Source organism: Triturus cristatus, chromosome 7, assembly GCF_964204655.1.
Source record: "Triturus cristatus chromosome 7, aTriCri1.1, whole genome shotgun sequence".
Lineage (NCBI taxonomy): Eukaryota > Metazoa > Chordata > Amphibia > Caudata > Salamandridae > Triturus > Triturus cristatus.
Window position 1 is genome coordinate 1,413,603,261 of NC_140590.1, and position 72,089 is coordinate 1,413,675,349.

Here is a 72,089-nt window from a genome sequence, read left to right on the forward strand (position 1 = left end):
AAGGTAAAATTTATGACCAAAGTTGCCTTTTTGGACTTTGCTCCGAGGTCCTTCTGATCTGTTCTATTATTTATCCTCTCTGCCCATTGCACCAAGAAGACCCAGTAAATGATAGTGATATCCTCCTTTTGTATGAGCAATGGAATGTTGCATTGTTTCATTTTGTGAGTGAAGAATAATTGTACAGTGACAAATCTATAGAGTTGCTTGATCACAAAATAGCAGTCTAGCAAGGCCTGATCTAGAGTTTGACAAATGCTGCAAAAAACCTTGGGGCAGGGGGCGTGGCCAACTTTCATGGCTGTGTAGATGTAATCCACAGAAGCCTCACACTGCAAAAATGCTCACTCTAAGGCCTTTTTCTGACCTTCAACTCGTCATGGCCGAGTGGATCAGGTGATTGGAGGGCAGGGGGAGACCCAGACGGCCCAGCCTGGTGAGATCTGCTGCAAGGGTGAACTGTCACTGTGGCCCTACAGACGATGTGACAGCATGACAGCCATGGGGCCGGTTCGGAGCCGGCAGGCAAGAAAAAGGAGGTGAGCGTCAGTGAAAGAAAACCTACACCCGCGGCCCGTTGGGGTTTTTGTGCGAGATTGGTAGCAGCTGAGGAGGGAGGCTGAGGCTGGGACAGGCCCAGGCACGGATGCCTGACCTCAACATGGCATCAACCACGAGGCACTCATAGATACTAACTGAGGCAGCAGTGTACAGCCGGGACCACCACGCCAACCAGGAGTGAGGTGAGGCCCAGCCTGAGTGCCCCTCTCTTTGGAGAATTCTCCCAGTTCTGTGGTCCATTGACTGGTGAATATAGGCCCTGTTGAGCCTTTAGTTTGAGGTGCATCTGGCCCCTTGCCTCTAAGAGCTGCTCCTACTGGGACTGGCAGCCCGAGAAGATGAGCGCCGCTTGTTCCGCTGACCTGAGTGTTTCTGGCCCTGTGGCCTTCCCCCTCTAGACCCTAGGGAACACAATAAGATGATGGGCGAAGTGCTAAAACTTTTCACTCCTTCCAGATTTGTGACTGGGGTGAGTGGTTGAAAAGTTTCAGCACTTCGTCCATCATCTTGTTGTGTTTGCTATGTTCACCCTAAGTGGCCAAGGGTATGCCCAGATGTGGGTCCCATGTTCGCTGTGCCACTGGATTCAAGCTAGACTGGCTGATATGTGGTAATACCCCAAAACAGGTCCCAGGATGCTTGTTACAGGTCCAGGAAGGACCTGACCTGGCATTTCAGGCTGGACTGTTCCCATGAGGAACAGGGTCAAGACTGATTTGCATGTTGCTGAGTCCAAACTGGGGTGGCATAGTGAGCAAAAGAACTATGGTTTAAACCCAGATCTGTGACTGGGGCAGAGTGGTTGAAAAGTTTCAGAACTCCGTCCATCAGTCCATGTTTTCCAGATCGTGCCAGCCAGCCAGCCTGCCACCCATTTTGAGCAAGGAGTAGGGAGGAGGAGGATGCCGCTCCTTTACCACTCCTTTACCTCAAGCCCCCGTAGCCCCCATAGCAAGCAGACAGCCGGGAGCGGAGGAGGAGGAGATCTGCGGTTGGGGAGAGAGCCGGGAGTGAGCAGCTGCGGGTGCCATGAGTGAAGAGCGGTCCCGCAAGCATTTCTCTCCCCATTTTTGTGCACAGCAGGAGCCGTGAGGAGTACTTCTCCCCCTTCAGTGCGTGGTGCTGTGCGTACCACCATTCTGCCAGTCCTGCCATTTCTGTTAATCTGCTAATCCTGCAGTTATCGGGAGCTGCGGGAGCCATGAGCAGAGTGCGGAGGAGTGCCGCGGCCGGCAGAGAGCAGCTGCGGGGGCCGTGAGAGGAGGTGAGTCATGCAGCTGCGGGTGCCGCGAGTGAAGATCCCCGTGAGCTTTCTCCCCCCTTTTGGTGAGTGGCGGGTGCCGAGAGAAGCACTTCTCACCCCCTTGGCGCACGGCGCGGCAAGCACCACCATCTCCTGCCATACCTGCAGACCCAACCACTAGAGAGCAAACTCAACCACTAGAGAGCAGCAGAGAGTGGCAAACAGGAAGCAGCGAGCCACAGAGAGCCACGAAGAGAGGAAGAGTGAAGGCAGTGGCGGCTCTGGCAGCTCCGGTACCCCGACTGAGCACTACGAGCACTGCATTATGTGCTTGAGCTGCTCAAGCTGCTTGAGCTGCGGGAAACATGGTGGTGAATGGTGCCTAGAGCATGGTGGTGCATGGTGGTGTACGGTGTTATTTAACTCACACCAACGCACTTCCCACAGCCCACTCTCCCTGTCTCTTTGCCTCCCTGATTGGCACCGAGCGAGCGCAGTTCCGAATAAAGGCCAAGGAGGACAACTAGCAATTCAGCCGTTCCGCGTAAAAAGGAAATGAGATCTGGCAGGGTCAGGGGGTGCCCGCCTAGAACAAATAAAGAGACAAAAAGGAGTAAGAACAAAAGAGAATCTTTGTCACTCAAGGGCTACATGCCGAGCCCCTCTCCAAAACCAAATTTAGAGCAGGCGTTTCCTCCCCTGACAAGGGTCCCTCTACAAGTGACATAAACTTGGAGGCAGGACCAACTCAGAATTGCTACAAATGGACACAACCTAAGATTTATAAAAAATGTCAGTTCCTAAAAAATCCGGGGACGCTCTTTTATCAAGTTCAATTGCAGCACAAGGTCTCAAAATTGCGATTTCACCACTCAAACTATCGGATAACGGGGAGAACAGGACTCAAACCAACGACCAAAGTACAACAATTAGCATAAAAAGCTTCCCCGAGTCAAATGACTCACCACACCAATCACACAGCACATTGGCCTCAACACTAGCTGCGCAAAGTAATACCAAACTACTGCCACAAGGGCCACAGGGCCATCTAGAAGCTGAAATACTAAAAGCGATCACACCAAACAATCTAGAAACAACAAATAAGCTGGCAGTGCCTCCTGGACAAGCTGGAAGAAAATATAAGGACAAGCAGGAAGAGAGAGGCTGCAGTGGGGGAAAAGGGAATAACTGCACTACAAACAAGGAATTGTCTATAATAGAGATAGGCACACCACCTATCGCTATTTAAAAAACAAGGATCAGTTGGACCCCGACAAATCCCCGTTTATTATAATCATCAACGCCCCACAGCACTGAACCAGTACTCGGATAAGAGTTGGAAAATGTAAAGGAATTATATAAAATGGACGAGGGGGACTGGGATAACTTACTGACAAACCCCACACAACAAACTCCGGTGCAACCCAGGTTGGATCCCCAAAACTCCCCCTCACAAGAGAACATAGAGTTGAAAGGGACTCAGGGCAGGGAGGCCCTATCACTGACATCCGACTTAGGAAACTCAACCAATATTCATCAAAAGCTGAACTCTGAAAATGCCTGGGCTAGCTTACTCAAGGCAGTTCAACTTCTAGAGGAAGCCTTCCAGTATCAGTCAGACAAAATGGATACCCAGCTAACTTTATTAAATACATTGGCAGTGTTTATGGTGGCAATTGATGAAAAACTTGGCACCCTGAACCTGCTTTTTCAGAGCTTACACGGGAAATTACAAGAACGGGAGCTAAATTGTAGCTGTGGCCCAATAGTCGATAAACTCACCTCTTTCCCCTTAATTTTGAAGGACTTGTGCGCTCAAATTAAAGACTCAGTACGGAACCCCATCGACTCTAAGCAAAAGGCTACCCATTCTGTTGAGGCCAATCACGGAACAAGCATACATACCACGGGAAATCCAGGTCTGACACCGTCTATCTCAAAACCAACAAGTACAGGAAATGCCAAAAAAGACAAGCGCACTAATAAACGGAAATCAGTATCAGGACTCTCTCGGGGCTCAGAGACAGAACCGGCTGACCCAGGAGTAACTTCTAATGCCAAACAAAGGCGAGCTCAAAGGAGAAAAGGCAGGAATCACAAATCGATCACAAAAAAGGAGGACTTTGCCCATCTCTTCAGGCAATCACTACCTGAAAAATCTGACCTTTCAAATCAGACATCTCCAGCGGAAACAGGCAAAACACAATCAAGTACATTGTTTCCTGGGCAAGGATTGGTCTTAAACTCTAATCAAAAGCCTGCCTTCACGGGTTCCTTGCGACAAACATTTCCAGGGGAAGAAGGAGGAACCCTAACTCTTAAGGATCGCAAATTGGCCAGGCAGGAAGCTGAATATCAATTACTGCCATGCTGAATGAAACCAGAAGAAACTACCACACAGCGTCATGCTCCCAACCAAACATCTGCTGGACCCATAGTCAAAGATAACAATTTCTCTACAACCAACATCTCTACTAACCTGCCAGATCCCCATATAGAAAGGGCGTTAAATTATCCGCCCATCCCTGCATCCAGTATTGGAGGAGATGAACATATAGAACTGAAACACGGTAGTATAAGAATTAAGTCAGTTCACGTGGAATCTATGGAGCAGCTCTGCGCTGGGCCAGTTACAAACTTAATTCCAGACGATCAGAGCAGGGCAGAAGCAATCATAAAACCACCCCAAGCAAGCACAAACACCCATGAGCTCACCAACAGGCTACAATCAGACAGCCGAGGAAAGGACCTCAATAGGAATGTGAAAACACTAGAGTTTGCACCAGTATACAGATCAAGAGGGGTCACAACATATTAAATTGTGGGAACATTCTTTGCTTATTATCACATATACCCTCACTATCTGAGGTAAACTCAACGGACCTGGACTCAGTACAGTTTGTCAGCCAAAGGGACCTTTGGGGGGGTGAGGCCACACGGACAACATGGAGGTCCGAAAACATTGCACAAAAAATATTACTGGAAAGTACGACATTTGAAAATTGGGGCACAAAAATAAAACCCATCAACTCACCCGGTTATCCAGCACCACTAATACAGTGGCAAAGGGACAGACGGATAACAGAACGGTCCAACACCTCTAAGTCAATACTGAAAGGGGCAAGGGGTCCCTCACCGGTCACCATGAGGAAGCCACAGGATTCAGGGAGACATCCCCCGAACCATTTACATCAAGGTCTCTGCCACAAAGACTCAGGATGGCCCATGAGGGTAGTTACCAACCAAGTAATAAGCAAATGACAGAATAGCAGATATAATCTGTGAGAAGGTGAAATAAACTTATTACGGATATGCTCATGGAACATCTACGGGCTAAACAGCAAGCTATCAGACCACGCCTTCATGAATTATCAAAAGTCATTCCATATCATTGCTTTCCAGGAGACATGGATGACGGATCCACCACATCTACAAGAATATTTACGCTTCTATGCACCAGCCCTCAAAAGAGCAAGATTTGGTCATCTGCAGGCAGGCCTGGTGATCTACGTAAATACCATCTGCGCAAACTCAGTCCATTCAGTGGCCTTAACAACACCAGAATCCATCGCTATAAAAATCTCCACCATAAAGGGGCCATCAGGAAATAGGCACAAGGATATAGTAAGGATAAACACGTACATACATCCTAACAGGAAATCTAACGATGCAAAACAACTGGCCAACTTCGTAGAGTCTTGCATGAGCGAGGTCAATACACCAGACACGATACTGACAGGAGACTTTAATTTACATCTACTTGGCTCATCAAAAGCGGAGAAGTTTCTATACATAACCAGTTATGGAACATCCCACAACAGGGTACCAATTCATCAGTAACGCCCTCAAAATTCGGTCAGCGTCTTATAGAGGATCTCATGCTTAGAGCAGCGAATGGCAGAACTACAGGTGATACACCCCCTGCATTCACCTATCAATCATCACCAAAAAAGTCAACGCTGGACTATACCTTTGTGTCCCTAATTCTCTTTAATGAAATGTTCTCATTTAGTATGGGCGACAAAGCTGATAGCGATCACCGGCCCCAAGAACTTATATTGCGCACAAATATCCCTAGATTTATGAAATGGAAGGGCCTACCAGGCACAACCACTACAATCAACGTTAGGAAAATAAAATTCATGCAAGCAATGCAAGATAACTTCCAGGAAGTTGCCAAATTTCTATTTGAATCACAGGAAGGGGACAACGAAAAAGAGAGATGGACAAATTATACACATGCCTTGGCAACATCTTTCTCCGCCCCAATTAAATCTAATTCACAGCAGGGTTATAGAGGACACACTAACTTCACCATGCCGCAAAAGAGCAAGATAAAATCCATCAAAAATAGCATCAACTGCTCTTTCCGGCAGGTGTGCCGGTCTCCAACCAACATCACAAAACTAGCTGAATTGCGACAGCAGAAAACACGACTGAAGCAAGCAATTTGGGAAGCCAGGCATGATAACGAGGATATCCTATGGGCAAAACTGCATGCGGACTCTAAGTTGAAAGACAGTGCGAGATTCTGGGAAACAATAAAAAGATTTACCCATCCGATGCACGAGGGTCTGTCCTCACATATATCCGAGGAAGACTGGGCCACTTATCTTCGAAACCACTTTAATCAAGGAAAAACCTCATTGCACACAAAAACTAGCATGGATTCCACACAGTGGCCTATCATCTTGAAGCATCAATCCAACGAGGGAAATGCAACACCAGAGGAACGGTATGAAGGAAAATCACCGGGATTCATACCCTTAAATGATTACATGAAATCAATCAACAATTAAGAAGGGAAGGCAAGAAGGGGCACCGGGGCCTAATGCAATTCCACCCGTGGTTTATTAACAAGACACAGAATATTGGGCGAAAGCACTCAGTCCTCTTATTAGGAAAATAAGAACGACAGGCCTACTCCCTCCATCCTGGCGGACTTCGATAATTTCACCAATTTTTAAATCAGGTGACAAGACTCAGCCTAAGAGTTACCGGTTAGTTGCCCTCTTGGACAATGAGGCAAAATACTTTGCCGGCACCTTGCTGGACGAACTGCAACTCTGGGTGGAAGACAATTCGATCATCCCCCTAAATCAAACTGGCTTCTCCAAATCTGTTGGGACCACAACAAACATAACAACTATGGCTCTGTTAATCGATAAGGCCGAGAACACAAGAACGCCACTACATTTGTGCTTCATCGATTACCGGGCAGCTTTCGATCATGTAAATCGTCATAAACTTTGGTTGAAACTGGCAGGCTGGGGCATTCCCCAGGCTTTACTGAACCTGTTAATTAATCTGCATACTAAGACCTGGGTTCAACTAAAGCTGGGTGACGGGTCAACCCTATCGAGGAAAATTCCAACAACAAAAGGCCTCAAGCAAGGCTGCGTACTGGCCCCAACGCTATATAATCTGTATCTTGCAGATCTGATCCCGCTATTAAATGCCAGTAATTCACACTCTCCAAAGATTGGGAACCTAGTACTACCATGCCTACTCTACGCTGATGACTTAGTATTCACAAAGATGGGTCTACAGCGTCTTCTTGATATCACGTTTGAGTACTCTGAGGCTAACAACTTAAATATTAACCTGGAAAAAACCAAAAACATGACAATCAAAAAGAACCTTAAGAAAATACCTGTCTGGTTTTGGAATAAGACTCGAATAGACGCAGTTACAGAGTACAAGTGTAGGAGAGTAGCATCGACTGCATAGTTTCCCCCAACTTTTTGCTGATGTTTTGACTGTTTTCTGACTCTAGCCAGGCTATGGCCCTGCTATCCAGGACCTCAGCCTATCTGCTTCCTCTCTAAACTGATGTGAGTACCCTAGGTACATCCCAATTGGATACTGAGGACACCCTATCACCCCCTTGTAGATGGTACCCTAGGTACCCAGGGCATGGGTCCCTCAGAGGCCTACCAGGGGCTGCAGCACTTATTGTGCCACCCCTGGGACAGCCATACAAACTGACACCACCAGACCACTACTGTAGTCTGGGTAGGGTGGTGCTTGCACCCCTTACAGGGATATAGGTATCCTGTATCCCACTCCATACAACACATATATCCTCAGAGGTCACCCCTAAGGCAGGCCTTGCTAATCCTACAAGACAGGGTGCTGAGATATGTGTGAGGGGAACCCGTACCTGAGTAGGGCCCCTCTGCAACATTCGTAAAACTATTGCTGGGTTGTTTGTAGTGCAGCCATACCAAAATACTCTTAACCGCATTATAAGTAATCGCGATCGCGTGATAACTTGAGAGTGGCTGCACAGAACCATATTGTGTTTGGTGTCAAACATGTAGGAATCATACCCCCAATCCAACCATGGGAGTGAGGGCATGATTTCCCCCTGCTAGAGGGGCGATATGGTAAAAACGGCAGATTTTAGACACCAATTTAAAAGTGCACACGTAGTACAAAATGGATGCTACCCGCCACCCACACGACTCTGGCTGCCTGTTGCTGGGCAGAACTCCAGCCACGGCAGCTGGACAATAGGGATCTTGTTGCAGGGAGGTGCTCCCACCTCCCCAGACAGACTATGTGGATTGGAACTGGGTGGGTGCACCATAGGATGTCTTTCAGACTTGCACGTAGGCTTCTCCAGTGCCTACCTCTGCATACACCACCTCAAACCGGTTCAGGGGCATCCAGTCCCCTGCCCAGACTGGAAAACACACAAAGGGGAGCGGGTGTAGCCACCCTTTCCCGCCTCAACTCTCATTGGTGGGCTCTGATCTGGACACTCCCCTAATCCTTGGATAAAGGTGAATACAGGGTCCCCAGAGCCTCAGATTATTCTTGGACTTTACAGACTTGAACTTCAACTTGCTGATGCACAGCTGAATGAAGAAATCTCCCTTGGGTAAAGGAGTTACCCCCCTGCTTGGCAGGCACCTGAAACACTGCAAGTGACCCGGTTGGAACTTCGCTGCTCCTACGGACCTCGACGTCTCCTACCTACCTTGAGGTAGGTTTCCAAGCATCCCAGAGGCCAGTGAGTGTGCACAGCAAATCTCAGCACCGTGGACCCCGTGGGTGCCGATATCCCCAATACCCCAGTACAACGGCCACCTCTTGCACTGCACACGAACCCGACGAGTGGGGAAGTTGTGCTTTGGCCCATTATTGAGCCAACCTCTCAGCATCATCTGTGCCAAAGATCGACTCCCTACCCCACTCCGGTGACCCGTGGGCGCATCTTTACGCACGCCAAATTGCTGCCTCCCGCAGTCCCTTGTCTCTCAACTGGTGGGCCCTGGCGGAGGTCAATATTCACTTCCAAGAGTTCCCGTGGTTGCTCTAGGCCTGCTCTTCAGTCTCCTTGCTGGAGACCTTGCTCAGACCTTGTGGGTCTGCACCAGTAGCCAAGGCTTAGTGAATCCAATCCAGACACTAACACCGCAGCGACCCTCATCCTTCGTGGGACAGTCGCCCTCCAGAAGCTGGCCTTCCTTGAAGCCTCCTGGACCCCCGTGGCTGACGATCCAAGCTACCCATCTTCCACCTGGAAGCACTCGACATTGAAGGGCTCTTTCTCCTGAGCCCCCTGGTCACTGTGCCATGACCCAGACTCTGTCCCCTCTGCTTTCAGGTCCTTCCGTTCAAGATCTACATCTTCAATCTTCACGACATCGACGACACTTCTTGCTAGCAGCAGTTCTTCACGTTTTGCCATTGAAAATCAGCCCGCGACCCGACATCGAAAACGGCGTATGCACCCGGCTTCCAACAGTGGTACCTCGGTACTCTCGTGGGTGTGGGCCCTTCAAAAGCTTAACTCTAAACTCTTGAACTTGAACTCCTGCTAGAAGTGTTTTTAATCTTGTAAAATTCAACTGTGACATTCTCCATAGGCTTTAATAGAGATCCCGACAGTAGCTTATACCACTGCACGCATCTCCCGTGGGTCCCCTTCCTCACTACGTTGGGTGGTTTCAGAAGGGGCCAGCGACCCTAAATGCCCTAGGTATTGTCTGTAGAATTGTCATGGTTCTTATACCACTTTTTTGATATATGGTTTGGTCCCCCCCTGGGGCCCTATGATTCCAGTGCTATTTATTGTAACTATCAATGCTTGTTTGAATTGTATCTTTACCTCCAGCCTCATAAAGAGACTAGTGGGATTATTCTTAGAATAAATACATATATTTTATATATATACCTGTGTGGACTACTCTTTCATTTGGTTATTCAAGAGGTTATCTATGGTAAAACAATAAGCTTAACACTCCCTCAAGACATAGCCTGAAGGCTGCTCTCCACAGCTACCACTAGGATAGCTTTCTTTAAAGGTTGTCTTTTAATCTATTACCATAAGAGTCGAATTGGACTGGTGCAAGGTGTCCCCTATAACTAGTGGACAGCATATGCCAGGCCAACTTCTCACAACAACTATTTGGGGGTGATCATTGACAAAGGCGGGCACCTTGTAACCCAAAGATATACAATTAAAAGGAAGGGCATAGCCTTAGCCGCCTCAATGAGAAACCTCAATTCCAAACTGACAGGTACCTCACTTGCCCCACTGGTTGAAGTTATACGAGCACAACTCCTACCTACAATAACTTATGGGAGTGAGGCACAGAGGGCAAGGGACTCGAAGCTCTTGGATGCTGTGGTCGCAAAAGTGTACAGAATAATTTTTGGTTTACCGACACGAGTCTCTCCTGCACAAATTAGGCTCGAGTTTGGTGTTCAAAAACAGACCATTGCAAGAAAAGGTGCGATAGTTATTTTCTGGGACAAAGTAAGGAAATCTAAATCAGGTACCCTAAATTGGCACTTGTGGTCTGAGCTACAACAGAAAGAAGCATCACCAGCGGCAAAATAGTTGGCAACTAGCTTGTCCACTTTGGGTCTTACCGAACTTTGGGCAATTCCTATAAGTCATTGCCTCCTTAAAAAATCAACAAAGAAAATTGTAAATAATCAATCTTGGATTGAAGATAAGGCAGCCCTAACAAGGAGGTCACATGGCTGGATGATCTTCAGTTCTTATTCCTCCCTGGCTAAACAAATGTATCAAATTTCGGGTTTTGCCTCAATATATACAAAAATTTAAATTTTAAAATACAGATTAGGCTTGCTGCCATGCACAAAGCACTTTCCATATTGGCTGAAAAATCAATGTGATCCCAATTATCGCTTATGTGGTACATCGCAAGAAGATATGCTGCACCTTCTCTGCACATGCAAGGAACTAACAAAGGAAAGGAGACAGTTTTAAAACCACTTTTTAATCAGAGAGGTATTCGCACATGGACACAGGCTGTGCTGGCCTGTTTCACACCCGAGGACATGCAGCCTTACTGCCGCTTTGTAAAATTCTTGAAACAAGTAGAGAAGAAAATGCCTAGTCAAAACAGCAATACAGCTGACAAGGAAAAGTCGGACGCTGATAAATAACTGCTTACTTCTTTAATGTAGTGTAAATAGCAATTGGTTATAGTGTCTTTTAATTGGTTTTAATATTTTTAATAACTGATGACATGCAATGAGATATTTTGTAGCAATGGCTTTAAGTAACTCTGCTAAATTAAATAAACTTGAAACCGTCCATCATCTTGTCGTGTTTGTTATGCTCGCACTAAGTGTCCAAGGTTATGCCCAGACCTGAGTCTCTTGTTCGCTGTGCTACTGGATTCAAGCGATCCTGGCTGATGAGGGGTAATACCTCAAAACTGGTCACAGGATGCTTTTTTCTGGTCCAGGAAGGAACTGGCCTGGCAGTTCGGGCTAGACTGTTCCCATGAGAAACAGGAGCAAGACTGATTTGCATATGGCTAGGTCGAAACTGGGGTGACATAGTGAGCAAAATAACTATGGATTAAACCAGGATCTGTGACTGGGGGTGAGTGGTGGAAAAGTTGCAGCACTACATCCATCATCTTGTGTTTCCTATGTTCACCCTAAGTGTCCATGGGTATGACCAGACTTTGGTCCCTTACTCGCTGAGCCACTGGATTCAAGCTAGCCTGGCTGATGATGTGTAATACCCCAAAACCAGTCCCAGGATGCTTGTTTCCAGTTCAGGGAGGACCTGGCCTGGCAGTTCGGGCTAGACTGTTCCCATGAGGAACAGGGCCAAAATTGGTTTGCATTTGGCTGGGCCCTAACTGGGGTAGCAAAGTGAGCAAAAGAGCAATGGACTAAACCCAGATCTGCGACTAGGGGTCAGTGGTTGAAAGGTTTAAGCACTCTGTCCATCATCGTGTTGTGTTTTCCCCTCTAGACCCTTCGAAGGCTCCCTCAATTGCTAAGTAGCACCTCACATAGGAACTGTGCTACTGTCCTACACTTTCACTGGCAGCTCTGGGAATTTTCCTGTATACCAGCCTGTAGTGACCTCTACTATTGCAACTCTCTGCACACTGGGGCCTTTTGAGTCCATAAGTGCTACAGTGGAGAGGAGAGGGTGCATCCAATTGGGCTGATCTCTCTGAATGGAAGTTCCTGTGAAGACCAGGGGCCTACACCCGCTCAACTAGTGACCCTCACACATCGAGTATCCCGCTAGCCCAGAAGCCCCTATTCCCCTAACAAGAAGCTGTGGGAGGCCTTCTCCACCATTGGTTCTTAGGGACCCAGGCTGGGCATTTGGTAACCACTCACTGTCAATAGCTTCTACACCACCAAAGAGGGCCCAGTGCTATAGAGTCACCACCTACTCAGGCAGAGGGGCCCATCCAGGAAAACGCGGGAGGAGAGATGGCATTGACAAAGGAAGGCCTCCTGGCCTCGCTTAGAGACTTTAAGAAGGAGGTCAGGGAGGAATTAAGAACAGACTTGACCTCATCATTGGATGCCCTGAGGAAGGACATCAACGCCTGGCTATCTTTCATTCAAGCCGATGTAGAATCTGTGGGGCGAGGGCCCAGGCTCTTGAGACAAAATGCCTTGACCTCGATCAGCGAGTGGCCCCACTGGAGGCGTACACAGAAAGCATACATTCCCAACTACAAATGCCACTCGTCAAGTGGGAAGACTTGGAAATTGATCCGGGTGCAATAGCATTTGCATCCGAGGGCTGGAGGAGGGAGTGGAGGGCTCTAATTTAGAAGCATTTGTGGTGGTCATGTTCTTGAATCTCCTGAGGACCACCCTAAGGTGCAACTGGCGAGGGTCCGCATATTGTGATCACAGATGACGGGAGACGGTAAACACACTAGAGACATTCTAGCTAAGCTACACTCATTCAAGACTAAAGAGAAGATTCTCATGGAGGCCTGCAAACAAGATGCAGTATTGTTTCATGGAACTTCCAGATCCAAGATGTGGCTCACACTACCCTGGTGAGAAGAATGTAACCTAAACTGGTCACTGATCATCTTTGAAAGGAACATGTGAAACACAGATGGACATATCCTTTTGGCATAGCCTTTGAGTTTAAGAACAAGTCACATGACTTCGCTGATTTGGAGGGAGAGGCATCACTGGTGCGTTTGGAGAGCTCTGCTCCACAGGAGGAGAATGAGGTGTGGAGAGAACCGTACTTGGACCGGCCCCACGCCAAGGCAGGTGGACATTGGCAACAGCAGAGCAGAGGATGGCACTCGGGCAAATGAGGCGCAAATGACAAATCCCCTTTGGAACTAGACTGCCGCCTCTCTGTGTGGGAGTCTGGGGTAGCGACACTCACTGGCATTCATCCGGTCCGGGATACCCTGCTCTGTCCAGACACATGTTCTAGGTTGAATTGCCACTCTGGCCCAGAGGATTGACCGAATCATTAGCACCCGTGGGAGAAGCTGGGTGCTCATTGTTATTTTAGCCAGAGCCTGCGTTCTCCAGCTCCCATAACAGATCCTTCGTAGTGCACCAGCGGAAATGGACCAAAGTCCCCAGTTATATTTATCAACAGATACGTTTTTATTCTAATAAGGATCTCTTGCTCCTAAGTTCTGCAGTAATAATGATTTCTGTTTTGTTTTTGACTGCATGTCCACAGTTGTTGGAAGAGGTGAGAGGGGAAGACAGGATGGATTGGGAGAGGCAGGGGCTGTTGGGGGGACAAGTAGATATATGTATCAGCTTCTACTCACATAACAGACATGCCTGAACGTATAGAGTGGTGTCATGGCATTTAAAACTCATGGCAGTCCACCTAGGTACCTGGAAATTTAAAGACCTTGATTCCCCACATAAACTATGCAAACTGTGAAAATATATATTAGACCGATGGTTTGGGCTAGTGGCCCTGCAGGAAACCCACCTAAAACACACTGAGGAACATAGATCAAAACACAAATCCTATCCGCTGATTTACAGTTCACCGGAAAGTTTCAAAATATAATTGGGTAGCCCTGCTGTTTCACTCTTCTCTTAAATTTCAAACAACCAACATTTCAACCGACAAGGAAGGGAGAATGCTGATGGTGATGGGTCACCTAGATGGTGCCAAATGCACGATAGCCACGACTTATGCCACAAATTCGAACCAGACAGAGTTCCCCCTCTCATTTTGAGCCAATTAGGGGTTTGCCGGGGGGAAGATAATGATACTGGTAGATTTTAATCTCATCTGGGATCCCAGTTCGGATAGTACTCACCCCCAGAGGTCACACACAGGCACCTCTCCCAACCCACGAAGAAGGAATTAATACAACTTGGGGATATATTCACAAAGGGATAGCGCCACCAGAACGTCACTTTTAGTGACGTTCTGGTGGCGCTATGCCCTTCTCCATATTTACAAAGTAGTGTTAAGCACATTTTTGTGGCTTAAACCCGCCTTATAAATACGGCCCCATTAAACGCATCACTCAGAATGAAAGCGGCGTGTAATGGGTGTTGCTGTGGGCCTTCCAACGCAATACCCATTGCTTTTTTTTGCTGCCACAGATTTACAAGGATGTGTAAATCTGAGGCAACTGAAAAACAGAATGCCATGCAATAGCAGGCATTTGAATGGCACAACAAGGAGAAATACTTTTATTTCTTCTTGTTTTTGCTTTTTCTATGTGTGCTGCATTCCCATTGCATGCCCCTTTGACGCTGAAAACTGCATGAAAGGGACCATATTTACAAATCGGCGTTAAGCGTTAAGCCACAAAAAGTGGCTTAACGCCACTTTTTAAATATGGAGCAGTGACGTTCTTTTGACGCAATCCCCTTGTAAATATGCCCCACTCGGACAGTTTGGTTCTGGGGGTAAATTCATTACACAGATTGAAGCCAACTATACCAAGCCTCGTTCGAGAGTTCTAATTAATAGGATAGTTCAGACTACCTTTCGCTGGAGCGAGGTACACAACAGGAGTGCACTGTCCGCCCCCCTGTTATATGCCCTATGCACAAAACCTTGGCAGCCAGAATACGGGATTCACACCTTTTCCAGGAAACTCCCTTTGGATCAGTCAATCACAAAACTTAATTATTTGCGTATGAACGAACGAACCTGAACCTCCCCTCAAACATCGCTGATGACCTTGTGAACAGAGATCCTGAAGTTCGAATCGTTGGCATGATTCAAGGTCAATCTTACGAAATCTTTCCTTCTTAATCTGATGGTCCCAATTGGAGAGATGGAGGGATTGGCCTCCACTATGTCCTTCCGGCTGGTGAGAAAGGAGATCACATATCTGGGCATCAAAATCACACCTCTGCAAGGCAAACTATCCCCCACTTCTACGCTAGCTACAACAAGACCTCAAGAAATGGGCCCGCGCTAATTAACCTGGCTAGATCATAAAAATTCCATAAGGATGACGGTTCTGCCAAGAATTTATATCTCTTTCGGGGGCTTCCTATTGAAGTCGACAGACATTTCTTCATTACCTTGCACTCCAAGCTCACCACCTTCATAAAGGCAGAATGGTTGAGCCCGACTCCCAAATAAAATCTTGACCCTCCCGAAAATGGAAGAAGGATTGGCTCTTTCAAACTTTCCCCACTATTATAAAGCGGCACAACTCCGAGTAATCACGGAGTGGTCCATGAGAGAATTGGACAAACAATGGTTCCACAAGGATAGGGTGATCATGGGGAGAACGATTTGGGATTCCCTATGAAAATCTAAAGCCAATCAACCACCCTATGCCTATTTAAGCATGCCAACTAGAACTACGCTGAAAACGGGGGACGAGGCAACCGGCAGGCGCAGCTTGATGACCTTTCCTTCCCCAAGCACCCCTATTCACTTTAAAGATTTCACCCCTGCACTGGTCCCAGGCCCCTTTGATTTGTGGCCGGGGGAGGGTCGTCTCACTATCTCTGATTTATTTCACGGCTGGGACATACTCACATTCAACAATTGCTGCTGTGACTTCCATCTACCAACTACAGACATGTACCATTACACCCAACTAAAACACTGGATAACACAACCTGAGATTCAAAAGGGAGCCACAAGAGACTTGCTCCCCATAGAGAAATTTGTGCATTAACAGGGGGGTTCCCGGGGTGTATCTCATTCCTATATTTTTTCCTGGCCTCATTGGCCAACGCTCCTACTCCGTGGCACATGGGCCTCTGGGACCAGATCTTAGGGGTGCTTCTTATGATAGAGCAAAAGCAGAAATTATGGAGAGACATCATGAGGGTTAACTGATCATTAGGTTTAAGAGAAGCCCACTATAAAATACATTATCACTGGTATCTGCACCCCACTAAGCTCCACAAAATCTATCCCGAAACATCTGACAGATGCTGGAGGGATTGTGGACTCCTGGTCCATTTCTGCCACATACGGTGGGATTGCCCCATGATTAGACATTGTTGGAATGAGATTTTAGCTCAGATGAAGGACATCCTGGGATATCCCCTACTTAAAATGCCTGGCATCACCCTGCTGGGACTGCCTGACCCCTTTCTTAAACAACAAACAGTTGGTGAAAGATCCATTATATGGCTTTGTTTAGGGGCAGCCAAGATGGCTCTGGCTGCCAATTGGAAGAAGCCGACAGCCCCTCCGTGTCGAATGGCACGCTCGCCTTTGGCAGCGTCTTACCATGGAACGCCTGACAGACAAACTCATGGACTCCCAAAAGGGCTTTGACTACATATGGGGGCCTCTGGTGAGGTATCTGTCCGTAAGTTATCACCTATTCTCCCGACTCACAGGCCCAAGGGCACTCCATCTGTTCCAGACTTGCGTTCTCTCCCTCCTTGTTGCCCCTCCAGTCCAGCTTTTTCAGCCACTCAGAGCAGAAAGATCAAAACCACTGCTCCTATCTACCACATATTAGTTGATACCTTTATCCCTCTGTACATGCAAGTTTTTAAGGTCTATGTTTTTCCCTATTCCAGGGAAGTTGAGGGGAGGGGTTTTATTGGGCTTCATCATAGTCCTTTTGTAATAAGCCTCAAGACAACATTGTTTGAAGGGATCTTACTATGATTATCGATGTATGTAACCACTATGTATGACACTGAACTGTATCATGGTACTGCTCTTTCACTGTGATTTTCTGAGATGTCATGCTATAAGGCTTACTTTCTATGCCCAAGAAACGATTAAAGACAGTTTGAGAAAAAAAAACCTTGGGGCATAATGATTATAGGTTTTGAGTCACCGTACGCTAAGCAAGGCAATGCAGGTCAGCACAAAACTGACAATGAGATTTATTAAGCCACGAAAGGCCTTAATAAATCTAGTGCAAAGCAAGGCTGTGCAAGTCACACCATTGCGTTAGACTGTGTGGTGAGGGTGTTACATGGGTGGAGCCTGGGAGTTACCACTCATCTACCCATGTATTTTGATGAATTCCCAGATTTACCAAGAGTGGTTGACCTGGGAATGCATCAGAATAATACACCTCCCCACCATAGGCTCAATGAGAAGAAATATATTTATTTCTCCTCATTGTTTCCAATTTCTACATGTGCTGCATTATGCCTCTTAGGATTGTTTTGTGCCGGAAGGTGTCCCTTCCTGAACAAAAACAATCCTGCTTACAACACAGGAACCCTTACACCATGGTGCAAGGGTGCCGGTGTTGCTGCTAGGCAGCACATTGTGCACCAGCGTAGGAAAAAGACAGGAATGCACCTTACAATGTTAAGTACGGTGCATTCCTGCCCTTTCTTTATCACGCAGCGCAGCAAGGAGACTTGCTGCACTGCGTTGCATGATTTGTTAATCAATCAATCAATCAGAGGGCTCTTGTTAAGCGGGACTTGTCACCCCAGGGGTTCTCCACGCGCTAGGTCCTAACATCCTTGATCGAAGAGCCATGTCTTGAGCTTTTTCCTGAATTCCAGAACTGAAGGGCAGGTGCACAGTTGAAGGGGTAGGTCGTTCTCCGATCTGCTGCCTTGGAGGTCCATCCATCCAATTTAGAGTATGAAGGTGTTGATGGACGCAAGTCTGTCAACAGTCTATCGACACTGCTGCACTTTTCTTCCTCTATTAATACAGTTATATATACCAAACATGATGGGTGGAGCAACAGAAAGCCAATATGCCATCTACCGATTTTAGAGAATATATATTGTTTTTATACACAAAAACATTGGGTTCATCATCCACACCTCTGTTGGAGGAGTTAGAACATAAATAACCAAACACTGCCCTCAGCAAACTAAAAACAACATGTCCCTGCACTATAAGGCCTGGGCATCTGTCTCAAAGTGCAGGATGAACCGCAATATAACCCCCCACAAAACAGAAGGTAAGTCAAACTTTTTAAAACATTTTAAATGCACAATATTAAGTAGCAATGTAAGTAAATGCAACCGTATGAACTTCAAAACCTTTCTAAGTTATCCAGTCTGCTTGTCTGGCCACATGGTCCATACTACACACCTGAATACAGTATTCATCTAATACAGTTTTACTACCCGCCTACCCCTCAAATCAGTATGTGAAAGCACATTTTTTTAAACGTTCATGTTCACAATTACATATAATTTTAACACCCTATAACAAAGCTTTTTTTTAAATACAAATGGTAATACTGTTTCAAACGTAAAGTGTTAATTAGAGCACACAACATATCCAGAATGTAGCCTTCATCACACGTAATCTACTTAATGAACACTCCACAATCATATCAAGCAACCATGTACTTTAAGTACAGATTTTGACTACCCAGTCACTGATATGTAAGGTAGCATATTGTGCCACATGATATCAAGGCTGAACACACTCTCACATGCCAGACTTGCACTCATATGCTTAACCTAATTGTAGGCGTACATAATCTATGGAATGGACTGTATATACAGCACAATATGACTTCCTATTCCTAAAGTCATTTAATACACTATTGCTCTTTAATGTTGTCACACACTACCACTTAGAATGTCACTTACTCTACAACTTCACAACAACACTGCTACTTTCTTTAACACATATCCAACATATAGGCATACACAATCACCTATTGCAAGAAAGTGGAATAATATCTGGGGTGGGAGGTGCCTACCTCAAGGATGACAGACACTGACTCATCATGGTGAATCCCAAAGCTGCAAAATACCTTGAGCTCCATTCCCTGGTAGCTATTGAACAAATCACACCAGTTTAACTTAGGGAAATCTGTAAAGCACTTACGGAGTGCATAAACAGTAATAAAGTCAAAACATCAAACAAGAAAAATGTTAAACGTTATTAAAAGATAAAGTAAAAATAATAAACAAATGGACACCAAAACAAATAAAAATCCAAAAGGATAAACCGGGGGTATGACTTTTGAAAGTTTTAACTTAAAATAGCACCAACAGGTACTATGCGCCAATGATGGTCTACGGATGCAATTTCTGGCCCACTGCATTGGAGCGAGGGTTGGATACAACTAGTGATTTTGCACCGGTCACACATTTTACTTTCTTACTTAGTCTTTTCTATGGGGCTCAAAAACCTTATGCCAGGACAGCCTGAGGCTGTATCCGGCAGACTTGCATCAAAACTGCACTATTTTGGCTTGAGGTTCTCCTGATGGCCCTGGAGGTCTTAGAAGTCAAAAAGTGTTCAGGGTTTCTGGATCAGCTCCTCTGGATCACTTCCAAGGTTCCGAGGGCCTAGGTTCTATGACTCACTTCAGCAGAGGCTACCAGCAAGGTTCAGTCCAGGAACATTTGGTACTGGTCAGCTAGTTAATTCAGGAAAAAGGTGTCTTGAAGCATGTTGTTTCTATCTAGCCACACTGGAGGTCATCCCACTAGCCCTTGACGTGCATTCATTTATCCTGGGTACAACAGGGAGTGGGTCCAGTCCTTCAAGGCTCCTCCCAGGGCTAAGACAACAGGTCCAATACTCTTATGATATTCCACTGGTCCAGAGGTGTTCTGAAGAGGGTTCCTTGGGCTCCTACATTTATGGCTTGCACTAGCCAGTCGGTAGGCTAGATTCCTGAATACTCCTTCACCATGTTGCAAATGTTTGCCAGGGCCGACCCTCCCCAATTTTGAAGCACCTGTTTTCTTACTGTAATAAATACCACAGTTCACCTCACTCATAAAATCCAAGAGGGTAGGAAACCTTCCTCCCTTGTGCTGATCTTTTGTGTCCCCCCAGCGGTGTGCCTGGGGAAATGAGCAGCCCTCTCCCTTGTTTCCACTCCAAAACAGTTCTGAGGACAGGGGCTAGCTTCCTTCCCACTGAGTTTGGAGCCAGCCTGACTAACGCTTACCTTGGGGACAAAGGCTTTCATTCCACTTACAATGAATAGTATTTGACAGGCTACACCTTTCTTCCTTGCAAATTAACAAAGTCTGTGGGGCCACCCCAATTGTGCTTCCTTGGCTGAAAGGGATTGAATGCCCAACACTCATCGCACACTGTCTCCAGGCCTAAGCCATTATTTTGCTGTGGGAGAATTTTTAACATCTCATAAATTTCAACCACTTTCTGGACGAGCACTGGCAGATTAAAGGAAAATTATCTTACAGGAGCTTCAGGGAGGGGAAAGTTAACTTTATAAAGTTATTTTTATGAAATATGTATTTAAAAATCTAACATCAACAAGGAATTTGACTTTTAACAAATATGAAAAATAGTCTTTGACTATGTTAGCTGTTCCCATTTACGTTACAGATTACATTTTATAATCTGTATTTATACATTTTGTAGGACCCTGCCAGTGAAAATTGCTTTAGAGTGCTAGTTAGTGGAAGACGATGCCAACTTTAATTTTGCACATGTTCCACTTTAAATATTAGGCACCCCACCTTGTGGATGTCAAGGCACACTTACATACGTATGTATATGTATATGTGTATGTTTGGCCCTAACTTTTAAGTTGTTTATCATTGAATTGGTCCAAAAGGTGACCAGTGTATACAATGCTGCATTGGACATCAAGAACTTACAATAAGGAGGATGTTATTTCTGTCAGTGTATTGATGAAATAACATGAAAAAACAAAATGTGATCTCACAACATTCTTCGTTCCTAACAATTATACATATCTAGACCAATGAATATTTTTTGAAAATTGTGATTTGAGGAAACATTATAGTTAAGGTATATTTTTTTGTTTTTTCTTGTATTACTCTCTGGGGCATATTATCAAGAACGTGTGATAATCATCGCAAAAGTAACTTAACGCAACCTACAACATCGCAGTCCATCGTGGGAAATTTATGCCGTGTTAACCAGGCATTCACAACACGGTGGTACCATGCAATAGTCACCAGATAACGCGTCAAGTGGCAGCGTTAAAATCAATGCCACTCGGCAAAAATGTGAAACGCAAACGCAAAAAAAGCTGCGATGAGGCCAATCACGATACAAAAATCAGCGAAAACCAGCTACAGGCCTGCAATTCACACGCGTCAGGCGGGAAAAATCACCATAAAAGTAGAAAAAAAACTGACAAAAAAATGCCGAACACCAGCCAAGCACATTGGATGTTGCCGTAGCATATATGCAGGATAACCAGAAACCCACAAGCACCCCGGAGGACCTGCCTTGGACCTCGGGGTCAGGGAAGGGAAAGGAGAGGAGGAGTAGGAAGAAGCGCTTCAGTCCGCAGGAGAACAGGATCCTGATAACAGAGGTGGTCGAACACCATCAACAAATGTTCGTCACCTCCACTGTGTCATTGGCGACAAAAAATAGACTATGGCAGGCCATCGTGGACAAGGTGAATGCAGTAGGAGTGCTGAAGAAGACAATGGACGAGGTCAAGAGGTGCTGCAATGATGTCAACCGCAAAACCAAGCTGAAAATCGCCAACAACCGGAAGGCAGCAATGCAGACTGGAGGTGGGAGTCCAGCACCACAGGAGGAGCTGGACGACATGGAGGAAATGGTGTCCACAGTCATCAGTGGGGAGACAGTGGCAGGAGTTGGGGGACTGGACACTGCTCAACAGGACTGGACACAACAGCAAGAGGGTGATTAACGAGCAGGGACTGGGGGGACAGGGGGAGATGGGCACAATGGCACACATGCACAAGTAAGTAGAGCACAGCTGCAGACAAATCATGCCCCGGAGCCCAACTCCCACCAAGAGAACTATGTACCCAAGTATGCAACATTTCAGCACTGTATGAGCACAGAAGTCAGAGGCACACCTCATGTAAGGGATAAGGGGCAGGCAAATCAGAGCTGCAGGGCGACTCCCCCATAATGCGGCACACACATATCACGTGCACAGCACATCAACATTGACAACGAAGTGGCACAAACCGCAATACGCTCACCACAGAACAGAGGACAGAACAGAGGACACAACTGGTGCCGACTGGGTGTAGAGACTGGCCAATCACAAGTGGCATTGCAGGGAAAGGTGAGTTGATAATGTACAAGTACAAACACACAGCCGTGATGTTGACGAAATGTCCACTGCCCAGCAGCAAATGGGCAGCCCCTCTGAATCAGCCACGATGTACACAGTCATGCAGTCTGAATGTAAACATGTACAATGCAACAACACACATGTGAACACATTGTTAAACTGCATCTCCCCTTCACATTGTAGAGGGACAATCACCACCTCCTGCAGAGCAGTCCCAACCTCTCTTCTCTGATGATGACGAGGACCACGACACCTTTGACTCCGATGCCCTCTGAGAGTTAATTGACAGTCTCCGTAGCACACCCCCAAGAGCAGGGCAGCCCAGCTGCAACGAGGAGAATCCACCGCCTGCACAAACCACACTGCAGTCAGCCCCCACCACCACGGCTGCCTCCCTGGACCCCCACGAAGAACACATGGCCTTCCAACGCCATGTGTTGGGATGCCAGGAGCAGCTGGCTGAAAAGGTGCGGGTGGGCATCGACTGCATGGCAGACAAACTAGATGCCATACATGGGTGTCTAAGTTCCATCAGGGACCACTCACAGTCCCTTACGGACACCCACAGTCCGCTTCATGCTCTCCAACGAACCGTGTCTGACATCGCTAGAGTCCTGACTGTGAGACAAGAACGACTGTCTAGTCAGAGTGGCTCCAGCGAGCTCGCCCGGTAGTTGGGACTCATGCGGAGGTTCATGGAAAACATGGAGGGGGCCAATGCGGAAAGAGCGGCTGCCACGGCTGCACACTGGCGAGAGGTAGCTGGGTTCCACAATGACCTCAAAACCTTCCTCATGGCATTGCTGCCACAAGGCCTGGCGCCGATGCATGCTGCTGCTACCACTACATCCACATCTCCGCCCCCTGAAGTGTCAGTGCCACACAGTGTGGCAGACATTCCACCCCCAGCCCCTGAAGTGTCACTGCCATACAGTGCTGGAGAGAGGCCAGCACCACCCACACGTGAGACACATGAGACAGCAGAGAATGAAGATGAAGAGGAATCTGTCCTCGTGGTCAGAAGGAAGCGGTAGCATTAATTTCCACCTCATGGCCAGTTTCAGCTTGGTTCTGCCCTCTGCATCATCACCTTTCACTGTGCCCCGATGCACTCTGCGACACTCACCTTGGACCTCGCAATGGACTGCCATATTCTGTTTGATCGCCAATGACACAGCAATCAGACTGTGGACTGAACTCCTCCACTTCCTTTGTACTTGTCATTCCCTGAATGACTCTGGCTGGCCCTCCACGGGCCAACATTTGAAAGTGGGCTTTGCATGGCCCTGTATTGCTCCAGATGCAACACTCCACTGAATGTGCATTAAACATTCTGAATCACACAGATGTGTCGTCTCTATGGTCTTTCAAGTGTGGTAGCATGGATGAATGTGGGGTCAGTGAATTCCTCTTACGTCCATGTGGCTCATATTGTTGGACTTGGGTCACAGGGAGACACATTGTCGATTGTCGTCCAGGTGGCGCCGATGCAACAACAGCAACACACACATTTGTTACTTCCTTGTCCAGCCCCGTACGGAACAACGCGCAGACCCCGGGAGTCATTGTTCAAACCCTTACGCTGGAGTGGAATACGCCAGGCCAGCCCACTACGCGTACGCTCCAGGGGGGGACAACAACGCCACATGTGCCAGGACTCCCCTGTAATGATCTGCTGCTCACAGGTTATTTATCAGCATGGTACAGCCACTCCCTCATGGCTGGGTTACACTCACACCACACCCGTCCAGGACACATGTGACTCTGCCAATAAAAATGTCTGGGCACATGTGCACGACACCATTTCCAACCTCTCTCGGGGTGTATCGTGTGGCGTGCATGTAGGCACGAGGGCCCAGGGGCCTGCGACATCACATTCCGCACCCCGGAGGGGAAATGATGGCGTCTGCACCACGATACCCAATCATAGAGGATCCATGACTGTGGGGGCACAGACTTGGTGGTACCGGATGCACTGCAACCGGCACAGGAATACCGCCACTGGATGGTGACTTTCGGTGCACTGAGGTAGGGGCACCTTAAGATGCTGAGCGGGTGTACAGCCTGCGATGATGCCCCGTCCTGGAGGTATGGACAGCTCAGGTTTTGTGTGCCCTGCTGGACCGCAGTGTAAAGCGGTACAAAAGGGGGTGGTGATGGACGGAGCATCAGAACCAATCAGACACCCACACCCGGTCAACAGATCTGGGTTTCATCCATCACCGTTCTTTAGCCCACTCTGCCACCCCAGTTCAGACATGGCCATATGCAAATCAGTCTGACCCTGTGCCTCATGGGAACAGTCCAGCCCGAACTGCCAAGCCATGCCTTCCCTGGACCGGAAACAAGCTTCCTAGGACCGGTTTCTGGCATTTCAGCCGTCTTCAGCCAGGCTTGCTTGAATCCAGTGGCAAAGTGGACCGCAGTGTAGGCCAGAGCCAGTGGGCAGTGCGGGTCTACCACCACGTGGCGTCGCCTCCTGGATCACAGAGTTAGTGGCACCTATGAGGCTGAGCGGGTGTGCAGCCTACGATGAGGCCGGGTGCACTGGCATGTCCTCTGCCATGGAGTAATCAAGACCCAGCACCAAATGTGAGACCTGGTGGCCTGCGGAGCATGGCTGCATGATGTGGAGGGTGCCATGTCTGTGAGCCCCGGGCTTGTGGCTTGCAGCGGCATGTGGTGGACCCTTTTTTCTACACGCCGGTGGCAGACGGTGAGCAGTGAAGCCTGGGTGCGCAGGGGCTTCATGCTCTGCTGAGCGGCGGGAGGGGCTGGGGTGCATCTGCCTTGGTGCGCAGGGGCGGGCATGGACCGCTGGGCGGCAGTAGGGGCTGGGGTGCAGATGACTGGGTGCACAGGGGCGGTCTGGCGATGATGTCTTGTGCAATTCTATGTACTTTGCCATTCATGTATCTGGACTCTGTTTCAGATGGCGGGTCTGTCTCAGATGTGGACCCTGGTGAACTGCACTACATACGGGCACGTGGTTGGAGACACACTGGTGGCAGCAGGTGGCCAATGTGGCCTGGGTGCGCAGTGCCGCGCACTCTCTCCCTGTCCCTCTCTTCTTTTCTCTAGCTCTCGCTCCCCCTCTCTGTCCGTCTTTCTCTCGCTCCCCCTTTCTGTCCGTCTTTCTCTCGCTCCCCCTCTTTGTCTGTCTTTCTCTTGCTCCCTCTCCTTTGCTCTCTCTCTCCTTTGCTCTCTCTCTCCTTTACTCTCTCTCCTTCGCTCTCTCTCTCCTTTGCTCTCACTCTCTCCTTCGCTCTCTCTCTTTCCTTTGATGTGCGCAGGACACACCTTCTCATCATGGTTTTTGTCTTGCAGGCTGTGACCTACGGATTGTCGCGAGGGGAGCCGCCATGTGTCTTCATTTCTGTTCTGGGTTTATTTTAATAAATGTGTATTTGTTGCTTCGAAGGTGAATGTGTGATGCTCATTTTTGTGACGACACATGCATGTCACCAGATGTGATTGTGAGATATCATGCAGGTTATTTGGTATATGTTCCCGTGTGGTTGATGTGACATATCTTTCTCCGGGGTGCCCGGAGTGGGGTCCCGGGGGGGAGGTGGGGTCCTGGGGGTGATGGAGGTGGGTGTTGTTGCCCTCTTGGGGCTCAGGGATGCATGTTCTGTGGCTCCATGGCATCTGTTGCAGGTTGTAGTCCGACTTTGCATCAAGTCGGAGCAGGTGTTAGTTTCCTGGTGCTAACGCACCTTATCGCATGTTTTGTGATCTTATCGCAGATCAGGCTGGTCGTTGAGAATGTTGTGGTGTGGTGTTGTCGCGGCTTTTTGCTCGGGAACGCCTACTCTTCATCTCAGCGATAGTTGCCAGGGTCATCCTTGGCGATGTGTTTTGCGGCTGCTATCACTGTAAAACTGGTGATATGGGCTGTTTGCACCAGCTTGTGAATGGGGTGGTAAGTTTATCGCAAATTTGACTGTGTTAAGGTGCTGATAACTCGGCGATAGCTCCTTGAGAATATAGCCCACTCTGTAGGTTAGCCTCCATTTCAGGAAGAAGATTTGGTTAGCCACTGCCGGGGAAGTGCTTCCTTTTCAAGTTTGTTTTTAGAAAAATACAAGTTTATTCGTATTAAAAGATATACATGACTTAAATATTAAAATATTACTTAGTGACTGTGAAGTCTTTAGCAATCATTTAAAAATAAATAAAACATAATAATGTAAGGACTTTTCATGTGTGGAGCTTCCCTGACTCTCTGCTGGACCATGTAGCTGACCATGACCCACTTTAAAAGGATGTCCAGTTCTTCCTGAATTAGGCTGATTCTCCAGTCATGATGGGTCCCCACAGCAGAAATTTAACAGCAACAGGTGAGGAGGTCTGCTATCCTTTAAAAGGCAAGTGACTAAATGGCCCTTAAAAATGTGTACGCTAAACTGACAGAAATTAAAACATGTAAATAAATGCTTACACAATGTATGATGGATTCCATCAACCACAGACCGTTTTAACCAATGCGGGATAGTGGATGCCTGAAAAGGTAGATACAGACTACTTTTATTATTCCATTGTCCATGACAGATATGTGAGGCATCCGCCATCGTATTTCAACCACTATAAAGCTACATTGTCAGCACTGGTTATGCCTGAAACTATGGCTGACTGATAGTGCATTTTCCATGCAACCATCTATTATTCAGGAGATTACTTCAATCAAAAACAACTAGAGCATCTAAAATAGATATAGTGGTATATCGTCTGTGGTGTAATGTATGTCAGGCTTGATGGACATTCCACCAAATCATTTTTTTCTTCTCTAGAAACAATTAATTTTTGAAGGAAAGTAGTAAAAATATGTTTTGAGCTAAAGAAATGTAAAATTAAATGCAGGAATGTTTTTGCCTTGAGAAAATATTAATTTTGAAAATAAGTTGTAATTTTTTTATGAAAACTATAAACAATATTATATAAAAAAAGTTTTACTTTATTATATGTATTAGTTTTTAAATGTGATAAATTCTGAAAAATGTGTAAATATTTCCAACACCTGTGTGCGAACATACAATGCTGACAAATTGCAAACATATGTTGCAGATATGTCCATCCACTAGCACAGGGGAAAAAGAAGACGCCACCTTTAACGGAGTGAAAGCATCTACAAACCACGTCCTTATCTGGAAACCATCTGATAAGGCACAGCATTAAGAAGCACAGGCTGAACTGTTAAACCATTCAAACATTTGCTGTACAATTCCAATCAAACCTGTTGCTGATTATAAACATTCTGGCTGCCATCCCACATTTCATGAAGACAATTGTGGTGTTACCTTTCTTTGCCATTGGCTCCTTCCAGTAAACCAATGGGATGCCACAACCAACTGTTTCTGCTCTTCTGTTCAACAGGTATTGATACACTGAACAATATCAAGGGTGAGTTCCATGGCCATATATGTAATGCATGCCTCATTGGTGACACAGCATGACCAAGAGCAATTGTATGGAATCTGAAACAAGTCCATTCCATCAATATGCAGGTGACCTGCATACCCAATCTGTGCATCATTAGTGTGTGTGCAAGATTTCCTGTCACAACCCGTATTCGCTAGGGCTACACAACAGCTACAAACAGATGGCAGACCTTGCACCAACGAGGACCTGTCTTGTTGGTAAGTTTTAACTTATATATGACTGGAAAATTGTGAACCTTCAGGAAATAGTGAAATGTTTTCTTTTTTTATTTTATTTTCAGAGGACCCAGCTTATCCTAGCAGGACATGGCTTTTAATAGCACAAAGAAACACAACATCAACTGGGAAATCCCCTTAAGTGAGGCCCATATCTGAACAAGAAGGCATGTGCAGCAAGCTTTTGGACTCCTGAAGGCCCAGTTCCGGTGCCTGGACAAGTATGAAAGTGCCCTCCTCTATGCTCCTCGGAAGATCTGCAGGATAGGTGTGTTCTGTTGTATGCTGTACACCCCTGCCCTGCTGATGGACATGATGACTTCTAGTGGGAACCCAAGAGTGTTGATGCTGAGATGTGTCAACATGATGTCTGTGATGAGGATGAAGGCAGTAACCTCAGGTGTGACCTTATTGAAAGTATCTTTGCCTGATGGTTAGTGAACTCAAGTACAAGGTAAATGTATGCTAAAAGTGGGTATATCCTCTTTTACAATGTATACTATTAATGCAATAATTACCTTTCAGTTTATTTATGGAAATTCTAGAACAAACACATTTTTGTAGGTCAATAATAATGAAAGTACATTAGTATATATTTGAAATGTTGTTACAGGGATTCTGCTCATGCACAGAACTATGCGCAGGAAACCAGGACCTCCGTGAATTGTGGTGTACCAAAAAACTCACCTCAGTACCCAGAACCCCTATCCGACCAGCATCAGTGTCCCATTCGTTATCCGTATTATCTCGGAGGTCCCAATGTATAGTCAACCCAGAACAAGTGACTTAGAGTACTCTCAGGAATGGTGGGAATCAGAAATACCTGTTCGTAATTATTCTCATTTCAGTCCACAACAAGAGTAATCAGAGACACGGTAAAGTTTAAAAGATTTATTTTATAAACTACGTATCCTAAGATGCAGTACTTTGGCTAACATAAGCAGACAAATGATTATAATTAAAACCATCAGCATTGTTACAATACCATAGAAAACGAAAGGAGAAATCATAGTATAAATGACAGTGGAATGCAGCCACCTTCCTTTCGCTAGTAAACTAATATTATTAGGCTAATAGAAGGTCTCTAGGCTTGAATGGGTAACCCCATACCATAAAGATCAGCTTAGGTGAATCACATCACAGGATCAGCTTTGCTCTGCCCCTGGAAATGTTCTGCTTCAGAATGTGTTTCAAATGCATGCAAACTGTAATATTAAAGGCTCTCGACATTCCGGTAGTGGCAGCTGTGTGCATATTATGACTAGAGTGGGCCGATCAACCTGAACTCAAAACATACATTGTCTGGCGGCTCAGAATGTTTTGCACATAATGTTCAGACCAAGGTCGCAGTGCACGTATAGGGATGTAAACAACAGACAGTTCTCAAGTGAAGAAAAGGCGAGCAAGCAGTTCTCAAATAAGCAGTGTTGTGTGCAAAAGCAGCAAAAGTGGCAAGATGGCTTTCTAAAAGCTAACGCGCTTATGCTAACATAGCAATGTATGCATCTAAATCGCTACCTTCACTACACCCCCCCTTGATCGGACCATGAACAAACAGGGATACAAAAAGGAACGCAGAGTTCAAGTTCGACAGAGCAGAACCCAGTGCATTTATTGGAAATCCAAATAAAGAGCGGTGAAAGTCCGAAAAAAAAAAATGTAAAAAAACCAAAATGGAGGGAAAGAAAAAAAAAATGGGAAGTCAATACCTCATTGAAAAGCTCCACGAGCCCAGATGTAGGTTTGTGCTAGGGAAACTGGACGATAATGAAGTTAATCCATAAACGTGTAAGCACAGTACGTAGCAACAGCTTACAAAAGGAAGTCATTGGAACGAGTTGCAAAAGTGTCTGCCATCCAGTCTAACAAGGTAAACGAACATACATGTTCTTCGACAACTGGAGCCTCTAGCACGTTCAGAGGACAACTGGCGTGTTCTTCTAAATAACTTCATGCCAAGAAGTCATACGCTGCCGTTCCGATGTCCCAGTTCCCAAGGACTCCATGTGCCGCTCCACAGGCCATAATCCAAACACCAGAACAGTCCAACTCATGAGCCACTAATGGACTCATTAGTCGATCATAATCCGGGGCAGGAGACACCGAGTTTGACAAGCACAAATCCAGAGCCCATTCGAAAGGACAATCTAGGCAATGAAAAACAGGTTGTACGCATGTAAAGTAGCCAAACCGGAAGGATAATCCATAGGCTATGCTCAGGGTTGTCAGTGGTAAAGTTCCATAGTATTCAAGCATCCGGTTACGAAGATGGAGCAGCCGGGACAGGCTGTTGCGTGACACACAGTGCGCAGCCATTGCGCAGTACGCAGACCAACAGCAGCACGCCAGCCGCGAGGGCGAGAATCAATGGGAGCCCTCCAAAGACGCTGGAAAAATTAGAATGAAAAAAGGCCGGTTTCACACCAAAAATAGTTTGGAAGGAGGTCACGAGGACGGAGCCCACAATTTTGAAAAAATGCACCAAGCCAGTTGTTGACGAGGCGTTAAATATAGTTTGAATCAGGGCACCAAAATGTATTGGGAGATCAGTATTTAAAAGTGCCTGCACCTCGGTACGGGTGTTAGCTACGTGAAGGACAAATGTTTCACGGGACGAAGTCAGAGCGACCTCTTTTTAATACAATAGAGCCCTTATTCTGCTCATCTTGTTGAACTCTGCCTTCAAGGTTGAAATGGAAGGCCAGATGGATACATCCAGCCGCCCATGCGGGGGTGGGAAAAGGACATTCTTACAGCAGACTACTCTCTGTGATACAGTCACTATGTAGGGAATTCCCACTAGCATTCCGCAGCAAGCCTCATTATTCAAAAGCAAATAACTACCGTTAGCCAGCAACGTAAAAGAAGGTGTAATAGCTGGCACTGGAATCCCTTTCAGGACGCATGCTAAATTAGGCGCTTGCACATTGCACGCGCCATGCAATTGGATGTGCCTACAGACTACAGAATGATCAGGTGTGGAAGAACATTCCTCACCTTTCAAATAAACTTCTTTACCTTCTCTCATGCACCTTTGATGTAAATGGGAGTGACCATACTTCATGCAGGAAAGCAGTACCCAATGGTTCATATCTGCCTAGGGCATAATGTTTCATGCACGAACTGAATTTAAACAATGGAAATGGCAATGTGATTAACCCGTGGATAAGCCACACTGCTGAGTTCAATTCGGCCACTGAGAAAGGCAAAGGTTCTAACTTTTCAATATGCAGTAATGAGTATGTTGCATCTTTCATGGACATGAATTGTTGTTTCACAGTTAGATTAAAAGGAAGGAATAATGATGAAGTATTCATATAGTCCCAGGGGACTTTCCCAGCCTTTAACGTTTGCAATGTCCACGCAAACTGCATTATAGAACGCAATTGATTCTGACCATGATATAAAACAGACACATCATCCTGCACGATATCAACAACAGATGAAACAATATTATCTAATGTGTAAATTCTGGAAGAAAGGGTGTTAATGCTAGTATCTATAACAGCTAGCACTTTTTCCATATTGGCTTGATCAATAGCTCTCAATCTGGAAGCAGCTTCAATTTGTGATAACTTCCAAACCTCGTTATAAATTGCATACACCCCTCTTTTGGACCTGCCACCTACAGGACCTTTAACAAAATCATTCAAATCTATTTTGTCATGTAATTTAGATAAATGAACTTTAACAGATGCCAAGGTGGAGTGTTGCAGCCAAGACTGGAATAACTTCCCAATGGAGTAGGTAGTAACAGAATGAGAAGATTCAAAGCGAGGGTCCACACGATCCTGTGTATACCCAGGCTTCAGACCCAAAAACGATGTTGACAGGAATCTGAACTTGTCTGCCAAGTCAACCATCCCTCAGAGTGGAACTTATAAATATTGAAGGATGTATTAGTAATGTACGACTGCAACGCATCAAGGGACAGATGTGTATGATTATCCCAATTTGGATAAGCACCCAGATCTGGAATAGAGGGGGAATTCAGTTTTTTAGAAGTAGCCAATCCAAAACAGGTGGTCTGAAAAATAGTCAAATTCAAAAATAACATGTGGTTCGGGATGAGGCAGGCACGAAGCAAAGCTTCTGTTCCTTGTACCTGCCATGGTTTAGAACCCCAGACAGATTTAAGATCGATAGTATCTTTCCACAGATCATAACCCCTGACCGCTAATTCATCCATAAAGGATTTGGAATATAATAAGTTAGTGTGTGTCAGCCTAACCTTCGAGGCAGACTCCGCTGCCATTTTAAAATAAAAGGCGGCTGGTTTTGAAACACTGAAATCAGTAAAATAGGCAAATTTGTTTACCAATGTGCTGGAGCTGCCTAACATTGGCGTTGGACAATGTTCCCATTGTGTATAATTTACAAAATTACGAAACGTATTGGCTTTATGTAGGAAATGATTGCCATAATGTTGATAGCAAAACAACTCTCCGTAATTAGCAGTGTCTAAATACAAATCTTCAGCATCAAAAGCGGGATAATATTTCAAATCAGAAAACAGTGCTTCTATGGCCTGAACGTCCCAATCATCAGAGCGGATGTTTTGTTTGATCACATCTCCCATAGAAACACAAAATACATTTGATACATTGATAACCTCAGTCGGACCATGAATCTGAAATTTAACAGCATCCCACGCAATCCCATCTAACACAGGCCAGGCAGTAATATTCACAAAAGTCTGGTCTCTTTTCATGATGTGCGATGAGGAGTGAGGGTCCAAAGTTCCATCAATTAGTCTAATTGTAGATCTTTCTTTTAGGTAGTGTCCGTTCACAAGACGAAAAAATTCCACTACAAATCCGATGGACATAAACAAAAAAATACATATGAGCATCAGCCAAATGTAAGTCCAAGGGGGAATCAAAAAATGTCTTTTAAACCAAACAGCAAAAATAGAAACTTTTGATGGGGCCCTGGAAGTCCTAGAGTTAGTATCAAAGGAGAAACGTGACTGGGTAACTGCGGTTGATTGTAAAACAGGCAATGTTACATCTGCAGGATAAGCATACTCAGTATCTTCAGGAAGACCACCAGCCGGTGGTAGCAACAAAGGGTCAGTAACTGTATGTATCTCGATGGCAACATCAGGCATGGTGGTAGGAGCCGGAGCCAAAACAGAATTTCTCAGCATCGCAGGGCAAGAGACAACTGGAGTCATACTAAGACGAATCGGCCACTCGCTGTAGTTTGACATTGTCAATTGAGATGTACCTGTTATCTTTGCGACCAGGAAGTGGAGGTAAAATGACTGTTCTTGTACCCTGCACGCCAAGCACTGGAACCGGGGCATGATAAGAGGGGCCGAACTCCTTCTTGTTCTCCACCTTCTCACGGACCAGGTCACCAACTCGAGGGAGCCAGCCAACTACCGGAATCTGAAGCGCAGCATCAGATGTGGAGAGCAAGTGTTCCTTCGCAAGACTATCTCTAGTCTCTTGTAGACTCTGTAACACAGCACAATGATCATCTACGTCAAAGGGTGCGGCAGACGCCGCCATGTCTAGACCATCAAGGTCTGGGACAAACATTTTTAGGCCAAAGAGCATCATGTACGGGGTCCGCCCAACCAGAGACCTTCTAGGGAGATTATTAAGTGCACGTTGGACGTTATACAAATGGGCGAGCCAGTTCTGACCAGTGCCTAAAACCCTAGCTGTCAAGGATTGCTTTAAGTCACGGTTCATCCGCTCCACTACACTATTACCCTCAGGTCGGTATGGAGATGAAAATTTAACTTGGACCCCCAAATTTTTCATGGCTTCTTTGTACGCCTTAGAGGCGAACGCAGGGCCCTGATCAGAATGAAAGGGACCACACGCAAAACTTCCCACAAAGACACGCAAAACCCTGATGACAGTACGGGCATCAGCACTCCTTTGTGGCCATACCCACAGAAAACGTGTGCACGAATCCACTGCAACTAAGATATACTTGTACGCAGTATCAGAGGAGAATGGACCGCAGGGATCCAAATAAAGACACCCAAGTGGTTTATTGCATATATACAACTGAGTTTGTGGTGGACGCATAGCAGTTGAAGGTTTAATCTGCTGGCAAATGTCACAATCAAGAACATACGTGCGAGCTTGTTTATATAACCCGTGCCACCAGTAACGTTGTTGTAACAGAGAAACAGTTGCTGCAACGCCGGCATGGGCAGACGCCATACCCTCGTGAGCCGCTGATATCAGAGATGGTCTGCAGTCCGCGTTGGGAATCAATCTGTCACCAACGTCGTTAATTCTCACTCACTACTGGGACTTTATCAGGACTTAAGTGATAATGGTAACAAGAAGGGAAACCTCTCGGGTAATTACTTCCTTTCTCTGTAGCAGCAATAGCCGCCAAGATGTCATCATCGATCTTACTTTTGGATCTTGTAACTGCTGCTTTTCGCTGCTTCGTCAGCTAAGCTGTTACCGACAGCGTGGACACCAACTCGCTGGTGCCCAAGAGTGTGAATTACATTCACGAGAAGCAGATGTTCTTTAAGGTCTGCCAATCGAACCCAAAGCATTTTATGCATAATTGTGCTACCTTTGGAATCACGATATTCATTTTGAGACCAAAAGAATAGATTGTCGTTGAAGGACTGAACACAGTAAAACGAGTCACTCACTATAAGAGTAGTGACTCGAGGATCAGCAAACTCCAGTGCAAGCACCAGAGCACGCAGCTCCGCCAACTGTGCGGTACAATCACCCAATGATTGCGCATGCACTACATCAGATTAGAATTCACAATTTACGAAAGTACCTGCAACAATTGCGCAAGCTGCTGAATAGGCATGCTGCGATTCCGTCGCCGGTTGCGCTGAACCGTCAGTATTAATGACACAATGGTAGTCTTCTAGCGGGCGCAAAGACAGAGGAGCCGGATGAACGAATTCATATTGCAAGTACTCCTGCGTCTGTAATGAGGCATCAAAGATGTAAGTGACATCCGGCGATGTCAGAGAAGTGGCCCATTGTGTCCAACGTGGATGCAAAGCTTTTGAATTGGGTACACTGGCTTTCGCAACTGCCTCTAGGGCAGGATACGGTGTGACCACCAACATGCGTTTTCCTTGCGACAGCGCTCGTTCTTTAAGAATCGCCATCTGCACCGCAGTCAAAACTTTTTCGACAGAGGAAAAGCGCAGTTCAGCCGAAGTGTACAGGTGTGATTTGTATGCAATGGGGACGGTGTCGCCCTCATTGAACGTTAAGTACGTGAAACCCACCGCGCCTGGCACAATTCTTATTACCAGGTTGGTGTGGTTATCACGTGTCAGTAAGTATTTTGAAGCAAGAAGATCAGCCTGCAATGACTGTAAAATAGCTGAATGTTCTGGCAGCCAGCTTAATTTGAAAAACGTTGGTTGTACCAAGGCATATAGCGGCTTGATACGCTGGGCATATTCGTGAATGTACGTTCCATTGAAATTCAGGAAGCCCAGTAACGATTGTCATTTTTACAGTGTTGTCGGAGCACGCAAGCATGCGCACTTTTCCAGAAAGTGAGGAGCTAAACATCGACCCTCATTGTTGAGCTCGTAGCCCAAAAACAACACTGTATATTCCGCAATGTGAGACTTCGCAAAGTTGAATTTGTAACCGAAGCCTGCAAACATAACAATAATGCGATCAACGTGACACAGATGCAGCCACAACTCGTCTTCCGTAAGATAGATTTCATCAACATACGAGTACGCATCCGGGTCAATGCTCTCTAACAGAGAGACTACACGTGCTGCAAAGATGCCAGGGCTGTTTTTATAGCCCATGGCCAATCTTTTAAATTGTGTTTGCTTGCCGCCAGATGTAAATGCTGTCCACTAACTACTAATAGAGGACAGGTTATGGCTGTAAAAGCCATTTGATATGTCAAGTGTGGTTTTAAACCTTTTACGCACAAGACTATCAACTAGGACAGAACTGTGGGTATTCTGTACCGCACACGTCCGGCAATGAGAGTTTAGGTGCCGGTAATACAAAACTAGGCGGTACGACCCATCAGGCTTCGTTACAGTGAATAAAGGATTATTCATTGGTGACACACATGTTTCAATAACACCCTGATATTCCAATTGCTCAAGGATTTCCACAACGTGAGATCTAGCTTCGCGGCACATGGGATATTGGGGTTGTGGTTGAGGCTTGACCATAAGGGAATCTCATGGCTGGGGGAAAATTTATCCCAGCCTACCTGAGTATGATACAAAGCTGGTGCAAGCACCTGAGCCCACTCTTCGGCAAACCTTTCAGCATGCTCCTTTGGCACAGTATGTGCAAAGGACGGGAGGATTACCTCCTCCGGCATCTAAAATGAAAGTCGGGGGCCAGTCCGCCTCCGCCAAGAGAATGTCATAGGAAGAGGTCAGATTATCCCCAAAAATCCCTTGTATTGTGCGTTGTATGTCACCTTCGATTAAGAGAACTATGTCATATAGTCTGTCAGGGGGAGCTACTCTAGTGTCCGCAGTTTCTACAGTAATGAACGTGTCAGTTGCTGTCGCCTCCAGAAATGGACGTAGTGCTTGCCGCACTACTGTAACCTCCGCTGCGCTGTCGAGCAGCGTTATCGCCCATGTCAGGTTTTGAAGCTGCGTCCGCACTATCTGTGGCATACCTCGCTGTTAGCGCAGCAACCTTATTCTTCTGAAATGGGGGACGTTGGCTTGCAAACTCGTCTTGCTTTCCTTTACCGTCAGCCTGACGGGGTTGCTCACGTCCTTGTTGGGTACCCCGACCTTTGCCACGTTCTCCTCCACCGGACTGTGAGGCAGATGTTTTCTGTGAAGAACGAGGAGAACGTTCAGTAACCTGAAATCTATCAGGTGACTTAATGCTAGTGCGATTGCGCAAATCTTATGTGCGCTCACTAGTCGGCTGTGTGGGAGACGCAGGACGAGACCCCTGTTTCTGCTGCAGCTTTCTTTGTTTCTTTTGTCACCAATTTTGCTTTGGAAAAGTTGGACGATCGTCTTTAACAGACGAGCTCACCTTAGTTTGTTGTATCAGGTCAGGAATGACTATAGTTGGTTTAACCCCTAAACTACTGAGGCCAATTGTTCTATACGCCTCCGCAATAATTTTAGGCAACTCTTTCGGCTTATCGAGTTCATCGACGCGGGCTAAGCCATTAGCCACTTGGAATTGTACCGCCTCTCCCTTGAGGTTACCAAGGACGAGAGAGGCAACTACGTTGAACACTCCGACAAGTCGCATTCCCAACTCAACAGCCGCCTCCGGACCGTGGTTATCTTGAACACGTTTAATGACGGAGGGAAGCACAGCCATAGACGGATGTATGACGTTACAACGCACGCTATTACAACGCATACCTTTACAACGCATTTTTTACAACGCTAGTACTACTACAACGCATTACTTTACAACGAATTCTCTTACAACGCAAAACCTATTAAAATACTGAAAAGTGCTGTTACAACGAAATATATTACAACGCATACCATTACAACGCGATTTTTTTTTTTTTTAAATTAAAAGTACAATAAAATCTGGCACGGGATGCAGGGAAATTAGGGGTTTTAGGGTGGGGAAGTGTATTAAAATGTGGAGAACAACTGAGCGTAAATCAACTGAAATGCTTAACCAAATTAATACTCGAGTATTAAAATTAATACTCGAGTATTAAAATTAATACTCAAAATCCCCAATTAAATTCCGTTTTCACACATTTCAAAGATTATAAAAAAGAACGATAGTTAAAAGAACAGTATTAACACAATTTTTATCATGAAAAAATCGGAAAATAAGTAAACAGAGTAAAACACACATACACATAGGCGCCATTTTAACGATCTCACTTGTAAAACTTGTCCTACCACAGTTTCTATGTAAACAATACCAAAAGACATGTTTCAAAATGGATGCCAAAACGGAGCAAATGAATCCAAACAATATTTTTTAAAAAGCATTTTTAAATTATCATTTTCCACAGTAAAACAAAGCATTTAAAAAAACACAACGAACGCAGTTTTTAAAAAAATTAATAGTGACACAGAGTAAAACTTATAAATACAAGGAAGACACCATTTTGCACTCAGTTGATTATCAACTAGCAGAGAGACCAGACGTGATAAGCTGACCCTCTGTCACCTGCACTGTGACCTCCTCAGAGAGAGCACGGAATTTACTCGTGAAAGCATAACAACAGAACAACTACTAGTAAGTCATTATTATATTTTTAAACGTTGGTTTTGAGGAAAATATATTTTCATAACCGGAAAAAAAATTAAATTTAAATAAATAATAATAACTTTACTAATGTACTGTTTGCAATGTATTATCACTAAAATTAAACAGAAACTTAAAACAAGTATTTTATTTTCCAAAAGCAGAAACTCGGAAGATTTTGAGATTCCACAATAGCTGAACCTATTTGGGCATCCCCACCACTTTAACGACTGACAAACACAATTGATAAGGTAAATGTTATTTATGTGTAATGATTTTACTTGTAAAATTTATTTGTAAAAATTACCTACAATGATGTATGGCAGAGGTGTTTTTTTTTAAAACTCAATCTCACCACATAATAAACGAAAAATTACCATGATGCTGGAGTAACAATTACTAATAAGACTTCAGTTAGGTACCACATCTGAAAAAGCGTTTCATTTTACTAGGGCAACTATTTTTATTCTAAGTCCATGAATGTTCAGCATTTTAGTATTTTAGTAATAAAATCGAAATTACCTTTTTTTTTTTTTGAAAAATGCTTCAAATGTGTAGTATGTTTACTTTCACCAATTGTTACTCATACTCCTTTTTCATATCTCAAATGGATTATATATTGTATTTTTTTTCTAACCAACGTTGGCAAAGGAACAATAATTTTTTTATTTTTTTTTCCTCAAGTGAACATCTCTTCCCCAAAAAAACTTTAACCACCTGCAAGCATTAGCTTAAAGGCACGAAAACAAAAAACAACTGGAAAAGGTATGTTACCTTTTCCGTATTTTTATTACTATACATTATTAATTCTTCCTTTTGTAATTATTCTTCCTCTAACGTACCAAATTAGAAAAGTAATGGATAGTTTAGAGAAACAATATACAATTTCTACTCTAGGAAGGTGCAACATTAGTGATATTGTTGTGTAGAGTAGGGGAACATATCTCTATTTCAACTACAGTAAGGTGCATTGACTAGGACAGTCTCATGTAGTAATAGTTATATAGTATGTCAGTAATATTTTAAAGATACTCAGATTTAACATTACAATCCACCTTTAATTTTTTTTTTATCCTCTTTTTTTTCAAAAGATAACAATTTTGAATCGCAAATAAAATCTTGAGCCAACAAACTAAGTCATCTTCAGCCACCTCATCCATAAAAGCAAGTGCTACAAAACAAGGTATTTATTTACAGCATGGTTTCTTAACCTTCAATATATTAGACTAACTATCACATTGCTAAAGTTTTCCCAAAAAAAACAATACAATTATGGTTACATTTCCACATTACAGAATTTTTTTTCATGACTAAAGGATGGTGTAGCATTACGGAAAGTGTTATGTGCTGCAACTTATATCAAATGTGCAATTTTTGAAGAAAAATTTCTAAAAACGCATTTCTCAACATCGTTCTGTTTTCTCATTTTTTTCTTTTATCTCTTTTCCAGACACTTATTTTTCCATTCGACAACAAATCAACTCTTAAGTGTATACTGCAGCCTACACACCAATCCCACTGAACAAGAGTCAACAAGAAAAGCAAATTTGAAAGAAAAAGTTATTTTTAACCAACATTCTAAGGTGCAGCAGTTTTAAAAATGTACCATCCTGTAGGGGTAACAATTTACTATTCTAACTCCAGGAAGGTGCATCAGTAGGGAAAGTGTTGGATAATGTAGGGGTAACAATTTACTATTCTAACTCCAGGAAGGTGCAGCAGTAGTGAAAGTGTTGGATAATGTAGGGGTCACAATTTACTATTCTAACACCAGGAAGGTGCAGCAGTAGAGAAAGTGTTGGATGGTGAAGGGGTGCAATTTACTATTCTAACTCCAGGAAGGTGCATCAGTAGGGAAAGTGTTGGATAGTGTAGGGGTATCAATTTACTATTCTAACTCAAGGAAGGTGCATCAGTAGGGAAAGTGTTGGATAGTGTTGGGGTAACAAATAACTATTCTAACTCCAGGAAGGTGCATCAGTAGGGAAAGTGTTGGATAATGTAGGGGTAACAATTTCCTATTCTAACTCCAGGAAGGTGCATCAGTAGGGAAAGTGTTGGATGGTGAAGGGGTGCAATTTACTATTCTAACTCCAGGAAGGTGCAGCAGTAGGGAATGTGTTGGATAGTGTTGGGGTAACAATTTACTATTCTAACTCCAGGAAGGTGCAGCAGTAGGGAAAGTGTTGGATAATGTAGGGGTAACAATTTACTATTCTAACTCCAGGAAGGTGCATCAGTAGGGAAAGTGTTGGATAATGTAGGGGTAACAATTTACTATTCTAACTCCAGGAAGGTGCAGCAGTAGTGAAAGTGTTGGATAATGTAGGGGTCACAATTTACTATTCTAACAACAGGAAGGTGCAGCAGTAGGGAAAGTGTTGGATGGTGAAGGGGTGCAATTTACTATTCTAACTCCAGGAAGGTGCATCAGTAGGGAAAGTGTTGGATAGTGTTGGGGTAACAATTTACTATTCTAACTCCAGGAAGGTGCAGCAGTAGGGAATGTGTTGGATAGTGTTGGGGTAACAATTTACTATTCTAACTCCAGGAAGGTGCAGCAGTAGGGAAAGTGTTGGATGGTGAAGGGGTGCAATTTACTGTTCTAACTCCAGGAAGGTGCAGCAGTAGGGAAAGTTTTGGATGGTGAAGGTGTGCAATTTACTATTCTAACTCCAGGAAGATGCATCAGTAGGGAATGAGTTGGATAGTGTAGGGGTATGAATTTACTATTGTAACTCCAGGAAGGTGCATCAGTAGGGAATGTGTTGGATAGTGTAGGGGTAACAATTTACTATTCTAACTCCTGGAAGGTGCAGCAGTATGGAAATTGTTGGATAGTGTTGGGGTAACAATTTACTATTCTAACTCTAGGAAGGTGCAGCAGTAGGGAAATTAATGGATGGTGTAAATGTTATGTGTTAAGAAAATTTTTAAATTTTGTAAGGCTAATTTTTTTGTCTTTTCTCCTTTTTTCAGATAATGTCTAGCCTGGGAGCTGCCAACTTCATTAAATCTAGGAAGGGCAAAAATGTGTTAAACCATGGTGGATACATATATAGTAAGGAAAGAATAAGTTTAACTAGAAATCATTGGAGGTGCGTGCAATACTACACTACCCATTGCAGTGGCAGAGCGGTTACTGTTGATAATTTGGTTGTGAAAACCACAGAACATAACCACTCTGCCTCTGCAATGGATGTAGAAATCAGAGAGACAATAAATGAGATGAAAGCTATTGCAAGCACCTCCAATGATTCTACAGGATCAATTTTAAGAGAGGTTGCACAGCATGTCCCCAGTCATGTTGCTAGTAACATGCCTATAATACCCAATTTGAGAAGAATTATTCAGAGACAAAAGCAGGCAAGTAACATTCAATTGTCTACACCACATACTTTCTCTGACATTAGAATTCCTCATGATCTTTCTATTTCTTTTTCTGATGAACCTTTCCTTCTGCATGACAACGAAAACCCTCAGAAACGTATTCTAATTTTTAGTACCCCACGTAACCTTGCTAAGTTAGAAAGTAGTGAAATTTGGATGATGGATGGGACGTTTAAAAGTACACCCCATCCTTTCACTCAAATTTACACTATACATGCTAAAATTAACAATAGTGTAATTCCCTTAGTGTATAGTTTGCTACCTGATAAGACTTCTGCAACATACACTGAACTTTTAACAGTGATTAAAAGTAAAACATCTGCAAGTCCTCGAAAAATAATTATTGATTTCGAATTGAGCATGATCAATGTGATCAATAAAACGTACACGGATACCCAAATTCAGGGATGTTTTTTCCATTTTTCGCAGGCATTTTGGCGTAAATTACAGAAAACATCCCTAGTTGCAGAATATTCTCGGGATAGCAAACTACAATTTGAACTAAAAAAATTAACTGCACTTTGTTTTGTTCCTCCCGATAGTGTGGACGAGTACTACACTGCAATTATAGAATCTGTTTATTATACGAGTAACGAAGAAAAATTGGCACCCATTCTAAATTATTTTGAAGACACATGGATTGGACACCTAAGCAGATCGGGTCGCAGGAGGAAGCCACGATTCCATGTGGAGTGGTGGAACTGCTACACGAGCTGTTTAGAGGGAGAAGCCAAAACAAACAATGCCATTGAGGGATGGCATAACTCCTTCAACCATACAATTGGTAAACCACATCCTAACTTCTACTCATTTTTGGAAACTTTGAAGAAGGAGCAAAGTTTCCAAGAAATGAGAATAGCACAAACACTCGCAGGTAGTCTAAACCCACGAGTAACAGTCAAAACAAGGGAAATGTCTGAGAGACTATTGGCAATTCTACAACAATTTTCGTTGTGTGTGGCTATAGACTACCTGGAAAATCTTTCTAACATTCTTTCTTTTTAAAACAATGAATTTACTTACTTTCCTGCTTTGCTTTACATTTTACTAATTTTAAAAATTCATTTGGCATATCAAGATATTTTCCAAAAAAGTTTTCAAACAAACAAGTCGGGTTATTTTTTTTTTAAAACAAATCTTCATTTCCACCAAAAAATACCAATGTTTACAAATGTACTATCCCATAGTATTTGAAATTTTTTTCAAAATCGGAACTCCATTAATAAAATTTCCGAAAAATTTCAATTTAATTACCGTCAAAACCAATCACCAAATCTCAAACAGATGTAGAATACACAAATCAAACCATATTCCGAAATGCACTTTGCAGCTAAATCCTCATTTGTATGACAATCTTGAATTTTCAAAATTTGAAAGTACGCACATTTTTTGAACTTTGAAATGAAGATCGACAGTACGTTTTTTACTTCGTAAATAAACAAATCAACTGTCTGAACAGTAACTTTTAATTTTTAAAGAGTTACATACTTTTTATAACTAAATAAATAACTTTTTGCGACCCGACATAGGCATGCATTAATGACATTAATGTGGACATGTTTAACAACATTTAAGACATCAATTAGTTTTCACGCAACCTCCCCTTATTCATTCCTGACTATATATGTATCCCTTTTAAAGGTTTAATCTATAATTTCAACTGAAAATATTTCCTACCTGGACGCAGATCAGCTTCCTGCTGCTTCCTCCTCCGATGCTCTGCAAAATGGCGTATTACGTCGACGCTCACGTCCTTACGTCATCGCGTGCATCTCAATTTATAGCGGACTACTTTCTTTAAATAATCTGTAAATAAATGTTTATATATGTAAATAAAATATTTATATTTTGTTATAAAAATGTTACTTACATTGCAAAATGTAAGAAAAATATGTTTATTTTTTTCATGATTTTTCAATAAATTAAAAATGTTAAAACAAAAATTGTTTGCTGTCATTATTTTTAAAATAGTTATTTAAACTCCAAAATTGTAATTAAATAAATGTAAATTTACTAAATATGTTCCTTACCTCGACTCTATTTTCTTTTCCCTTCAAAACTTTCTCTTTCTTCACTTTCTGAACCTTCTTTTCTTGTTCCGCGGATTGTATATTCTGAGGCTGCCAAAATAAATAAAGGACAAATTCGCTCATAGACTTCAATGGAAAAGCGTGGGATTTTTTTTAAAAAAGTAAGTAATTAATTTTTTTTCAATTTTCAAACTATTATTATTTTTAAATTGATTAAATTATTACTCTTTTAATATTTAAAGTTTTTTTTTTGATTAAAAAAAAAATATTTTATCTTATTTTTATAATAATTAAACCAAAAATACTCTTCCATTTCTTTTAAAATAAAGTTCACTTTTTTTTGAACTTATAAATACTGTAGTATTTTCATATGTGATGACTTAAATTTTAGATAAACACTCTTGTAATATTTTATAAAATACTCTAGTATTAAAATTTAGTTACTCACTCATATTTTTTTAAAATAAAATATTAAATACTCTTTAAATTTAGAATACTTCTAAATGATTTATTTATTTTAAAAAATACTCACTAATCACTGTAATATATTTAAAATTAAAGTTAAAGAAACTCATTCAATTTAGAGAAATACTCTAGTATTAAATTTAGTAATTATTAAGTATCAAGTTTAAATATTTAAAAACTCTAATAGTAATTTAACTATCCAACAAAAACATTCCTACTAGACAAAATATTATATAAATATTAAAATACTCAAGTATTAATTTAACTGCTATCCTACCAAACATTTCTACTAGACAAAATACTCAAGTATTAATATTTTGATAAACTACTCACTTTTTTCAAATTTCAATTGCTTTATTAAAAATATTTAAACTAGATAAATATTTATTTTAAAGGAAAAACCAAGAAAAAAAAATGCGTTGTAATAGTATATGCGTTGTAAAAGTACTTACCATATAACATCTTGCGTTGTAAATGCATGCATTATAAATGCATGCGTTGTAAAGGCATTTTCAAATAATGCGTTGTAAAGGTATATGCGTTGTAAAAGTACTTACCATATAATGGCACGCGTTGTAAAAGCATGCGTTGTAAAAGTTTTTGCGTTGTAAAAAATGCGTTGTAATAGCATAGCGTTGTAAAAGTTGCGTTGTAAAGGTAGTTCCCCGCCATAGACGGAGTGCCAAAGAACTTCGAGTAGACCGCGGCAAAAACCTTACCCCAGTTGTCACATTCGGACACCTCTAGGACCAAGTCTTTCGGCAAACTAATGGTGAGTATTCTGTGTTTCTCCACTGTCGTGGAGTGTGGAAACACTGCTTCCAGTTGGTCAAATTTCTCGGCAAGCCAATAAGGCAAATCGTCCTTATTCTGGGGGCGCTAGCCCATCACCGAATTAACTATGACTGGGCTAATAACAACCGCAGGATGACCAGCTGGTAGTCCCGCAACAGCAGGTGCTCCCACCTGCACATTGCGCGAAACGTATTGCACCAAAGACCTATAAACTGTAATTAGGGCAGTATGGAGTGAACGCAATTCATCCACCGCAATAGTTAAATAGTGGCGGTGAGGCGTAAATCCGGCCAGCACCGGCCACGTGGCCCCTGGAATTGACAAAGTGCCGAGTCTAGCTGGTGCAACCGCATGGGGAAGGGCGCCATTAAACCAAATGCTATGCTGCCAGGCTGAAAGGGGAATCTCCAGCATCCTGTATGGCGTATAATTTGCCGGGACCCGTGTGTGAGTATACGAGTGAAACGTCATATCATTCGCATTCACCTGCGGCAGCGTCACCCAAGAGTAAAACAACTCGTAAGGGTGAGACACGTCTGCACTCACCACAAAAATTAAGGCCATCCCATCGTTCGGTACCCCATACTGTGTCAAATGATGCCGCAACGGAGTACGACTATACGCTGCAATTTCGACCGCCATAAGGACACAGAGAAGAACAACAACGGATTTTAAAGTAGCACAAGGGTTCAGAAATATAAAAACTCCTTTTTAATTAACAAGCTTGTATGAACCTATTAGGTTACTAACAGGTAGGTGAAATCCGTCACTCCCGCTATCCGGAAACAAGAGTGAGGGTGTTGTGGACTAATATAAGCACTACTAAGGCGTTTCAAATCAAAAGACCAAACGTTAGGTGCGCCATGTTGCAGGGATTCTGCTGATGCACAGAACTTTGCGCAGGAAACCAGGACCTCAGTGAATTGTGGTGTACCAAAAAACTCACCTCAGTACCCAGAACCCCTATCCGACCAGCATCAGTGTCCCATTCGTTATCTCGGAGGTCCCAATGTATAGACAACCCAGAACAAGTGGCTAAGAGTACTCTCAGGAATGGTGGGAATCAGAAATACCTGTTCGTAATTATTCTCATATCAGTCCACAACAAGAGTAATCAGAGACACAGTAAAGTTTAAAAGGTGTATTTTATAAACTACGTGTCTTAAGATGCAGTACTTTGGCTAACATAAGCAGACAAATGATTATAATAAAAACCATCAGCATTGTTACAATACCATAGAAAATGAAAGGAGAAATCATAGTATAAATGACAGTGGAATGCAGCCACCTTCCTTTCGCTAGTAAACTAATATTATTAGGCTAATAGAAGGTCTCTAGGTTTGAATGGGGAACCCCATACCGTAAAGATCAGCTTAGGTGAATCACATCACAGGATCAGCTTTGCTCTGCGCCTGGAAATGTTCTTCTCCAGAATGTGTTTCAAACGAATGCAAACTGTAATATTAAAGGCTCTTGACATTCAGGTATTTGCAGCTGTGCGCATATTATGACTAGAGAGTGGGCCGATCAACCTGAACTCAAAAACATACATTGTCTGGTGGCTCAGAGTGTTTTGCACATAATGTTCAGACCAAGGTCGCAGTGCACGTCTAGGGATGTGAACAACAGACAGTTCTCATGTGAAGAAAAGGCGAGCAAGCAGTTCTCAAATAATAACATGTCTCAGCAGTGTCGTGTGCAAAAGCAGCAAAAGTGGCAAGATGGCTTTCTAAAAGCTAACGCGCTTATGCTAACATAGCAATGTATGCATCTAAATCACTACCTTCACTACAATGTGACGTATAATGATGGGCACGTATGTGAGATTGTGTCTGTTACAGCTCTTGATATTTAGACTAAGAAACAAATATGAATTAAGTTTTAAAACGTAAGAGTTTGAAACAAACATATTAATATGTCTCCTTAATCCTTCCTACATCATGCCATCCTGTCATCTGCTAGAGCACTAGCAAGTCATTGCTGGGTATATTAGACTTGCACGAAAACTGATGACAGAGAGATTTGCACGGCAAGTTTTCTGAACATTGATGTGCTATGTATAATAACAGCTATATAATTCCTCTCGGTCATGGAGTGATCTATAATTATTTAGATCATCTAAGGTAAATGACATATTGTGTGTGTCTCCAAGTCTAGAACTTGTTCTTGATTTGATTATCTGTAGCATATCTGCAGTAAAATGGGCTGTGCTTTCTGATTACGTCTGAGCATAATATATGTGTAAAACATGAGTGCAGGTGCAAAGCGTCACTGAAGACTCCCATTTGGGTTGCTAATGTAATAGAAGGAGCAGTTGAATAAAAATGTAACACAGACTTTTATTTTGTCACAATTGGTGGATTTCTTATCTACTTTCCATTGTACAATTTATTTGTTTTTTATTCTGCTTCCTACTGATTTGTTATATGAGTACTTTCTAATGTTGTGTCTTCTATACATGGTTGCAATGTTTATACATTTTTTTTACATATACTCTCCCTCGCTGGTCTATTTTGTAGTAAAAAATGTATTATTTTAACACAAATATTTCAATAAATCTCTATATTGAAATTTAAAAAAATTAGGTGCCGATCATTTTTTATGTTTGTGAAAAATGTATTGGGAGGAACTAATAAAAGTGTGTTTAAATTGTTAACTTGAATACACAGATTTTATGTTCAAAATATTCTTCAATGCTTAATTTGTTTTTATTGAATATAACAGCTACATACATTACTCATTATTCCTTTCTCGATTATAGTTCCAAAAATATAGTAAATTACATTCCCAGAAAATGAATTCACATGTATGCTGGACGAGAAATTGAAGAAGGGTCTACAACTGGTTAGAGTCTTTTCCAAGCAGCAGTCCATGAGTGCGTATGAAACGTGTAGACAGAGGGTGGATGGGATAAATATTCCAGATGCTCACAATAGGACAGTACTTTTTTGTGTCTCTTGGTGGTGGCTTGTTTGGTATTGCCCTGAAATGGGCCAGATGAACTACTCCTTCTGAGGGCCAATGAAGTGGACTGTGTGAGTGTCACCTGGGTAGGTGGTCATATGAGGCTTCATAGGAAACAATGCCCCCTTTCCATGGAGAGAGCAGCTGGAGATATTTCTGGGAACAAACTGGCACTAGATGTTGCATGACTATGGAAAGGGCCAGTTACATTTGACACTGCTACAGACAATACTTTAAATCCATCCTGCAACATCTCAGAATGTAACACTCATGCCCCACTCTAGTAGGTCTTTTTGAGCCCTCTGGATCTCATTCTGGCCCCTCAGAAGAGCATTCTGGGTGATTAGAGGTATTATAATATGGTCCAGCTGTTCCTCCTCCCCCTGTATTAATGCACCCAAAAGGTTGTTGTCCATGGTTGTTATATTGGTAGCGGCACCTTCAACCTCCACGAACACAGCAGACCCAGCCATGTCTAAATAGCCCTATGACCTTGGCTGTACGGCCACAGGTGTTGTTTTTCCTGGCTGCATAGCAGTTGTAGTGGATGTGGTTGTCACAGAAGCCTGGACAGGGTGGCTACAGTTGATGCCACAAGGGTCTTAGAAGACACACCACAGATGTGCGTAATGGGAACATAACTCTGCTACCTGTACTTGGTGTAGTGTCTTGGTTGAGAGGTAGAGACATAAAGCATTGGCCATGTAAACCTGATGGGTGAGGCTGCTCTTCAAGATATTCCTCATTGGCAGGAGAGTTGCACCCCCTGAAGGTTTCAGATCTCCTTTCTTCAGGCAGAGTGGACAACAAGGTTGAAGCTAATAACTGAGATTTTGATGGCTGACCTTGAGAAAAAGAAGAAAAAAAACAGATGACATTTGGAGCTCTACATACTGTTGTCCAGATGAGTGAGTCCATCACAAATATGACATATAACCACAACTGATCCAACTGAGATGTTTTCTTTCTTATTAATGGTAACACTTGTTATATTGATTCATAGTTAGTGAAGATAAGTGTGTTTTCAAACCTTAGGGCTGCAAGAGTGTGTGTTGTTCGACACTCTTGTCCCAGACTAGATTATGCCATGCCCTGGCAGTAGTCTGTGAAACAGTGCTAAAACAGTTTTATGTCAATTATCACATTTCTAACCTATTACAGCCTGGCTATGGAGTTTATTTAGGGCATACAACCCCATAATAGTGTTACCTTTAATATGCTGTAAATTAAAATAAATCTAATGTGTGATTAATACTATAAGCAAGTTAACAGTACAAAAGTCTTAAGATATAAAGCATGATTTTGAAAAATTATCTGGGGCCCTATTATGTATAGGGTGCACTTTCTCTGTTTGCATCCTGGCGCACCTTAAAACAGGTGCACCGGGTGCAAACAGAGAAAGCGTGCCCTAGTATATTAAACGTGCTGCCCGGAGGGCAGCCACAAAATCGTGCTGCCCCCTGGGCAGCAGATTCAAGTAAAATATGGAGCGGCTTTGAAGCAGCTGTTCTGTTTTTCACTGTGTTGGCGGCAACCTACCTGCACTTTTAAAGGGTATAAGAGATCCCCTTGCAGGCGGGTGCAGTCGGTGACTGCACCCTCCTGCAAGGGGATGTCTGGCACCTGTAGTACGGCAAGGGCACAGAGGCAAAGGGATTCCCTTATTTGCATGGGTCACGCCCCCATGCACATAAAGGAAGGCTCACTTAAGATAGCGCTGGAGCTGTATATGTGCCAGTGCTATAGGTATTACAGAAGGGGATGCACAAACCTCTGCGGCCCCTTCTGCAATACCAAAATGTCCAGTGGTGCGCAAAGCGGGAACAAACGCCCGTTGCGCCTCGAGGGCACTTTATGTAATACAGCCCCTGATAGGCAATATGAGAAAGTGAGACTTGTATGAGACTGCTGTAGCACTCCGGTCAGCAGATACAGGACACTTTGCCGAGCTTTTGGTAGACCTATACATTCTCCCTTCTACTTCAGTTTATTGGTAAATGAATCCCAGCTTCCATGTTTGTGGGTTAAATTAAAAATGAATATTTGGAAAAATTTAGAAGGAACAAGTGAAGGATCATTAGTTATGCTGATAATGTGTGTAAAAAGAGAATTATACTTTCTAGCAAAAAATAGAAATATTAATTTGGTGTCCACTTTGCATTCCTTAGCTATTAGTTATAATTTAAGACCAATTGTATAGAATATTTGACCAAAATGAATACAAATAATCTAGCACACTGCAATCACAGGCACTGTTAATAACCATACCAGGGCATTGTAGTCCTCGTTACTTTGATTCATCTATTATATCTTCTACCACCACATATTGATTTTTAGATATGTTTGAAGGGGCTGTGTTAAGCACAAAGGCATAATAGTGTGATGAAATGTTAGGTAGTGATTAAGTAGGGGATGAATTTAATTGTGACAGACATCTTCCATGGAATGTGTTAATAGGTCACCATTAGTGGGTAGATTTGTATTAGAGAACAGGGGTACCAGAGTCCAGAAAAGATGAATTTTTTAGTGCTAGTATTTCAAAATATTACCCATCTCTACTCCACCTGTAATTCTTGCAAGAGTTTTAGTGTGGAGAATCATGAACAACTTCTCCTCCCAGGGCATGAATTTGCGGGGCCTGGAAGATCCACCATCAGTAGCATGGGCAGCTCAGTGTGTCCTGAAAAACAGGGAAACTACACACCCCCACAAATCATTGCACTGCTTGCAGATGTCCTCCTGTGAGCATCTGGGGGCATATATACAAGCTGGGGATAAAAAATTATCGCCGCTTTTGCGGACGCTTTCGGCTGAAAAGCGGCGATAATTTTATCGCCTAATTAGCAAGGCCACGCTAACGCATGAAACCTTGCTTTAGCGTGAGGATTCCTAACGCCCAGTTTTGCATCTCTAATGATGCAAAGTGGGCGTTCCTGACCTAACATGACAGGAGAAATGTCGCTAAGCGACATTTCTACTATCATCAAGCCCCACGCTATGAAGCATAGCGGCAGGAAAAGTAGCGATAACCCCTGTTATCGCTACTTTACTTACACCTGCTTCAGGACTGACTTAGCCACGATATCCTATGGAAGGTGGATATCATGGCTAAGTTTGTGAGTCCCTATCAGCAAGCTAACGCCACACTACGTGGGATTATCGCTGGGCTTCCAGCGATAATCTCAGGTTAGGCTGTTAGCGCTAGGATTTTTAGCGCGGAGGAGATAAGCGTTGCTAATAGCACGCTATCTCAGCGATAAAAATCCACGTTACCCGGCGATAATTATCCTCACGGTAAGAGCACTGAGCGATAATTATCGCCGGTTGTTGCTGATATGCCCCCTGGTGTTGGAAACAGCCTTCACCCAACCCACTATTCTGTTCTACCCTTGCCTTCTCTGGCTCATGGTGGTTGTCTGGACTAGGGGTCTAAACAACTCTGGCGTAACCCTAATTATGACATGCACTTTAACAGTTAGGGCATTTTCCGAACACCAGGGTTGTCTTCTTCCACACATTTTGAAAAGCGAAGCTGACATAGGTCAGTTGCTGGTGCTTCATGTTGTAAGAGGTAAATGTTTTGTGTAGTTTGAGGAATGTGTTTTGTAGTGTGAGGTGAAGGTGTTGTTGCTAAGGTGGTTTTGAGCAGATATGGCTTGATGGACGCATCTGTCTTCGGAAAACCCCTCCACTATTGCTGCCCTCTACCCTGAGGGTCTCCCGTCCCACTCTTAGGGCTGACAACTGTTTAAATATGTCAGTCAGATGTCCACCATAGCAACGCCGATGGAGCTGTATTTATTGACGGTGGAGTGGGAAACCGACGACAAAAAGGCTGAAAATTGACCGAAGGACCTTCCTCCGTCATGCTGGACGCCGGTCCTTCAGCCTACAGCCTGAATTAGACTGATGGAAATTGGTCAGCCTGACAGATGGATCAGTTCCTCCATGATGGAGGATGACTGCCCGTCCACCAAACTGTAAACCAAGTCCTAACCATTGAAATACAACACAAAGGAGACGCAACTATGTCTTGAGAGGAACTTGTCCTCAAGTTCCACTTAATTGACACATTTTGCAGGTGAGACTTTCATTCAATTTCTGCTTGGCCATTGGGGTTCTGCTTTGCACCTGTGGACTTGCCTGGGATTCTGCCGCTCCACGCCACTGACACTCTTCTGTTTGCTGCGTTTCCGTCCCCCGCCACCGCTAATACCATCTGCGGCCGCGGAGCGGGGACGGGACTACACTCCCCAGCATCCTTAGCAGCAGGGGAGCCGCCGACACGGTTTTCGCGCCAGGAGGCGCACAAAAGATCGCCGTGACTTCGGCAGAGCGGGTTCTGCTTTGCACCTGTGGATTTGCCTGGGATTCTGCCGCTCCACGCCACTGACACTCTTCTGTTTGCTGCGTTTCCGTCCCCCGCCGCCGCTAATACCATCTGCGGCCGCGGAGCGGGGACGGGACTACACTCCCCAGCATCCTTAGCGGCAGGGGAGCCGCCGACGCTGTTTTTGCGCCAGGAGGCGCACAAAAGATCGCCGTGACTTCGGCAGAGCGTGTTCTGCTTTGCACCTGTTGATTTGCCTGGGATTCTGCTGCTCCACGCCACTGACACTCTTCTGTTTGCTGCGTTTCCGTCCCCCGCCGCCGCTAATACCATCTGCGGCCGCGGAGCGGGGACGGGACTACACTCCCCAGCATCCTTAGCGGCAGGGGAGCCGCCGACGCCGTTTTCGCGCCAGGAGGCGCACAAAAGATCGCCGTGACTCCCGCGTCGCGGGACCGCGCGCGGGCTAAGCCCGGGCAAAGGGCGGGCCGTCTGTGGCCGTCTGGGGCAGGAGGAGGCAGGGCTGGGCCCACTCTCTGACATCTGCGCAGCTCTACGTAAGGTACAGTTCAAAACTACGTATATGCAGATTGCCATCATTTCATCTATCCTTGTGCACGACTTTACACTGTCCAAAATTTGGCCATAGTCATTTATAACTCCCTCAAGTGCGTATAGCTGCTTTATCACATCACCATTATGACATCACGCACTCCCAAAAATAGATCATCATTGCTGGGAGGCACAGTGCGAGGTACGTTGGATAACTTCATTACAAGGGCCGCTTCAGTCCTTGAGAATGAGATCGCCTTGGTGGAGCGACGCCTTTCGGCCGAACATTTGCATGGTAAACGCTCCTCGCTTGGACCTATCCAGATGGCTGTCTCTCCGGTTCTCGTACCGCCCCTTCCCTGTCTAATAAACAATTCTTGGACTGTTCCTGGATCTTCTTCGCTCATACAAGACACTGACTCTGTGACACAATCCCGCACACACTTAACACCGCCCGTTTCTAGCTCTCACGTTAACTTTCCCTCAGATACTATACCATCAGGCCCACAGCCTTCAAGGGCCACTATTATTACCACCACTGAGAGTTCACAAAAGAAGGGAAAGAGAATAACTTGCGAAGGTCCCCCCCTTTGAAAAATAGAAAGAAGGGAGTAAAGAAACATAGTAAAATAAACCCACCTGTTAATACTAAGTTTAACCAAGTGGACAATAATACTGCGATTCTTCTCCCCATTGATGTCACTCAACCACATGACTTTGAAATCCAGTCGGAATGCCACAATTGCGAATCACTAATTAGTGAAATTGTGGGTCGACTGGAGCTACTCGTTAAATCACTCCTTCTCCCACTCCTAGAAAGATCAAAGGGTATGACGAAACAACTTGGGTCAATGGAGAAGTTGGTTGCACAAAATACAGATCAGATAAAAGATCTACTTCTGAATATAGCGGCGCCTCAAAATACCATCACTTATTCCAATTCACTTCCAGTGATAGACGACAAACAACCAGGCCCAGACCCAACTAAAGCAAAAATGTCATCATCTTTACCAAATCCAACTAATCCGTCATTAAATCGAAAGAACAATACTGAGTTAGACCACGGTCACCAAACTTTAATTCCCCAAACTAATGGCCCTGACCTTAATTCATACAATGTCCCTGCTGTCACCGCCCCGGGTAAAACTGATGGTGCTAACTGTCAGCACATAGATCTCCCCCCGGAGGCGGTCCCCTACGTCGTACTTCTGACAGGAGTTCCAGTATTGGAACCAGGGAAGAAGGAGGGTTACTATGATTTAAAAAATAAAGTCATGCATTGGTTGAGACAGAATAGGCCTTTACCTCCTAACATCAATGGCGAAATCCTGAATGTTCGTAGACTTGGTTGGATCGGCCCACGGCCAAAGGACATTGAAGGCGATGTAATTATTGTTAACTTTAGAGACTACAGGACCACCACGCATATAACTAATTGGTTTCAACCCCAATGCCAGAGCACCATAAGAACCCATGACTTGACCTATTTTTACCCACAGTCGCAAATTAGGAACCCAATATCGCCTAGAACGCTTATACGGCCCCAAATAGGGTCTCTTAATTTTAACCTCCCTATTTCCAATCGTTTTTACCCTCTTAGAGGATTAGAGGACGTCGACTGACTTTCTTTGGGAGGTCACACTTGGAGCCCTTTTAGTGGCATAACGAAGGCACAATTAAATAGCGACCCCTGTCTTCTTTCATCAACCCATACTGTACCAAACATTAAGATCTTGCTACCGTTGCCATTAAGTACCGACCCCCAACTAACAGACGTATCGATGATATCCACGACTCCTCTATTATCCCCTAAAGTTACACAAGATCTTAATTCAATCAAATTAAAATTAGCGGTTGTATTTTGGAACGTAGCGGGTCTACGCTCCAAATTAGAAAATTACATTTGGACTAATTTTATTGTAAATTTTAACATTTTGTGTTTACAGGAGACATGGCTGACAACAGCGACTCATTTGAATGGTTACAGAACATACTTTTCACCTGCCCAACCCTCTAATTCTGGCAGGGCTAAGGGTGGACTAACCACCTATATATCAAATCTGATCAAGCTGGATGAAATAAGGACTATAAAACTTGACCCTAACTTCCAGCTCTTTAGCCTTACATTAAATACAAGAGATTTTTTCCTCTTGGTCAATTATTATAATAATCTTTCTGACCGAGTAGCATTGGAAATAATTAATTCCATCTCCTCTTTAATAACATCTTTTATTAAGAAAACAGCCAGAGAGGTGACCATTATTTGGGGCGGTGATTTTAACCAGACCATTTGTGCCGCTTCCAATCAGTTTCTATGTGATTTAAATGATGAGGTCGACAATCCCATTTCTCATTTTACACACTCAACTCTAGGCAGTTCCTTAAATGAAACTATGTTCAATCTGGACATGGGAATTGCGAATGACTTACATAACTTAAACGCACTTCCGGCCCCTACCTATCACGGGAGGGGATGTAATTCCACCATTGATTACATCCTGCTTTCTAATGGCGCTACAAAGAGGGCCACTACTTTTCACACTCACCAGATTGTATTGAGTGATCATTACCCTATCAGTATTACACTATACCTTCCTAATAGGCCCAATCCTAAAATTTTTAGTCTTCTGGATCAACATGACCTAGAACTATCCAGATTAAACGGTTACTCTCTGAAATGGGCCCTAGTTGACCCAATTGAAATTGTAAAAACTGTGGTCACCAGAGCATATTCGTCTATTACGAAATGTCTTGATCTGACCACTTCTGACGCAGACGTTATTACCAACTTTAGCACTGTGATTCAGGTGGTTAAACAAGCTCTTATGGCTAAAAAGCCCCATTCCACAAAAAATAGAAAGGGCTGGTTTAACCACATGTGCACAGCGGCGTATTCTAAATTAAAATCCGCTTTGCGTAAAACAGTCACGGATTCCGTAGAAATATCCAAACTGAGGAGGGCATATAATCTTGCTATAAAGGAAAGGAAATCGGAGTTAAAAAAACAACTCTGGGATGAACTACATGAGAGTTGTTTTAGTAATAATAACACCACTTTTTGGAAAGTGGTAAAAACCCCTTTTCTTTCTGACAAGGGTAATTTCCCTAGAGTAGAGGTTGCTATAGATGAAAAGGACTGGGTAGATCACTTTTCAAGAATTTTTATGATCGATTCGCTACCAACTGACGTCAGCAACAATGCCCTTCACTGTCAAGAGCCCTCGCCTTTCCCTATTGATATATCTATTACACTTGACCAGGTTACTCGGGCTTTAAACGCAAGCAAAGCAGGGAAGGCCCCGGGGCCCGATGGGGTCCCAATAGATTTTTATAAAACCCATACCGAACTCTGGATTCCTCTCTTAACTAGAGTCTTCAATGCACTGTGTTCCTCCGGCATTCCGGAATCCTAGAAAAAATTTATCCTAGTCCCGATCTTTAAGAAAGGGGACAGGAACTCAGTCTCCTGCTACCGCCCCATCTCCTTGTTGGACTCAACAGGGAAAATGATGGGTCGGATAATGCTCGATCGTTTGCAGGAGTGGGCAGCGGATAACAACATCATATCCGATCTACAATATGGGTTCCGTGAAGGCCTGGGGACCATAGATCAGGCCCTGAATCTATCACTCCTGATAGACAAATATGTTAACATCAAGGCCGGAGCACTCTATATGGTCTATGTAGACCTGTCAGCTGCATTCGACTGCGTTAGCTACTCTAAACTCTGGTCCATCCTATTAGATCTAGGGATGGATCAGACTGCAGTCACCTTCATGAGAGAACTTTACGCGGATGCAACTGCCAGAGTAAGATTCGGTATCAGTGGCGAACTCACTGCATCCTTTGGGGTAGAAAAGGGGGTGAGACAAGGTTGTGTCCTGGCTCCATTCTTATTCACCCTTTACACCAATGGTCTGGAGGGTGAGATGCTGAGAGGAGCCCAGGACCTTCCCATGGTAGCCGACCGCCGCATACCAGCCCTTCTGTATGCGGATGACGCGGTGATACTGGCTCACACCCCAAATGAACTTCAGAGGGCCTTAAATAGCTATGCTCTTTTTATGGCCAGTCTGGACCTTAAAGTCAACATAGGGAAAACCTTCGTTATGAAGGCCGGTGTTAGCAAGAAGAATAAAACCAGATCAATTTTATTTGTATAAAGAAAGTTTAGCATTCATTGATAAATATCCGTATTTAGGTGTCATGATTGATAAAAAACTAACCTGGAAACCGGCAGTTGAAGTAAGAAAACTCCAGTTTGCGAGAACCACCTCCGCACTTGTGAGTTTCTCCAGGAAACTGGGGAAAAAAGCACCTGCGGAAATGGTAAAAATTTATAAAGCCAAATGTATACCAGTGGCTTTATATGGTGTGGGTGTATGGGGCCATGCAACAGTGGCCCCCATCCAGACAATAGAGAACAGTTTTCTGAGATACCTTCTCGCCCTGCCAACCTCAGCCGCAAACTACTCCTACCACTTGGAACCAGGCCTACCGTATGTGATAGACCTGGCAAGAATCCAGCCTCTTTTATTATGGTACCGAATATGGTCATCGGAAAAACAATCTTTACTCAAAAAATTATTCAAGACTGCAAGGACCTTGACAATGCTCATAGATCTAGGTGGTTATCCTACGTTAAAAACTTTTTAATTGATCTAGGGCTAGAAAAATATTATCATGACCCTTCTATGATTCAGGAGTTAACAAGAAAGGCCTTCTACAACCTCTGTTATAACCATCTCGAAGACCTAAGACTTAACTCAGAGGTCATGAAGCAAACAGCTAGGCACAGTCTAACAGTCCAGACGGTTTTTGGGATCCAGCCTTACCTAGCCTATAGTACCACTTCTTATGAGCTGTTCCTTTTGGTAAGGTTTAGACTGAATCTATTCCACCGCCTAGTGGTTTTCCCGCTGAGAAATAACTGGGCTAAAACACTTCCACCTTGCCCCTGTGACGGGAGTTCTTCCCAGTCTACAATTCACACCATCCTTTTCTGTTAATATTATACAGATCAGCGGAGGAAATTACTAATCCCCCTATTAAAACACATGGGCTTCCGTACTTGTCGCCCAGCTTTACTGTATTTACAGTCACTTGAGGGGGAGGGGCTGGTTTACATTGTTTCTAACTTCTTACAGAACATCATGCGCCATAGACAGAACTTAGGCTGATTTACCTATCCCCGATTTCATTGTTAAATTAATTGTACTAATTTAATAGATGTTTTCTTACCCAGACACTTTTCTCGTAATGCAACCTGAAATCCGTGAATGGACATTACTGTGATTATTCGTGTCAGCGATGAATTCCAACACAATATGGATTTTAAATCAATGTGTTTTTTAATACGTATTTTATTGTGTATTTGTACTTGCATCTTTTATGACTCTCTTTGGAGAGCCGAATAAAGAAATTTTGATTGATTGATTGATGATTGCTTGGCCATTGCTTGCTGTTGCTTTCGTTTGGTGTTAGGATTTCACACAAAGCCAGGTCATTCTACTTCTAGTTGATTAACTTTGTGTCAAATCATATAACTATTAAGCTTCCTCACCACCATTACCCCTCTCTTACATGCATCATTAATGGGGTAGTATTTTTTGCCAAGGCAGCCGTGCCAACGATTGGTGTAAAATGCAGCTTTTACGTAAGAAAGATGGCTGGCACCACCATTTGCGTCACATAATTGCTAACATCTGGCTACAGTAAATGTGTGCTGTTGTTGAGATGGTGTTATACTGCACAGCACGATGATGCGTCCTGGTTGAGATTACACTTTTATGAATACCAAAATAAACGAATACATTGTGTAAACTTCTAGCTTAATGGCTACATTGTTAATTGATATTTTTTTATTACCGTCAAAACTATTTACCACTGGCCTACCACGAGAATCTAAACCTTAAAATTAAGGGGCATATCAGCAACACCCGGTGATAATTATCGCTCAGCGCTCTTAGCGTGAGGATAATTATCGCCGGTTAACGTGGATTTTTATCGCTGAGATAGCGTGCTATTAGCAACGCTTATCTCCTCAGTGATAAAAATCCTCACGCTAACTGCCTAACGTGAGATTATCGCTGGAAACCTAGCGATAATCTCACGTAGTGTGGCGTTACCCTGCTGATAGGCACTCACAAACTTAGCCATGATATCCACCTACCATAGGATATCATGGCTAAGTCAGTCCTGAAGCAGGCGTAAGGAAAGTAGCGATAACAGGGGTTATCGCTACTTTTCCTGACGCTATGCTTCATAGCGTGGGGCTTGATGATAGGAGAAATGTCGCTTAGCGACATTTCTCCTGTCATGTTAGGTCAGGAACGCCCACTTTGCATCTCATTAGAGATGCAAAGCTGGGCGTTAGGAATCCCCACGCTAAAGCAAGGTTTCACACGTTAGCGTGGCCTTGCTAATTAGGCGATACAATTATCGGCGCTTTTCGGCCGAAAACGGCCGCAAAAGCGGCGTTAATTTTTTATCGCCAGCTTGTAAATATGCCCCCAAATTCCTTTTGTCTATGTTTATATTAAGATACAATTGAATGTGTTGCTAATTTTCTCGTCCTTTTAAGGATGATAAATTGTACTGAATGCGCCGAAATGGGACGCTGCAACCTCCAAATCACACACGCGTGGATTTCAATTTAGAACGTCAGTACTTGTGGCAATGTCAGTGAGAGAAAGAAAAATAAATGTGTCTCAGGTGGCATGGGCACAATAATGATTACCAGAAAATATAAATTCTGACTTCCATTGTTTTGGGCGGGTGGATTTACCAAATGGCTTCAGTGTTTGTCATCGTGTACCACTAGAAAGAATAGGATGAATATTAAAATATTCAGGTAATTTCTCCACATGAACACAAGAGGGAAGCATTTCTCTTTTTTGATGAACAGGGACTCCAAAATCTAATCATGAGAAATATAGCTCAGATGATATGGTACAAACCTCTTGAGAAAGTCAGGCACTCCATTTATTTCTGAAGAATATTAAATCAAACGGTAGGTGAAATATGATGCCGCTATTCTGTAAAATATTTGATTTGTTCTATTTCTTTAGATTTTGAATACCTCCAACATTTAGATATGTCTGCACATCTAGCTCAACTCCGTCAGGCCCACCACATTCAGCTAGCTGTCATTTACAGATTTTCAAACTCGGGCTCAGATTCTGAAAGATTTAGCGGTGGGTTAGTGTTACCTTTTTAGCGCTAACCTGACGCTAAACCCGTTTTGGCATTCGCAAACTATTTGCGTTTGTTTGTACGGAAAAGTAATGGAAAGAAGCGAAAAATGCTGCTTTGCATTATTTCCCGTTAAGGGGGTGGTTGTTACATGGGCGTTGCCATGCAGCCACCCATGCTTTTTGATGCTAAACCTAATTCACTATGGAGCATATCAACAACAACCGGCGATAATTATCGCTGAGCGCACTTAGTGCCAGGATAATTATCGCCGGCTGGCGCCGATTTTTATCGCTGAGATAGCGTGCTATTAGCAACGCTTATCTCATCAGCGATAAAAATCCTGGCGCTAACTGGCTAACGTGAGATTATCGCTGGAAACCCAGCGATAATCTCACGTTAGCTTGTTGATAGGGACAGACAAATTTAGCCATGATATCCTCCTTCCGTAAAAAAGCAGCGTTAACCGCGGTTAGCGCTGCTTTTTTTTGTCTCTAACAGGGTTAGCGATATTCTTGATAATAGGAGAAATGTCGCTTAGCGACATTTCTCCTATTATTTTACTCTGGAACGCCCCCTTTGCATCTCATTAGAGATGCAAGGGGAAGCGTAGAGTAAAAGGGTGCTAACATGCGAATCTGCATGTTAGCACCCTGTTGTTGATAGGGCGCTAGTTTTATCTCTGCTTTTTTGGCTTTTAAAGCCAAAAAAGCAGAGATAAAGCCCTTGTTGATATGCCCCTAACATTAGTGGAAATTTATTGCAAAAAATTACCGCAGCTGAAAAGCAAGCGTTAAACGGATAAATGTTTATATTTCTCTGTGGCTTTCCAAGTTTGCATGTGTGATGTACTGTGCAGCACACATACAATGTAGGAAATGCTTTTGAAAATGTCTAGGCATAGTACTTTGTATATGAAGGGTACCCTTTTTGTACCAAACCTTTGCTAGACTCAGGCACACACCCTAGCGTCTTGGAACTAAGGTATGTGCCTGGCGCATGGCAGCTGAAATCAGCGCTAGCACTAGGGAGTGGGGCGGAGAGAGCCATATCTCTGTGAATATGATGCTTACTTCTCTCCCTGTCACGCAATGCAGTGCAGCCTCTTAGGACTGTTCCATGACCCCCACCCCTCCAGGGGTTGGCCGAGCTGCTTGCCAGTGCTTGGTTTGGGTTCCCAGTCCAGCTGTGCTCAGAGTCACTTATAACTAGGACTCCTATTCTGCTTTTTCTTTCTTTACTATACTTTCAGATGTTATAAAAAATAAAGCAATCATGCAAAAGAGCTCTTGAAGGAGCAGAATCTGCTGTGCATGGCATTTGGACAAAAAACAAGTGGAGTGTGTTCTGGAGACACAAGGGCACAATGCAGGTTGTAGGAGGTGGTCTGTGCATGCATGTGGAGCCTGTGTCACCATGCTGAAAGCCGTAGAGTGCTGAGCATGGTGATGGTCCAAATCTGAAGCGGGTTCTGAAGCTAAAAAGATTTATAGGCATATTTATGAGAGCATTGCGCAGGTTTTGGGCCACTATTTTTGATGCAGTGGCAAGCAGTACTCTAGATTTAAACGATGAGACATTTGTCCAAATGCATTGATTTTCGGACTCCTGCATCAGAAAAAAGTCACGCCTAAACCAGCTGCACCATGCACAAATTAAAGTATGCAAGGTAGGCGTTTCAATGCAAATACTAACATAAATCCAACACAGTGATATTTATGGGAATGTCAATGTTTGACACATCGTCAGCAAGCAGCGCGCAGATGATGAAATGCGTCATAATTCCTGCACATCTGCAACCCAGGTGTAGGAAATGATGCAGTGGCTGGCGTAGAACAAGGTAAATCACGCAACACAATTGGCAAGCTCAACTACGCCATGGAGGTGGTCATTCTGCAGCTGAGAGTCGCAACGAGGCCACCACCACCACATAGGCAGTGAAGGGAGCATGTATTCTGGCAGTTGAGGAAATATGAATTTTGTGATCAGTTATGTCCCCTATCGTAGACCCCAACGGCTCCATGTACATGCTATAAGTACATGTATGTTCCCTCCTGCTCCAGTTTTGAAGACGCAAATATATGTGCGTCCACCGTCAACATGTCCTCTTTCAGATCCACCATGAATGGCTCAGATAGTCCTTTCCTAAGTATGAAAGGCCACCGACTTTATGTGGTTCACTTTCCACATTTTACAGATTCAGGCGAGTAGGCCCGAATTCTGTCATCAAGCCTTTTCCTGCCTTCTGCCTCTGAAAGCTCCAGTCTGAGCCTGCATCTGTGACCATGAACTTTGTCTTACTCCCTGCGCGGCTAACAGTGCCTGATCCAGCCCGTCGCCTGCCAAAAACTGTATTTCACCTTCAAGATTATCTCCTCCGCCCCTCATCCGATGCATTCCTGTCTAGCTGTTTAGGTAAACATTCCTCCAGCTACCGTGCAAAGGGCCAGGCCTCACTGTCCTCATGCAAGTAATTCATAGCCCTGTTACCATGGAATATTCCTACCCCCTCGCATCTAGTGTAGACACTTAGACGCTTGTACACGCACTAACAGTCAGTATAGTCAGTATAGAATAAGATTCTATCCTAAGAGACCTCTCTTTTTGGATAACACAGTTCTTCAAACATAGGATATTAGATATGATTTGGGATTAGGTTGACATAACCCCAGACTTCTGTCTCCACATGTAGAGCTAAATGTCAAGTCCCCTTCACCCTCTAGTTGCACGTCAATCACACGTCATGCGGCTGCGCGCGCATCTCTGCCAAATATTTTTGCTGACATTGCAGGATTCCCTTATGGATCCACCCACTTGTGACATCATGTATAATGACGTTTTCTAGTTACGCCTATTCTAGTTACGCATGCATATTTTATTTTGTTTTATCAGTTGTTACGCCTACAACATCTGTTTCACTGTAATGCCTTTTCTATAAAAATGATTACCTGTCAATAATATATGCCCTTCCTTCCTGAACTTTCGTGGTGATGGAATAGAATGCCTACAATTCGAATTGTATTCCTTTGTATAGGAATAAAGCCTTTTTAAAACCTCTAATACCACGGATTCTGCCTCTCATTTTACTGAGTTGTTCTTAATAGACTTTACCGCATAAAAAATAGTACCGGTAACGAAATATTTACCACATAAATTGGCGCCCGAATAGGGACACTTTCTCATCTCACGCGCCGGCGGTGCGTTGCAGGCCCGGTCTCCTGCCACAGCTGAACGGACAAAAACGCGTACCCGCAGGATTTCCTGTATCTCCCTCCGGCCAAGCGGGGACGACTGAGGCTGCGATCAACACCCAGACGAGGCGGTGAGAAGTGCGAAGTATCCCGACCAGAGCCTAGCTGAGAGAGCAAGATCCGAGGTATACAGAGACCCGCCAGGTTCCGAAGTTCCGAGTCCAGTCGAGTCGAGTCCAGTCCGGTCCAGTTTCAGTTCCGTTCCGAGGCCTTCCGTTCCGAGCTACCCGGTGAGTACCATTACCGGGGAGGCATTTAACGTGCACATAGTCTGTGCCGGTCAAGACGGGTTTGGGTACACAAATCCGGTCTGCACTGTTTTAGCAGTGTATCTATACTGTTTAGCAGTATATATAGTATGTTTTGCATATAAATAAATATAAATAAGTATTATCTAGTGTCAGTATTATGTCAGTAACTAGTTTTCTATTAGTTATCATTGTTCGTAAAACTGTTAAATGTTAAATGTTTTAAATACGTTCTATATACTGTGGTGTGAATGACTGTTCATTATTGTGTTTTTATAAAGTGTGTTCTAGTAATAAGGTCTAAAAATGCCGCTCTTTTCGAAATTAAGACAGATCAAAACTAGAAAAGGGGTACTCGAAGAAGCTGTTCCCATTCCTCCTAGGGACACTCCAGGGTACTTCATGTATCATAAACATGGCCTAGATGCCGTATTATTTCTTGATTTATGGGTGGACTACACCAAGGAATTACCAGAAAGTCAGAGATGGCCCGCAGCGGGGACCTGGGATGCAGATTGCATCATGAGAGTAGAAGAAGAATTATGGAAAAAGAAAGCCAGACAGTCACAGAAAGATGCCATTGAATTATGGCGTAAAGAATCATATAGACGTACGGAAAAAGCACTCAGGCAGGAAGAGAAAGGTAGAGAGAATTCCAATAAAACCCGAGAAAATCTATTACTTGAGGAAGGTACCCGAGTAAAGAACACGAACAAAGACGTATGAAAGATACGAAAATGAAAATGCTTGTTGCACAGTCAGTTCCAGCCGATAGTCATCAAAAGGGTGATTCCGCAAGTCCTGCGAAAGGGACATGCAACTATTGTAAACAACCAGGTCATTATATACACGATTGTCCAGTCCTGAAACATAATATAGCCACAGGTAGAACACATGAGAGACCACGTCCACCCAGACAGGATCAGAATCAACAACAAATGCCTCAGCAGGCACAACCTAGGTTAGCTCCGCAACAATTAGCTCCGCAACAGGCAGCTCCACAACAGATCGTAGCACCACCACAAACGCAGCCTATTGCTGCAACTCAAGCAACAACACAACAAATGTATCAGTATGCACAAACAGATTATCCCGATTATCAGCGATACTCATGAGATAGCCTAGAGAGGGAAGTTGGCTTACCCCTTATAGAGGTTCCTGTAGACCAAGAGGGACCTTATGTACATAGTGAACTATTAGGGGAAGACAGAAAGTTTTTACTCGATACAGGGGCAAGCAGAACAACTATAAGACGCAGTGAAGTTCCAGGGGCACCCCTCTCAGGCTCACAAAATATTTCCCTTGGATTCTCAGGAAAACCTATAATAAATGACGTAACACAACCTCTTCCACTTACAGTCGGTCCATTAACACGTACTACAGATTTATTGCTTACTAAATCATGTCCAGAAAACTTGTTAGGAATAAAAACATTGAAAGCTCTAGGAGCTATAATATGTTGCTCTCCGGAAGGAGTACGACTATTTTTACGTGACTTTAAAGGTCACTACGTATCCAGAGACATAGATTACCGGCTGCAGAATTTACCTACACATTTATGGGCACAAGGCCCCACTGATGTTGGTTGCATGAACATTACACCATATCGAGTCACACTAAAGACAGGAGTGGTACTACCACGAATGCGACAATACAAGTTACCTCCAGATGCTGTAGTGGCTTTACTGCAAATCATTGACGAGCTTATTGCCCAAGGAGTGGTTGTGGAAACTGACTCCAATGTATGTAATTCCCCGATAATTCCGATCCTTAAAAGAACGGATCCAAAAGCACCACCAGTATATCGATTAGTTATTGATCTGCGCGAATTAAATAAATGTATTGTACCACAATACCCTGTGGTCCCAGATATCTCCTCATTACTCACAGCTATTGACTCAGAAGCAACGTTTTTCACTGTAATTGATCTCAAGAATGCTTTCTTTAGTGTCCCAATTGATCCGGAAAGTCAATATTTGTTTGGTTTTAGTTTAAATGGACGAAGTTTTAAATTCACATGCGCACCTCAAGGATTTACAGAAAGCCCCAGCATCTATAGCCAAGCACTGAAACGAGAACTTGACAGTATACACATGCCAGCTAACACTGCCTTGCTTCAATATGTCGATGATCTGCTGATCACCGCCCGAAGCGAACCTGAATGTGAAACAGCGTCACTGACGGTTTTGAAATTTCTGGCTGACAAGGGGCACAAGGTGTCCCCTTCCAAGCTGCAATTCTGTGTCCAGCGAGTTGTTTATCTTGGGCACTCGCTGTCCAAGGAGGGAAGGCAGCTTACACCCGATCGCATCCAGTTAATTGCTAACATGCCACCACCCAAGACACAAAAGGAGGTGCGGGCTTTTATAGGCCTCACTTCATACTGTAGGCAGTGGATCCCTCAATATGCATTTCTAGCAAAACCACTCATCCAGTTGACAACACAGGAGGCAGCCACATCGACTGTCCTCCCTTGGACTCCAGAACATACACATGCCTTTGAAAGCTTAAAGAAAGCTTTATGTCAAGCACCTGTCCTAGCAACACCATGTTACAGTAAACAGTTTACACTCTTTGTTACAGAACGCGAAGGTACTGCTTTGTCAGTACTCACTCAGGAACAAGCAGGATCACACAAACCATGTGCTTATTTCTCTAGTACATTAGATCCAGTAGCTCAGGCTCTTCCAGCGTGCCTGAAATCAGTGGCAGCAACAGCTTTAGCAATCAGACAAAGCGATGCCATAGTGTTAGGACATCAATTGACAGTACAAGTACCACACGCAGTAGAGGTTCTCTTGAACCGCACACAAACACAACACTTGACTATAGCAAGACTCACCGGTTACGAATTAACATTGTTTCAGCCACACATAGAAATCAGACGTTGTAATACGTTAAATCCTGCCACACTGTTACCAGTAGGCGGAACAGATCCATTGGCACATGATTGTGTCGAAGTCATTACTATCACGACGAAACCCAGACAAGACTTGACAGACATCCCTTTGTCAGATCCAGACTTGACATTGTATGTAGATGGGTCATGTATGAGAACAAGTACAGGAGAGTTAGTGGCCGCTTACGCAGTCACAACAGACACTGAAGTCATTGAAACAAATTGTATTAACACTTTGTCAGCTCAAGCAGCAGAGCTCATCGCTCTGACACAAGCCTGTATTCAAGCCACAAATAAAAAAGTCAACATATACACAGATTCACGTTATGCATTCGGAGTCGTCCATGACTTCGGCGTACTATGGCGAGAGAGAGGTTATTTAACGTCTCACGGTGCCCACATCCAACACGGACCCCTCATTCAAGCCCTATTAGACGCGATTCATCTACCTACTGCAATATCGATTATGAAATGCAAAGCCCACACAAAGGTTACCGATATCATTTCTCAGGGTAATGACCTAGCTGACAGAACAGCTAAACAGACTGCTCAGAATCAGACTCACACAACTGACATGACAAAGACAATAGTCCTGACACCAACACATTGCATGACAGTTAAGGATCACGCCCTTGATGTAATTGACATACAGACACATGCTACACCAGAAGAAATAAAGAAATGGACTGAATTAGGAGGGATCCAAACAGATCAAGGATGGATGACGAAGGAAAAATCTATATGGTTTCTTCCCGACTCAATGGTCCAAGTCATCATTAACACTATACATAGTCCAGCGCACCTAGGAGAAAAAGCTATGCTAGACAGCATTCAACACATCTGGTTCAACAAACACTTGCGAGCCGCAGCTAAACAAAAAGTTCGTACCTGTATGATATGTTGTCAGTTTAATCCAGGTAAAAGCATCCCCGTAGAACAGGGTGGATTCCAAACTCCTGATCATGCTTTTGAAGTCCTCCAGATGGATTATATCCAGATGGAACGATGTCGAGGATTCAAATATGTTCTCGTAGTTGTCTGTGCTCTTTCCCGTTGGACAGAAGCATACCCGGTTTCAGATTACACTGCCCCGACTACTGCCAAACAGTTAGTTCGAGAATTCTTCCCACGGTACGGTTTACCACGTGTTGTCTATTCAGATAACGGTCAGCCGTTCTCATCCGAACTAATGAAACACGTTTCCCTTCTATTAGGCTACCAATGGAAATTCCATTGTGTCCGACATCCCGAGGCGGCAGGTCTCGTGGAACGTCATAATCAAACTCTGAAAATTAGATTGTCCAAAATATGTAGAGAAAAAGGAGTTGATTGGATAGTAGCCTTACCAGTTGCGCTCTTTTACATGAGAATGGTAGCACATTCTCGAACAGGGCTATCCCCGTATGAGGTGATCTTCGGTAGACCACCAAATATGTGGGGGACGCCTATACCTCGTAAAATCACTGATGTTGACTGTAATATGCTGACAGATTACCTGGCTTCCTTGATGTCTGCACTACAATCTTGTCGTTCACAGGTATCCGCAGCTTTTCCCGACAATACTGAGGTGAAACCCCATGACGTAGTTCCTGGGGACCTGGTGTTGGTCAGGAATTTTGATCGGAAGACCCAACTGGATCCTAGGTGGAAGTCACCGAAGTTGGTTCTACTCACCACAAGGACAGCTGTGAAAATCGAGGGAAGGAAAGGGTGGTTGCACTCGAGTCATATCAAGAAATTTTATGGACTACCATCCAGTGTAGACAATCCACCCTGTATTCCCTCACAGACAGACTCAAAGCTCCCCTTGGCTGAATTAACAAAACCAGAACTGTATAAACTAAAATTGAGGTCTAGTAAGTCAGACAATTTGATTGTTTAAGTCCTCTCCAAGGTGAATCGGTTGAATTTGTCTCTGACATGTATCCTCTAGACCGGAATAGAGAAAGAAATCATCAGATGCTGCTCAAGAAGCATGCGTATTGTAAATCATTTCGTAGTCACTGCACAGTAACATTATTAATTTTGTTTTTTCTAAGTCTTCTGATCATCATTGTCAGCATCCTATTGCACATGTATTACCCTATTCCTAAGCATGCTTACAATATAACTGCAGAACATTCTTTTAGTGAATTACCTCCACATGAATTGTCTTATAGATTTGCGCTGCGCAACAACACATTCATTAGTATGTTACATCATTCCCATCAAACCAGCAATGCCACAAATTGTTGGATATGTGGCCGACTCCCTCCCTATCAGAACTATAGTTTTGCCCCTCTTTCCCTATCCGTTCACACACAATGGCTCCTGTGGAGCATGGTTTAGTTTGATTAATTCCCTAGATTCAAATTCCGCAGTTTATCAAGACAACTGGGTATGGGGAAACCTGAACTTAGTTTTGCTTAAAGTCTGCTACCCTAACAAGGAGGGACTTCCCAAAAGAACAGGAACTGATCTAGAAAATGAAGTATATGGATTAGGTAATTTTACACTTAACCTCATGATCCTGAACGTTGAATCTGAAGCTACACCAATCTTGCCCGCCATGTCAGTATTCCCAGTAAAAGGGGAATTATGTGTAAGAAAGAATGGTTCCATACACATGGGCCATAGTAAATGCACCACTGTAATAAAATTCAGTGATCAAGGCAAGTCTACATTTAGAGCTTCTCGTCATTCCTACTTTATATGTGGCCAGACCGCATATATACGCCTACCTTTAGATTGGGATGGTACCTGTTATATAGCATTCCTTCTACCACCTGTTTTCCTAGCTCCTCCTGATTATCATAGAAATACCCATTTAGTACACAATAGACAGCAGAGAGATCTCCCAATTGTCGATTACACTGAAACAGCATGGGAAAAATACACAGATTTCAATAAAGGTTTCTTTCCCTATATAGGTACAGTCACTAATAGTAAGCTGATACGTAGACTAACCAGAACCCTTGAAGCAGTAGTGAACGAAACTATTTCCGCCTTAGGCAATTTAACAGAAGAGCAGTCTGCTATGCGGATTGTTGTGCTTCAAAATCGTCTTGTCCTTGACGTCATCCTGGCCGATAGGGGCGGAGCTTGTAGGGTCATCGGATCAAGTTGTTGCATTTTCATACCAGAAAATTCGCCGTCAGTATATAAAGCCATAACACGCCTTCATAAGATTGTAAGCCAGATACACCAGAGTCCAGGCACCTGGACTTGGTCCGGTTGGTTCTGGGGCGTGTTGTCAGCCTGGGGATGGAGAATGCTCTCCTTCCTAGGTATTGGCTTTCTCATACTATTCAGTTGCTGCTTATGTCTACAATGTGGGCCAGCGATTTGTGGTCTGTGTGCCACCTCGTGTATCCCACATTCAAGTTTTCGTTCGAGATCCCGGAAGAAGAAAGAAGAACAAATGATGCTATATGAACAGATCGATGGATTGATGAAGATCGATATCTCCTGAGGGTCCGTAGGGGACAAGGAGGGAATGAGGAAATATGAATTTTGTGATCAGTTATGTCCCCTATCGTAGACCCCAACGGCTCCATGTACATGCTATAAGTACATGTATGTTCCCTCCTGCTCCAGTTTTGAAGACGCAAGTATATGTGCGTCCACCGTCAACATGTCCTCTTTCAGATCCACCATGAATGGGTCAGATACTCCTTTCCTAAGTATGAAAGGCCACCGACTTTATGTGGTTCACTTTCCACATTTTACAGATTCAGGCGAGTAGGCCCGAATTCTGTCATCAAGCCTTTTCCTGCCTTCTGCCTCTGAAAGCTCCAGTCTGAGCCTGCATCTGTGACCATGAACTTTGTCTTACTCCCTGCGCGGCTAACGGTGCCTGATCCAGCCCGTCGCCTGCCAAAAACTGTATTTCACCTTCAAGATTATCTCCTCCGCCCCTCATCCGATGCATTCCTGTCTAGCTGTTTAGGTAAACATTCCTCCAGCTACCGTGCAAAGGGCCAGGCCTCACTGTCCTCATGCAAGTAATTCATAGCCCTGTTACCATGGAATATTCCTACCCCCTCGCATCTAGTGTAGACACTTAGACGCTTGTACACGCACTAACAGTCAGTATAGTCAGTATAGAATAAGATTCTATCCTAAGAGACCTCTCTTTTTGGATAACACAGTTCTTCAAACATAGGATATTAGATATGATTTGGGATTAGGTTGACATAACCCCAGACTTCTGTCTCCACATGTAGAGCTAAATGTCAAGTCCCCTTCACCCTCTAGTTGCACGTCAATCACACGTCATGCGGCTGCGCGCGCATCTCTGCCAAATATTTCTGCTGACATTGCAGGATTCCCTTATGGATCCACCCACTTGTGACATCATGTATAATGACGTTTTCTAGTTACGCCTATTCTAGTTACGCATGCATATTTTATTTTGTTTTATCAGTTGTTACGCCTACTACATCTGTTTCACTGTAATGCCTTTTCTATAAAAATGATTACCTGTCAATAATATATGCCCTTCCTTCCTGAACTTTCGTGGTGATGGAATAGAATGCCTACAATTCGAATTGTATTCCTTTGTATAGGAATAAAGCCTTTTTAAAACCTCTAATACCACGGATTCTGCCTCTCATTTTACTGAGTTGTTCTTAATAGACTTTACCGCATAAAAAATAGTACCGGTAACGAAATATTTACCACACAGTGCATATCCCTCATTGATGTCAGGGAGGATGAGGTCATCAAACTCTACAGACTCAGGAGGGAGTCTGTCATCCAACTGCTCCACAAGATTGGCCCAAGTCTCCAGCCACCAACTGCCAGGCCCAATTACATCCCACCACAGGTCAGACTAGTGTCAGTGCTCCACATGCTGCCATCTGGTTCCTTCCAGGTCACAATAGCCAGAGTGGCAGGAATATTACACTCATCATGTTCTGCCTTCCCACCCTCTGTCCTAGATGCCATACTCATGCTCACAGCCCAGTGCCTCCTCTTCCACAAGACCCACCAACAACAGATGGACACCAAGCAAGGCTTCTATGCCATTGAGGGATTTCCCCATGTCTTAGGTGTCATTGATTCAATTGGTTCCCCCTGCCACATCATTCCACTGGTACCGCAAACAGAAGCAAACCTACTCCATCAATGTCCAGGCCATTGTGGACCATCTGTGTATGTTTACTAATGTGCCAGCCAAATACCCTGGAAATGTGCATGATGCTTACCTTACATCTTCCAATATAGTATCATCAATGAGCACTTGCAGAATGGCCGATATGGGAACAGCCTTCTTGTTGGTAAGGAAATCCGAAGTATACACCATACCAACTCAAATTTAGAAATGTATGACATGATAGCCAACTCTGTGCCTGTCAATGGAGCTAGTGGCATATGTATGAGAACTGTGCCTCATAATTGCACCATGCATCGTGAGAAATGTGTGATGCGAGCCCCTAAGTCAGATGTTTGACGTAATGCAAAGCTACTTTACGTGGCTATCAATGGCGCTAATAATCTAGAGTAATGCAACGAAGCGCTAAATGCTGTGTTGCATTACAGTGTGTAAGGGAGGTGTACCATGTGCACTGTGTGGGTCTGTCGATGCAACTTCCATGACTAATGATGCAGTCATGTATACC